Source organism: Lepisma saccharinum, chromosome 6 (genome assembly GCF_977018435.1).
Source record: "Lepisma saccharinum chromosome 6, izLepSacc3.1, whole genome shotgun sequence".
NCBI classification, from domain to species: domain Eukaryota; kingdom Metazoa; phylum Arthropoda; class Insecta; order Zygentoma; family Lepismatidae; genus Lepisma; species Lepisma saccharinum.
Genome location: NC_139234.1, coordinates 4,661,646 through 4,733,734, shown reverse-complemented (window position 1 = coordinate 4,733,734; position 72,089 = coordinate 4,661,646). Strand labels below are relative to the sequence as shown.

General features: G+C 39.6%; 2 protein-coding genes across 2 annotated transcripts; both read right to left on the bottom strand.

Annotated features, from left to right (window-relative positions):
• Positions 1 to 44,352: 44,352 nt before the first annotated feature.
• LOC145988962 (protein GVQW3-like) lies at positions 44,353 to 53,767 on the bottom strand. Its single transcript, XM_083124265.1, has 2 exons — positions 53,190 to 53,767; positions 44,353 to 44,368 (listed from the first exon to the last, which is right to left on the bottom strand). Exons 1-2 carry the CDS (start codon positions 53,765 to 53,767, stop codon positions 44,353 to 44,355), a joined length of 594 nt encoding a protein of 197 aa, XP_082980391.1.
• Positions 53,768 to 54,819: 1,052 nt separating this feature from the next.
• Positions 54,820 to 56,688, bottom strand: LOC145988961 (glutamate receptor ionotropic, delta-2-like). Its single transcript, XM_083124264.1, has one exon. It carries the CDS (start codon positions 56,686 to 56,688, stop codon positions 54,820 to 54,822), a length of 1,869 nt encoding a protein of 622 aa, XP_082980390.1.
• Between the last annotated feature and the right edge of the window lie 15,401 nt (positions 56,689 to 72,089).

Sequence of the window (72,089 nt, the reverse complement as noted above, 5' to 3'; positions counted from 1 at the left end):
TAGTAAACACTTTCATTACGGTGTAAAAAGCATTGCAAGAACAGCTCAAATCCGTATACCTTCTTTCCACAAAAATGATCTTCACCGAGATGTCAGTTTTTTCCCCTTTGACTCACTAATGAGAGTTTATATATGCCCAAAGCATTTCATTATTCCATACACAAATTAACAAATTCGTTGAGAAAAAACAACGTTCATTAAATCATACCGTGTTGGGTTGTCAATATCTTTCCATTACCGTTATCATACATTAAAATATGACCTATGAGGTATATAAATTAATAAACAGTTTCCCTCAATTAGGGAATCATTACCAAAATTGACATGTAGAATTGCTCATGAAAGTCGTCATGTAAAATCTGGCTTCCAAAGAGATTGTACATGGAAGTCGTTTCATTCAAGGTTATTAGAAGTATAGGTTGGGCCAATCCGTTGTTTACTCGTAATGACGAAACGACGGTAAGAGGTGAATTTATCCATGAAATGAATTCCAAATCTATGCGCTAGTGTTGCACTATGCAGATAGGAAACCATGCCAGAAACTGAACGCACGAAATCGAGTACACAAATGAGCATTTCCACCCATTTACATTTTGTGGCTTCAGACAAATTGAAAATAAATATAGATAGGTACTTATTGTTATTCGGGACAGAATATTTTTGATCGGAACGGGAATCTTTTCAAATCCCGACATTCGGGACGGGAAAATTCGCAATTTCTCGACTAGTCGGGAAATCTCAAATTCTCATTTTCACCTTAAGTGATTTTCTTTGTATTTCTGGAATGAAAACTAACAATTTCCGATAAATTCCAGACATTTGCAATGTAGAAAACGTCAAGAATTAATACCGTTTTAAAATGACCATTCGGTATTTCCCGACTCCTCGGGATCCAGAAATTTAGGGAAGTCATTTGCTGAAGTCGTGATAGGGACGGAATTTTTCTTTCCTATCCCGGTCCCGACTTTCCGAGATACCGCACACCACTTGTTATTATTATTTATTTTAGTTCAGCACAAGATACATCTTCCAAGTACGTTGAACATAATACACTGCCCTCCAGAAATTAAGCAACAACAAGAAAATGTGAGATAAAAGAGAAAACAGTTGGAGAAAAGAGAAGAAGAGTGGTGGGCACGCTGAAAGAAAGCAACGAATGCGTTAGGGAAAACAGGTGAGTCATAAAGTGCGATCATCGTGCCCTCGCACGGATTTCTGGCGTACCAGGTATTGGAGTCGAAGACGCGCGTTCACGGAAGAGGTGTGTGTCTCTATCTGGAGAGTGCAGAGGTGAGTCAAGTGTGCGGAAAGGGTCGAATATGGCAACCAGGCATCATTTGGCTGATGAATTACGGTGGCGTGCCATCGGTAGACTAGAAGCAGGGCAGCGTCAGGTCGAAGTGGCCAGGTGGCTCAATGTCGATCGTTCAGTTGTCAGTAGGTTATGGAACAAGTTCCAGAGAACGCAAAATGCATCGCGGAGTTTCAGTGGAGGTCGACCGCGTGTGACATCGGTCAGGGATGACCGATATATCCGTTTGACAAGTCGGCGTAACAGGTCCGCAACAGCTACCCAAGTGCGTGCAGCGGCTATTGCTGCCACAGGACGGCCTATGTCAACGAGTACAGTACGCAGACGGCTACGCGAGGGTGGGTTGTATGCCAGGAGACCAGTGTTGTGTATACCACTCACCCAGCGTCAGAAGACAGCCCGCTTACGTTGGGCACGAGAACATGTGAACTGGACACTGGACCAGTGGCAGTCCGTTCTCTTCACTGATGAGTCCAGATTCTCACTGGACAGTGATTCGCGACGCCGATTGGTCTGGAGAGAGGCAGAAACTCGTTTCCATCCCTCCAATATTGTTGAAAGGGACAGATATGGTGGTGGAGGTGTGCTTGTATGGGGTGGCATTTCTATTGGTGGACGTACTGACCTCTATATCCTCCCACGTGGCACCATGACAGGTCAGCGCTATAGGGATGAGGTCCTTGCACGTTATGTGGAACTATTCGCACGAGAACGAGGTCCGGGCTTCATTCTGCAGGACGATAATGCCCGTCCCCATAGGGCAGGACTAGTCGATCGGTTCTTGGACGAACACCATATTCAACGCATGGTGTGGCCATCCCGTTCCCCGGACCCTAACCCCATTGAACACATGTGGGATGCTCTGGGAAGACGTCTCGCTGGTCTTGTGCCCCCTCCACAAACACTCCAAGACCTTCAACTGTCTCTCTCCCAACAATGGACCCTCATACCCAATGAGTTGGTGGACAACCTTATTGGCAGCATGCGGCGGCGTTGTGAGGCGTGCATTGCTGCGCGCGGTGATCATATCCCTTATTAGTGTCAGATAATGGTCACTTTCCGTCTCCAACGTTTACCACCTGTGATGCTCCATGCGTACATTTCATTTCTTTTGCCCACGAGTGTACCTTGTTTTGTGTTTCTTCTGTTCTGTAAGGCGTGGGACACTTGTTTCTTTCGTTACAAATAAAATATGTACACCCTCCGGCCTTGTGTTTGATTCTATTGGATGATCACCATTTGTTGCTTAATTTATGGAGAGCAGTGTATATACGTTATATACGTTTTTCAAAAAAATTCTTCGGTCACCGAGCTTTGGATTCGTGTGGAAACGCTAACGTGAATCATGCTAATGCTAGAATCTGCAGTGCGCATTTCTGCCCAGAAGATTATGTACGTAATCTGAAAAGTCAACTTTTAGGTTTACATCGAAGAAAGATCCTTAAGCAAGATACCTTTGACTCCTTATTATGAGCAGGAATGTAGGGAGTATAATCCTGGTAAATACTTCGCCTACCATTTCTTTGCCATTGGTGTACAATTCTCTCTCGCTTTTTCCCTACATATTCACAAAAAGCAATAAAAATACAAACTGCTAACTTTTCATTCCATTTTGGTTATTTATTAAACGGTACGTGTTTGTATTTATATTTGATAAATTTGCTTTGCTCTTCCGGCCATTTAAGTCAATTGAGATTATGAAGAAGTGATAAAATAGATGAATGGCCAATCACAGTTCCCCTTACTTAAGCCCCTATCACACGGAACTGGATTTCTAGTAGGAATGCCCTAGTTGCCGCTGAACTAACTTTCTAAGTAGCAATCATGGCCGCCTGGCTGACTGCTTGACTGGTTTGGAGGAATAGGACATGTTCTAATTGCTACTTGCTTTCCTCGACTGGATTCTGTGGAACAGCCAATCAGAGCAAAGTTTCGACATGTGAAGATAATCTGTGAATGTGCAAATGAGCGCTTTTGTCTGTGGTTTCCGAGTGTTACTCCAGCAATGTATAACGTATACAGCATGAAAGGCTCGTTGAGTTACACCGTGTGCACGGTGTTTACATTTGAAACAACTAAAATATTCTTCCATACCTGTACAGTAAACGTTGTAATGTATGTATATAAGCAGCGCTATTGTTTTGTACCTAATAACGTTTTATACGAAACGTTATTCCTCTCGGTTGAATAGTTATCGGCTTTTAAAAATGTGAAGTGATACATTGTTTACATCTCACGCGACTGCCATTACAACTTCCCTCGTATGGGAACAGAAGTCTATCGACAAGTACGCTGATAAGTATCGTGTGAGTCAAAAACTAGCAAATTGGTAGCCAGTCCAGCGCCAACTAGAGCATATCTACTGGAAAGCCAGTTCCGTGTGATGCGGGCTTTACAAGAGCGACCACAAGAAAAAGAACCTTCCTCCTCTTCCGTTCAACTCGGATTATAAGAGAGCATGCTCCACTATCCCCCTCCCCTCCACACTGGAGTACGGTGCACAGGAGTCGCGAGTCTGCGCAGGTTTCTTTGCTTGTGGTTCCACTATAATAGTAATATAAAATTGTACACTCACCTCACTAAGTTCTCCGGCAGTTTGTTTGTTTATACATCATATTTGGAGAAGATACAATTCAATCTATAGTTGTACGTACACTGTATATAACACACCTTATTACTGACTTCCTTGACCCTGGATGTACAGGGTCTAGGAAAACAAAGAAATGAGCATAAATTTGTCTTTGGTGAAGATGTTGTACCTAAACAAAAAAAAAAAAAAAAACTCAAATAATGAATTCGACAATGTAAATTATGAGATTTAGTAAATCATTTGATGAAGTGAACTAATTCTGAGTGGACTAATCGCAAAGGACATAATCAGCTCAGATCCTATTACTTCTTAATGGTATGTGACGTAAAGTTCCCGCCCAACCGTTTGACGGCGTTAGTGGTTATCGCATCTCCTTTTCCATAGCCTGTAGTACACATCCTCATCTAGACATTGTTCTTGTTCTGGTGTTTAATATCTGCATGCTGCAACACTGTCGTTTTGTAATTTCACGTGACTTCACATTGAAGTGATGCATTCACTTGGCCGGTTACACGTCATCGCACGCAAAAACTTCAACCGTTACCATGGTTTTGGGCCAGGGCTGGTTTCACTGTGAGTAAAACATTATTCACATTGATATAACACCGACGGATACGCACAATTTTAAACTGAATAGAAAATGGAATACAATAAACCACCCCCATATAACGAGCACGTTGGCTATGCTACCCACTCGGCCCTTCGTAATTAGCCAAAAATGGCACCAAAAGCGAAGTAAAATAAAGCAAATCAATCAATCGAAGGCTCGTATAGTGTTCTAACGAGAAAAGTTACCAAGAAAAGTTCTCTACGGGCTGCAAAAGTTTGTCAGTACACTTAGATACACACGTATGCATGTATGAAACACAGAGCGTTGCCTTGAACCAACAAAAATTACCGCTGTTTATAGAACATCAATGGAAACAACTATTCTTGTTTTCTTAATACAGAGTAATCAGTTTGAGATGTCAGAAAAGTAAACCTTTATACACAAGAGGTTAAAGTACGTATCTGTGAGAAGCTGGTTGTAATATAAGCAGAAAGGATTTAAGTTTCGAATGAGTGGGGGTTTACAGACTTCGGCCACATGGCGGCGCTAATGGGTATGGTAACAAAGGTGGTGATCACGTTACAACAGCACACACAGTGTGTCGTATGGTATGCAAAATTTTCGAGTATTACGTGCATGCTACTGCCGCCACGCAGCTGAAGTCAGTAAATCTCCACTCATTCGAAACTTACATCCTTTCTGCTTATATTACAACAAGCTGCTCAGAGATACGTACATTAACCTCTTGTGTATAAAGGTTTACTTTTCTGACATCTCAAACGGATCACCCTGTAAATTTATGCTACTTGAGGCCTTGTTTAGGTAGAGCGCTCGAAAAACATATTTTACCATTTTTTATGTGTCAACGCATTTACTTCCCCGGTCAGATAACATGACGTTACTCTACAGAAACGGGATCATACTATCAGAGGAGCCGACACGATAAACCCCTTTCGCTCAAGTTATGCCTTGTTGACCCGTATTTAAAGGCAATAAAATATTCTCTAAAGCACCTTTCTTAGATTTACACGTCCCTTTTGATCGTCTTTTTAATATTTTAAAATCCTGATTCAAATGTACGTTCCATAGACATGTACAGAAAGTTCCTCGCACATATAAGGGCGGCTCTGATCCACATTCTTAGCAGTCTAGTACAGTGGGATCCATGAGTATTACCCTGCAAATTGTCCATGACTATTTTTATTAATTTTTTTCTTACATACTATGTGTTTTTAAGCGATGCATTTTTATGTATGCTGGTGCAGAAGTTGTCAACAGCTTGTTTTGAGTTTTCTTTTAATTCCTGAAGCTCTTATTGGGTCAAATAAAGTGAACGAACATGGTGATGGACAATTCGCACGGTAATACTCATGGATCCCACTGTACAATGAAGTCTCAAAAGAGGCTAGAGACTGAATGATTTTGTTCTCGTTCTTGTCTCCGAAAGTCTATTTAAAGCAGAAAAAAGCATATCATTGTTATTAACAACTACTTTTGGGGAAGGGGAGTAACGATACCTCTGTGTGATCGGATAGATAAACGGACGAACATGGACGTTATGTAAACGTACTATTTTCAGCTCTTGTGATTAGCGCCCGAAAGAAAATGCACCGGAAGGAATAGTTCTACAGAAATAGACGCCGCGACTAGAAAATTGGCAACGCTCCTGGCCATATTATGGACTGAAATTGGGTGAAGGAAAAATAAAAGGTAGCTGGCCGTTATTAACCTCGATTTTCATGTCTTCTTTCCTGCAGAGGCTTGCTGTTGGGTATCTGTGTGCTACGTCTCTGGGTGACCAATGGCGTACCATATATTTTCATTCCAGGGGGGTTCAAGGATGGACGAAATGTATTCACGTTTGCTGTTTCGGTGGTCGTGTAGTGTAGGCTAACATTTTTCTCTCGAACTCTTTTTCCTTCTTCCTCTATCTACCTCTCTCTCTCTCTCTCTCTCTCTCTCTCTCTCTCTCTCTTTCTTTGTTTTCTGCCGGCTCGGCAGTCCAGGATTGTTAGAGTGCCACACACGTAAATTTGCCGTTGCGTAGAAACGAATTTTCGTTTCGTCTCCCTCTCTCTTAGTATCACGTGTTCTACCCTGCTCGAAAACCTTCGCTATTGTTGCCACATTGTCATTCCATTCCTGGACACACTCGCGCAAACATCATTGAAAACAATTGAATAGCGCTCCAGCTCGCGGTTCCCACCGTTCGGTAGGGACGCTAATGTGGCAATATAGCACGGCGTAGTGCTTGCTTCTTTTATGCAGTGCATGTTCATTGGCTAGCTAGTAACTAGTGTTGCCAACTGTAATAATGAAGCACTATTTCTGTCACGGAAGGGGAAAAGGCAGGTAAAGTGGCGGTGAGTTTTGTTGGATTGGAAGCACCATATTTTTATTTTATACTAAGTATTTGACCGGTTTGACGTTGTGTGCGTGTATTGCGTGTGTGTATGTAAAAGTGTGTGTTTGCTAATGAACGTTAAATTCCATAATGCCTCCAGTTCTGTCGAAGTTGAAATCAAAAACCTTGCATAGCCAAGCTCGGGAAATTCTAAGCAACGTGCACGAGTTCATGAAGGAGGAAGCCAGTCATGGTGTTAGCATCCCAATAAAGCATTTTGGCAAGAGAGCAGCGAACAGCAGCAACAAATTGTTCATATTTCATAATTTTGGAATTATTCAAAATAAATAAATTATGTGGCTCCAACATCATTTCAACTCTGGCTCCGGCACGTGTTCTTGTAGAAATTGCATAGAGGAGGCTGTCATTTTTGCTGCTTAATGCGATACATATTGTTTTCTGTGTTAAAATTGCCATGCTTTGATGGGTGACCAAGTTCATAGCAGGGCCGGCGGAAGGGGAGGGCGAACCGTCCCATCGCCCAGAGCGGCAAAATTTAAAGAGAAGAAAAAAATAAGCCTATTGAAAACTGTGATCGAGCGAGATATTCTTTTGCGCTGAATAGTATTGAAATAGCATAAGAAGTCTCATTATTTATTTTATATTTTGATGTTTTAGTTAGGAATATATTGATTTTCAATTTTCCGTTGCTGCGTAATGACCGGGGGGGGGTCGAAATAGAGCGGCATCTGCCGCCACCTCCCAGGGAGGCAAAATGACTAGCGCCGGTCCTGGTTCATAACAAAAGAAAAAGCCGCGCAGCTTATCATCTAGTGGCAGTATATGTACTTGTTATTGTTGTGGAAGCCGGCATCCTTTGTAAATGTACAACAAAGGCAACCGACTGTCGCCGATCTCAGAGAGGAAATAATAATACTGCTTGAGGAGGAGTGTTATGGTGCAATTGTAGCGGTTTAACACGTTGGCATGTTATTATCTGCCGTTGCAGTTCCATACCAGTGTATACGGGTTTTGGGAGTGAAAAGTTAGAACGCCACCAGTGCATTAATGCAATGAAAAATAATATATATATTTTTTTTATTTTGTTTGAAATCACTCAAATAAGGAATCGTATGAAGAAGTCTTCTTTGCAGCATTTTTGGTAATTTTACTTATGTGTTAGTTCATATTTTGCGAATTTTTAGTCCATATGTATGTAGCTACATACAAAGCCACTTGTTAGTACATATTAATCCTAGTCCTGGTATAATGCATGACGTTTAAAACTCAACATTAGATAGACCTGAATTCTCTAATTTTATTGTTGTACGTAACAGCTGTGCATCGGCGCACTGCAGCGATTTTTCTATCTGCTCCATTAGCAACACTGCTTCTTTAGTTGTTTCGCGCATCGCACGGCAGAATTATCTGCGCTGGACTCTAAGTCATTTCTTGAGCAATTTCATACTCATCTTCAGCGTCACGATTAGCTCTAATTAAAAAAACTAATTTCCCTCTTTTTCCTTATCTTTCTTTTTGTTTTTGTCTTCCATCCTCTTGTTTCCTATGTTTCATTCATTTTCCTCCTTTCCATATTTTTCTTTCCTTTTACCTTCCTATTTTACTTTCTCTATTCCTCTATCTCTTTCTTCCTTTCCTCCCCTTTCTTCTGTTTCTTCCCAATTTCTCTCTTTCCCTGTGTCTTCCTTTCCTCTTTTACTTCCTTTGTTTCTTTCCTTTTCTGTTTCTTCTTTAGTTTATTTCCTTTTGTCTTTCTTTCTCCCACTGTTTCTGCTGATCTTGCTCCTTCTTCTGTTTATCTACAGCAGAAGTGGTTTCATATTTCAAGGGCGGCTACAGCCCACCCTCACTCACCCGCCTGCGACGCCCGAGGCTGACATGTTAAAAATAATACAGGAGAGCTAAGTTTCACAGTTTATCAGGAACTTATACCCTGTCCCACCTAACTGTGGAGCAGGCAGCGAATAGCGTCAGAGAAGCGAGGCAAATCTATTGGCCAGAGCGAAGGAGTACACGCTGCTGGGAAGGCAGTCGCTTACCCCCACTCCACGCAATTCCGTTCCTCTCACGTGTTCATTGGTGGAGCCGTCTCCCGTCACTAGTTGCGCAGACTTGATTTCGTTTGCCTGCTCTACAGTTAGCTGGGATAGAGTATAGTTTACCTCGATTTCACTGCGGAAGAAAGTGCAGAAAGATTTTGTAAACAGAGCTCAACTTACACGGCCCCAAGGATATTTATTATTAATGCATGAATAAATGAATTCAGGGTTGGGGAGCAAGGGATCAACAGTGAAAGACGTGAGCATGGAAAATTAAGCACTTGTAAACATTTTTTTAAAAAGATAAATATAAATATGCCCTCTTTTCTTACCTACTAACCTTGCGGAATTTACAGACTATTAAATCATTATGTCTGAATAATTGTTCTGGTACATAATCTGTTCTAACTGGTGGAATGGTACAGTGGCGTACTTACGATTATATTTCGAAGGGGAAAGTGCCCAATCCTTACAATCGCGTTGCAATTGTAGTACGTCAGGTATTTGTATGGATGGCGCTTTACTAAATAGTATATTTCCTGTTCTAGATTATTTTAGGGAGGATGAAGCCTCATTGCCCCAGCCTAAATACGCCACTGGAGAAGGGAAAGTTTACTGTGAGTAGATTGAAGTACAGTGGTTCCTCTATAATCCAGCACTTTGCCAATCCGCCACCTCCAGTAGTCCGGCGTTGAGCGAGTGGGGAGTGAAGGGGAAAACAAGTTACTGCATGTTGGTGGCCAAGACCTTGTTAAATGTGTCATTTCAAGCAAAGAAACAAAAAAGAATTACACTTTTTTTTAGACCTGTTCCCTCAAAGGAATAATATACTACAGTACTACAGTACTACTAATGTACTACAGTGAAGAAATATTTATTTTATTTTATTTTTGTTATAACGTAAACCTAACGCAGGCCTAGTTAATGTTATGTAATCTGCAGGAAAATGCAATATGTATCTTGTTTCGTATTTTTTTTACAACACTAATTTCCATTTTAATGTATGTATATATGTACATATTTTGTAATATTTTGTGCAATAAACATACGTTTTGCTATTAAAATGCGTTTTTTTAAATGTGAACCTCTACTAATCCGGCGTTTTCGTTAATCCGGCAGTCCTCTGGTCTGATATCTGCCGGATTACTGAGGAATTACTGTATTCCCAAATCGATTTACCTGGATTTAAAGAAAGTGAATCCAGTAGCGATATAATTTCATGTATAACAACAAACAAAAAACATTATTGAAAGCATTACTGTGGATTTAAAAGTATTCGTTTCATATACTAAGAATATTTATTGAATTGTTATATTTCACTTCGCTTTTCTGTCACTTTTGGCTAATCGCGAAGATGATGGTGATAAGATCAAATGGATGACAGGACAATCATAAACACAAATGAACTGCACGCAACACGAGTCCAAATCAAAGCCCAAACAAATCAAATAAAATCCCCCCCCTCTATAAGGGATCTGTGTGTAAACCAATGTGATTGCCTGTAAGTATAATAGTAATATCAGAACTTTCGAATAAACTATGCTTATTTTCTCCCTGGTTTCACATAGATAAAGAGAGCACAAACATTTTTATCGATCAAATAAAACAACTGTTTACAAAATTCGTTAAGAAAGACAAGCGTGCTTGTTCTGTCAACATAATTGTACAACGCAATTCAGTTAACTCTCTAACATATATTTCTGCCACTTGACACCAGGAGGCAGCATGTGGTATTGTTAGTTATCAACATATCTCGCTTGTTCACAGGTAAATCCGACGTGTAAATCCGTTATGTTCCAACCTGTGCAAGGGCTCTTTGAAACGAACAGTACGTGATGCACCTGCTGCTAGGAAAGCTTTGATTACTTGTTTACAAACGTTATCTTCAGCTCGGAAGCCATAACAATCGTAATGCAAGTCCAGCAGCAGATTTATGGAGCTGAGTTAGACACGAAAACCCGGAAATGTAGAACGACTTTCAGTGCTTGTTTGCACGCTGAAGATAATTCGGTTCAGGGTGTGATTAAATCAGGAGTGTTTGCCTGCCGGGTATTTGCGACTCGTTCAACTTTTCTCCCAGTAGCAGATAGAGAGAGAAAATTGGGACAAGATTATGTCTTTTTAAAGGGCCTAAGAAAAAGTCACTCACTAGCGACATCTTACCGCTGGGCCGTGAAACGACGCGATTGATTTGCAGAAAGGTCTTAAGCATTTGTAGGCCATGCTTTTCGAAGTTGCGATCACCGCAATCACGGACATAACTTACTAACGCCATCTCAATTAAATTTGTGGCAGATTAGTAAATTTTGTATTATAACAGAGGTATTGAGTGATTGATTGAATTGCTTTAGGTAAATTTCTCGTAAGGGACAGACGGCTGAAATTTGCTAGTTCATTTAATTTGAATATTCGTACTTACGTATTCTGCATTGAGAAACATTGCTGAAGGTGGCATTTCGCTTATTTCGCGGAAATAAGCTGTATTTGCTACATATCGAGTAAGTTTTCTTCGTTTCGTTTTGCCTTCGGTAACACATAAAATGGCGGTCACAGTTTCACTACCGTACTCGGCATGCAGTGTTTCCACCCCACTGCACCCAAAAATACCTACGTAGCCCAACAAACCATTGACGCATAGCCCCATGAACCATTCATACATAGCCCCACGAACCATTTCCGTTAAGGTTAGGTTAGGTAGGGTCACGTATAGGTTACAATAGTTAAAAATTGGTTTCGAAAAAAATATGCGTAGCCCCTCACACCATTCTCGCATAGCCCCACGAACCATTGACACATAGCCCCCACAAACCATTTGCGGAAACGTACCTTCTTCAGTTACAAAAACACATGCTTGGAAACACTGACCGGGATTACGTCATCACACACAGTCTACATACACCTGGAAAGTAAATGGATGCAAGAGCTTTCGTGCATGGGTCACACATTTATATCGAAAAATAGATGATTTACCGAAAACATTCAATGAACGATGTGAGAAAACACTTTCCCGAACTTCCAGAAGTATAAAGAAACTGCATTCGGTAAGTAATTTCTCCTGTAAATTTGATTAAATCCGTCTGTCCCTTACAAGAAATTTACCTTGTTGTATTTGACTTCGCTTCTTGTGCCACTTTTGGCTAATTTGCGAAGATGAGGATTAGTGATGATATGATGAAATTGATGAATGGACACGCGTAGCCAGTATTCCAATCCGGGACTGGCGTCCCTGGTAATATAAGCATGCCAGCGATCAATTAACAGAAAAAAATAATAAAATCTCCATGAGAAGGTCGTTAATCTAGCCACTGACATACACACACTTTCACTGGTAAATTAAGGGTGGAAAGAAGATTTTACTTTTAATCCAACTTTCGGAAATAAATGAAACTTTTGGAACAGAAGCGGCGCTACAAACTGCACTTGTCGCTTATTGCTCTGATTTGGGCCGTTTTCTCAACACATCGTACCTGCGGTCAACGTTTTGCTTTAGGGAGATTTCACACCGAAGCGAAAAGCTTGTATTTGTTAAGTCCACTTTATGCACAGACGAGCTAATCAGGACTGGACCTACAGTTTAAAGTGGGATCCGAACCACTGTGCAATGTGCCTCCACCCAGTATTGAGCCCGGGACCCCTTGATTACAAGACGACTACGTAACCACTACGCCATCGGGAAGGCCAAACAAACTTGTATTTGTGTACAGAGATAGCATTTTTTCTAATAGTGCAGCTAACATTGGAGGCTTTCGTAATGGAAGAAAAGAGAGACCACTGGAAGTTTAACGGGCTATAAAATTAAACCAGACAAGTTAGACAAAAAAAAAAATGTGGTTTCTCATCACCATGAAAGGATGAAATGTGCAAAAGTATCAGTAAAGTCCTAGGTCATGGGTTGCAAAACCACCTTTTTTGTGACATGGAATGACCCTTAATCAATTAAATGCATCCGGTTAACTTATTACAATTTTTAGTCGATCGAACGAGGACGCTAATTTTCAGTATGTTAGGAGTATTAGGTTTGATTGACCTGGTATTACGACACCAAAAATACCTCTTCAAACATTGTCCGTAACACCTCTCGAGAATTATGTCGAATTCTTCTTTAATTGATAGATTTCGATATTTCAGGAGATATTAGACCTACTTTCTTGATTTTTATTCGTAAGAACCGGTTGTATGCATACTCTAATAGCAAGAAAAGCACATGTAAATGAAACTCCCACCAAACTTGTCACTCTTAACCTAAGAAAAACAAAAATGGCTGTCAGCGTCAAACTTTACAAAGTTATAAACACCAATGAATCTAAAACTCCTTAGCTTTAATTTTGGTTTCCATACGTTTTGAGTCGAACATGTTTGATTTACTTTATTTTATAATGCGTTTTAATACAGGTAATATTCATTGTAAATGTATTAGTTTTTTGTCAATAATTTGTGTTTATGAAGTACTGGGCAACTTCCAGCTTGATGTTTTGGATTGTCGCGTTGGGTGTTATATTCACATTGCTCGAAGCCTTCGGGCTCCAGCCCTGCAGTGCGGTGACCCTCCCTACACCAACGACAAAGTGCAAACTTTTATATGATTTATGACATCATGTCTCATATGAACGCCTGTTGTAGTTTTTTGCTCGCGGAGTTATAGCTGAAAATTAGTGAATTCATGCTGTATCAGTTATGACGTCATGACATTATTCTTCGGACATGCACGCGAGATATAACTTGACAAGTTTAAAAACAAGAAAGACGCATATTAATCAAACGCTAATTCCAAAGTATTCATATTACAATAATATAAACCCAACCGTTTCGGCAGTTCCAACAATCCATTATATGAAGAGCACATTGAACAGTTTTCAAGCTTCAATACAACATTCATTCACCACTAGCCAACGAAGACAATCTAATGAACAGAGAATATTAAACAATTATTCTTCAAAAAGGAAGTATGGTGTTACTTTCGGTTATTACAACGTGTTTTATTACTGTCACGTCATACAATATAACACAATGTGTTGGTGTGAGGCAAGGACGTATCCAGGGAGTGGGTCCAGGTGTTCCGGACCTCCCCCCAAATCCTTTTTTCATTTTGAAAATGTTATGGTAGATTCAACATACTTTCCGATGAGACACTTATGTGGCAGGAATAGAAAATCTATATGTGAGCACGGTTTGTGGATTCTGAAAATAACATCCGCTAAAAAGGTTTTTCTTACTTTCACACTGGGTAGTGGTATATCAGCTGAAAATCTGACTTCAGTGAGAAACTGTTTTGGTATGTACAGTAAAGTGCAGTTTGTGTTTTTTTAGAAGTAATACATGCAGAGGTGAAATACTAAAAACTGCATTATGAACCAGACAGTAAAAACTAACTATTGTCATTGTGTGAAACTCGATTTCTAGAAAAACATGCTTCTTCATGTTTTTGTTAAACTTCTTCAACCTTGCCCGAGTGAACCATCCCAAGCAAGTGATCTTCTAGCCGCAGTTGAAAAGTGGACTTTCTTAATTGTTCTATTTATCTGTTAAAGGGTTTTGATTTTTACTGTATAGTTGTCAAAGCCCTTATCACAATTTAGCCTCTGCCCTTTCTTACCCAAGAGACGTCACAGAACTGCTTCAGAGACTTCGGGAGATTTCAGATGAAGAGTTCAGCCAAATATTTCAAACTGCTTCTGAAAAGTGTCAACAGACGTTCAATTCTGAAATTGCGATTCCAACAATAACAAAACACACACACACACACAAACGAGATAACTATCCTCGTACTATAATAGAAGGGGGACGCGCCATTGGCCATGGCGGATGGCCACCCCCCAAATTTTCTTTCCGGATACGCCCCTGGTGTGAGGTTTGTACGAAATGGGCCAAATCATCACCATTACGGAAGTCTTAGGTACTAGACTTCCAACTGCTGGCTAAGTTCATATTGGGCTTTGAATTTATAATGTAAATGATATGTTTCTTTCTAGTGTGGCACTTTGCCAATAAAACTAAATTGTACGTACCAGGTGTTATCTCAAACGTACGTCCATATAAACGGTATGCATTGGGTTGATTCATAAGTTCGTAGTTGTGTTTGGTATGACAACACTCCGGGGTTGGTAGTTTGTTTATCGTTTAATGTTCATCAATTGGAGTGGCATTGTTATGTTTGTGAATAATCATTGAATTTTACAGAGATTACAACCGATTCAGCCTCTGTGCTAAATTCTTTACAGTTTGCATCATGGTCATGTCATACGGAATGGTACATTGTTAACATAAGAATACTCACACTGAAATTAACGAGATTGGGATATGATATCAACTTTATTTGGACACCTGGACATTCTTTAATAGAAGGGAACAATATAGCAGATACTTTGGCAAAATATGCAGCGAATCAAACAATCCAACAGCCGCTTTCAATAAAGTTTCCGTCCGTAGTTTTGGAATCATATTCTAAAAAAATTCTATTTACTGACTGGCAAAGCTTGTGGACTAATACTGCCACTCAATGCGGTAAGGCCTACTACGCGTATTCTATACAAGAAAGAATTCCAAAGGAATGTTGGTTTAAACAGATTCAACTCTCCTGCAGTTCCCTCACAACTATAATGCGCTGCAGGTTAAATCACACTATCGCCGCAGCTCACCTTTACAAGAAGAATTTAGTGACTTCACCAGTTCGTTTGTGCAATGAATATACTGCAACTCCGAACCACATTATATTTCAATGCAAACTTTATGAAACTTACAGAGAACCATTTTTACAGGAATTGTACAGGAGTGGACATCAAGCGCCACTGACACTGCCTTGTTTACTGACTTCACCTTCATCCTCGGTAATCTATATTCTTACAAAATATCTTAATAAGTCTAATATAATTCTGTAAAAGTGTAATGAAATTTGGTAACTATTTATTATGAAAGGAATAATTGTGAGTAAATATTATGTACATACATGTATATAATACCAATTGATAAATTGTTAACTGGTGCATGGATTTTGTCCACAACCAATAAATATTTTATATAAAAAAAATACAGATTTGAAGAAAGGCGGTGTTATTTATTGATTAAAGAACAATAAGTGTCCAGTGGGGGTAAAAAAAAAAATCCGACATATTCTTCTGTCTGATTTCTTCAGGCGCCGAATTGAAAGCTGCCCCAGCGTTGGTAGACAGTCATAGACAATGAAGGAAAATATATTACTGATTAATGTATGTCTTTTGTTCATCTCAAATTAGCAGGGGCGATTCGTCCATGTAGAAAGTGAGGAACTTCCTACAGTTCATTTTTACATATTTCCAGTTCTCTACTTTTTAGGAGTTTAATGCGTGTTATACAATTATGAGCGCAATATACGTACGATTGCCTAGGTTATAATAGCTACTGTCAAGAGTTGACCCCACTCGCTCGCTCCAGCAGCAGTCCAAAGACGATGGACACGGGCTTTTCTGTCGCTCGCTGAGGAATCTCGGCGGTCATCCTACAGACAGATGGGTGGGGGTGGAAGGGGCAGTGCGAGGGAGTGGGGGAAGGTTACGAAGATCGGCGAGGATTGAGGAACCAGCAAGTCTTTCCTCAATCACCGATGCCAACCCCAATGTTACTAAACCAAGAACAATTTGATCTTTGTTGGCACTTAGCACCGTTTCTAGCATAATCTGCAAGCGCCAATCCCTGTGAGAGGGAAATAGAATTCAAAGGAATATGTTTTCAGGAAATACAAATAAAATTATGTCCAAATCTTATTTCTACTTCACCAGCGGACATGTTTCAAACGAAAGGGAGTATGTCGATCCAACGGAAAGCTTTTTTACAACCATGCCACGATCCATCCTCCGTCTCTTCTTCATCCTGCCCGATTTAGTTCGTCAGGAGATTTTATGGTAGGAAATCGGCAGAAAGTTGGGGGTAAACAATTTTCTCAAACCTTTTTAAGTTTGATGTTGAACCCCTGTCGTTTGTTGCACTATTTTAAACAATTTGGGGGGGGGGGGATTTACACTATTACAAAACTGTTAAAAATAAGTAACGCAAGTTCCAAACTCTAGAAAAGTAGATGCAGAATTACATTTATCCGAAAAAGTAAATAATTAATACTAGCACAATTTAGAAGTGGCCGCGGTGGCTCAGTCGGTAACGCGTCTGACTACCATGCTCAAGGTACCGGGTTCGATCCCCGGCCGGTTCAAATCCGGGAACTTTTCTAACGATGGAAGCGGCCCCGGCGCCCACCCAGCGTCGAACAATATGGGTACCTGGGGGAAACCCTGGGGGGTAAAGGCGGTTAGGGGCGTGATGCTGATCACATCACCCCCACTCACGACCGGGATCAAGAAAGTGTGGGACGTTACCCCCACACCGCCTATACGCCTTCATGGCGTGGTGCTATGCACAGGGGAGCACTTTACCTTTTACCTTTACAATTTAGAAGTATTTAGCATAATTTCGAAATTTAAGCAACACTTCTTATTATCGTCAATCCACACCACGAAAGGGAGGGGAAAGAAAATATAAATTCTTGCAAAATCTGAAATATCGTCAATGTTATTTTCGTCGATTTTTATAGGTTTACATTTAAATATTTCGTAGTTCAAACTGAGGAGCAATGGCCCCTTGCCACACCATGAGCATGGGCCTGCAGCTAACATCCGAAATGCAATGAGTAGTACAAAAAGAACGTGTGAATATAATTGAACCCATTTATCAAACCTTCCTCTGTTTACCATAAGTTCTTCCTACACTTCGAAAAAGCCAAGAGTCGCCACTGCAAATTAGTATCAAACTAATTAGTATGACGGTAAAGAAAAAAAAAAAACGCTATGAATTTATGCATCAACCCAGCAGCTTAACGTGGTGAATCCATGTCACAGTCTGATTCAGTGTGTATTTTTGTTTGCAGGATGCAGGAAGGACCATAAAACGTTCTGTCTTGTAAAAGGAAGGAAGTAAACCAAGTATTACGACCAGTTTCACTTCAGTTTTGACTTCGCCAACACAAACAAGATGGAAGTCTTCTGGCAGATAACGAAGACACAGGAGCACAGAATACTCCTTTTTTTTCTTCCTCTTATTGACACCTTCGTTCTCCCAGGGGTTTTCACCCCCCTCCCCCCAAAACGTGGAGGAGGAGAGGGAAGTATCCTCCCTCCAAACCAACTCGAATGCCTGAATCCTTTAACAAAACTTCCCACTGTAACCTCCCCTCTCCCCCTCCCACTAAAAAAAAACTTCCAGGCAAGTCGATCGATAAACTGTACGCGCAACTCAGTGGACTTTGCAACACTGCAGTGCGCAGCTCTATGTTTTTAACGACACAACTTTCCATAGAATTACAAGCTTTCCTTTGTCCCTTTAATGGAAGTTAAATAAGTATGCATCATGCATAGGCAAATCTAGAACGTTTTTCTGGGAGGGGTACGGAAAATGCTGTAAGCGTTTGGTAAGATCTAACACTGGAAATATAACGTGCCGATTTTTTAATATTAAAAACGACCTAATATTATATAAGGGTTGTAACATTTCTTGTTCTCGAGTATATTACCGAGGTATAAATGGCAGTACAAAAACGAAACTCTACACACAAGATATATATATATATATATATATATATATATATATATATATATATTTCTACTTTAAAAAATAGTAACTGCAAACAAACTATGAGAAATGTAAAAACAAAAGCAACCATGCAAATGTTACAACCTACCCCACCGTGGGGTTGGTTGTAACACTGAGTGCAGCTTGTAACGTTTTCCTTTCATTGTATGTACACTCACCCCACTTAGTACTTAGCACTTAGCAGATTGTTTCTTTATACAGCATATTTGCAGAAGATACAATTAAAGCTACAAGTGTATCAATATACGCTGTATAAAACACGCCTTATTACTAACTTCGTTGTCCGTAAGTACGTGGAAAATGGTAGCCTACTTAGTAAAGCCAACAGTGGAACAGGTTTTATATGTAGTTATAACCGATGTGCCAATTACAAATCCCCAGATGTGCCAATTACAAATCTCCATTGCTTTCCCCCAAGATCTTAATTTCTGCTCTCTGAGAAGAAAACCAGATGCCCCGAGAAGCCAGCAAAGCCAGCGTTCATTCCCATGAAGCCTCCCATATATCACCGCCCCTACTTCAAGAGGAAGGAAACAGTGTGTCCGGCAATAAACTCCCATATCTGTCCTGTACAAATTCATCTAAACTCTGGCTCACGTCAAGATAATTTCAGCCCAGATGGAGCCTATCAAGATAATTTCGGCCGAGAAGGAGCTAATCACCTGGAACTTCAGGCATTTAAAATTTAAAGGCCCCAAGAAGATTTTTTCCCTCGCTTAAACAAGGACTCTCTGTTCTCGTGAGATGCTGCAGGTGGCCAGGCTCGGATTCTAGACAGTCGCCCTACACATGGTGCTCTCCACGAGACGCATAAATTCCACAACCACCGCCCGCTAGTCTGGCTCATAGACAGCTCAGTGACAATAAGGATTAGTATGGAATTTTGAACCTCAACCCCGCCAGAACATTTCTCTTCATATCTCCTCGCTTCGATGTGATTTCGACAGCAAAGGAAGGAATAACTTTACCGAAGTGTCCGAGTTGTGTGCGATAAAATTTGAGCTGAGAGCCATTAAAATTAATTAGAACAGATGCTTTTCATTCCCCGAGACCAGCTCTCAAACAACGTGCTATTGTGTTTTCATGCTATGCGATTATCGCCTCTCAGTAAGCGATTCTCGCCCTTAACACCCCCGTGTGTTACGATTATCGCCCCTACAGATGAAGTGACCACGTGTGGGCGGAGCAAAAAGTTCAACGACCAATAGAGTGAAGGACAATTCTTCGGAGAACGGAAAGAAAAGACGAAGTAAGGACTTAGAAAAGAGAGTGAAAAAGTTAGAGTGGAAAGTTAGGGTTCGATTTGGCAGTTCGACATTCACTTTTTAGAGAGACAGTTTTAGAACATTCACAGTTAAAACTTTCAGCACCTTTATAGTTCGAAGAGAAGTTGTTTTCTCTTCTCTGGACCATGCATAGAGTCCTAGCTTTGTGATATCAAAATTCTCTAACGTAACTGATTAGGAAATGGTGCTAGAGTATAGTGTTTACGTGCAGCGTCAAACATCAACGGCCTGCGCTGCCAGCTTGTTTTAACGCAGTGCATTATGGCCCCTCGAGTGTTTTGTCTGGTGTAGGTGACGACAGAAATTGTAAGTATTTCTACAGTGATGTATTAAATATTATATTGTAACATGTCCTAGTGTTCTGATTTCTGATTTTTCAATTTTTGATTCCTACCTGTAAACAACATTTGGCTTGTAAACGAAGACCAATGCAGAGGGAACATCTTCGTCTTTCTCCATTGGCCGAACCAGTGACCGTTCACACAATGAACAATTCTAACCTTATCTAATTGAAATTGTGTAAGTACATTGTAATTGCTCCTTACATGAAAGAACATCCATGCCTTAAATAATGTAACCTTGGTTCGAACCCCCTAAACGCCCCTTTTATTAATTTCTTATTAATTTTTTATTTTTAACTATTGTTATAAATGGCTTTTCCCGAACAGGGACTTGTTTACAAAGCCAAGTTGTCATTTGTTAGGTACTGCTAAAATTCTAAATTTGCCCTAAATTTTAAAAAGAAATCAGGACACTGCAATAGTCTTTTTTTTTCATGTCACGCGAGTGCACTAACCTCCGCTAAAACTAACAACAAACACTTGTTTGATTTTTTTTCTCTCTCTCTCTTTCTCTCTTGTAAATTTCGAATGCCCATAACCAGAAAAATGGCATTGACCATGGAAGAGCTTAGGGACACCCTAATGGAAATACTCAAAGATACTAATACGAAATTAGAAGCTAATAATAAGAAGTTAGAAGCTAATAGTGAGAAGTTAGATTCGTTAAGTAAGGAAGTGAAAGCAACCAGGGAGGAATTGAATTCTAAGATTGAGGCACAGATAAAGAAATGTGAAGTAACAAGAGGGAAAGTAGACCAGTTAGAGAAGAGGGTAGAGAAGTCAGAGGGAGAGAATAGAGAGTTAATTGTTAGGGAAGTACAACAAGCAGAAGGTAGACTTAACAGAGAGGCTGTTAGCTACATGAACTCGTTAAGGGATGCAAGGGAACATGAGTTCAATACCTACAAGGTTAGCTTTGAAGCGAAAAGTAAAAAAGAGCTTGAAGTGATCAAGCGCAGAGTAGCTGGTATTGAAGATCTTAATAAGGAAGGGAATGATCAGGTGAATGCTAGGTTGGGTGAGTTAGAAAAGGGAAATGCTAAAATACTGAATAAGTTACAGAGCAGATTAGATAGAATTGAGAACCTATCTAAAAATGTAAAAGGAATGAAAGATAATAGTGGGGAAATTACCAAATTAGAGAAGGCTGTCGAAGAGCTAGAAAAAAAATATGAGAGCAATCAGGGGGAGATTAGCCAGCTAAAGATAAAAAGGGAAAAACAGGCGGTTAAGCCTAAGGTTCAATCCCAAAGCACCCCTTATGCTTCCTCGGACTCGGATAATGACTCCGGGGTAGAGCATAGGCCAAGGAAAAGGACTACCGTCAGGTTTGGGGACCTAGATAAACTCCCCAAATTCAGTGCTGCAAGACCTGAGTACCTAGCTTCTCAGTTCTTGGCAGACATTGAAGAGTCGTTTTGCTTGCTGGGTGTGCAGGAGGAGGATATTTTATCCTACCTGCCAAAGTTACTAACAGGGGTAGCCAAAAACTGGTACCTCCAAGTAAAGGGGAATTTTGATACCTATTCGGGGTTCAAGGCATTGTTTCTGTCCACGTATCAATCAGATACGTGGAAGTCAACATACCTAGCTAAGGTAATGAATAGTAGGTATACTGACCATAGCAAGGGCTCCATGCTTTCCTATTTTTGGCAGCAAGTCAACTTGCTTAATAACATACAAACTGGCATGACAGACCAACAAAAGACGGTCATCATAGCCAACCAGCTCCCCAACAAGGTTAAGGAAGCTCTCTTAATCCACCCCTATATTAGCCTAGAGATGGCAGCCGAGATTGTAGCCAGGTTAGACATAGTGTCCCAATCCAGTCAAAGGGAGGACCAAAGGAGGTTCCAACCCCGGTACCCCCAAAATAGACAAGAAAACTTTCAGGCTAGGCAGGTCAGGGTACGAAGACCTAGGTTCGAACCCAGTCCCCCACGAAGAACTGAAAATAACTTCCGTCGGGGTAGCGCTTGGGATAACAACCCGCGGCGCAACAACTCATACCGGGGCAGATCGAGCACATACTCCGATAATCGTAATGGGGGAGGTAGTAGTTTCAGCTACCGTAACGGGAGAGGAAACTCCCCGGTACGTAGGAACAACAACCAGGCTAGCCAGGGTAGCGGTCCCACTTATGCACAAGTGGTGGCTGCGGATCGAACCCGAGCACCAGAACAAGGCCCCACCTTAAATCCTAACAGCCCTCCATTTAGAACTGGTAACCAGCCTACCAGATCTTTAAATGCTTAGGCTCCCCTCTTACAGAAGGTAGGCAAGGGGGAAGCTCCATTGATACTGATGACAGGGAAACACAAGTAAAGCAACTGGTGAATGATGAAAATAAATATGAAATTTGTAGGGTTGACTTAAATTTTTATGAGGATTTTGAAGATAATGAGGAATATTATAGTGCAAAAAACCTTTCATTGCCAGTAAATATCAGGAACAAAGTAAAATGTAGTTCATTTGTTAATGTAAGTTTCAATAATAAAGAATATAAGGCACTTGTAGACTCGGGAGCAGAAATTTCTGTAATGGCTGAGAGTGTTTGGAGAGAAATAACAAGTGAAATTTCAAGACCTACCTTGCTTAATACTGATAACATAATGCTGATAGATTACAGTGGGAAAAGGAGACAAAAATCACTAGGGAAATTTATTACAGATGTGAATATTGGAGGTAAAGTAGTAACCGTACAATTTTTAATAGTCAGAGAACTACCAGCAAGAATTTTGATTGGGTTGGATTTACTTTTTGCACTAGAGGCTAAGCTAGACCTGAAGGAAAGAGAATTGTTATTAAACACAGAGCAAGGGAGTAAAGTAGTACCATTGTTACCCCTACCACTTGCTGAAGGCACTCAGGATTTAGATAATCCTTGTAACCAGGTACACAGGCAACCTAGGTATACAGTACCATTTGGGAATACTGATTGTAATACACAGGCCACATCCCAAGAACTTTTTCAAAAAGCACAAGATGCAGAAATTTTAAATCCTACTGAAAAGGATATACTTTTAGATACTTTACTAGAATTTAATGATCTTTTTGATGACAAGCCTGGGTGTTGCAATAAGTATGTACATAAAATAGAGGTAGATACCGCAGAACCTTTGGTAGCGAAGACTTATCCCATACCGTATAACTATAAATCTCAAGTCAGGGAACACTTACAGAAACTTTTAGAGTGGGATATAATAGAATTTAGTGAATCTTGTCACCTCAACCCCCTGGTGGTGATACCGAAATCTGATGGGTCGCTACGCATTTGCACTGACGTGCGTAATGTCAACTTGCACCAGAAATTGATTCAAACAAAGCCTGTTAGGATAGATGAGGCTTTGCAAGGTTTTCAAGGCAAAAAATACATAACCACCATAGACATGTTTTCAGGTTTTTACCAGATTTTGATTACCGAGGAGTCTAAACCACTTACAGCATTCAGTTTCGATGGTAAACTATACCAGTATAAAAGGTTAGTTTTTGGTTCTTCAAACGGAGTGCAAGCTTTTACTGAAGCTATGAATAGAACACTGGGGGATACACTTTCAGATAAGGTTATGATCTATGTAGATGATTTGTGTATTAGGACAGAGACTTTTGAAGAACACATAGAGCTCTTAAAAGAAGTATTTTCAAAGATTAGGGCTGCTAACATGACCATCAAACTGAAGAAAAGTTTCTTTTGCAAAGAGAAAATAAACTATTTAGGCCATACAATTGATCAGAAAGGGATTCACATAAATCAGGATAGGATACAGTCAATAGTTGAACTTCCTAGACCTAGAACTAGGAAACAACTACAGAAAATTTTAGGTGCTTTTGGTTGGTTGAGAAAATTCATTCCCAGTTACTCAGAAATTTGTAAACCACTAACAGACTTGCTTAAGAAAGACAAAAAGTGGGAGTGGGGTAGAAAAGAAGAAAATAGTTTCTTATCTATGAAAGATGCCATAGCCAGGGATGCTACATTACACCACCCTGACATGCAAAAGGAATTTTTCATACAGACAGATGCGAGTGGAATTGGCATAGGGGGATATCTATTTCAAATTGATAACGGGGAGCCTCGTGTCATCTATTATGTAAGTAGAACATTGAGACCATATGAGGAAAAGTACACCATCACTGAACTAGAGTGTTTGAGTATAATCTTTTGCATTTCTAAATTTAGACAATATGTAGCTGGTACTAAATTTACAGTCATTTGTGACCACCATGCTTTGCAGTGGCTAAACAACTCAAAAAACTGGAATGCTAGGCTAACCAGGTGGTCTTTACAGTTGCAAGCCTACCAGTTTCAAGTGCATTACTGCAAGGGCAAAGAAAATGGTCTGGCAGACCTGTTAAGCAGGACTTTTGAAAGTAAAGAAACCGAAAGCTTACATATAAATGCCACAAGTGAACCGTTCCGTAACGAGATACTTGACTTTTCCGTTGAATTCGTAGCTGCGGAGCAACGGAAAGACCCCATACTTCTTCCTATCATACAGTTTTTGGATGGTACGCACACAGAAAATTCAACCAGGTCTAGAAATTGGTTTAAGTTTTACAAAATTTTGCCAAATAACTTGCTAGTTACTAGGGATTATCATTTTTTGAATGAATGGAAGCTCTGCATACCAGAATCATTTGTTCCAGTAGTTCTTAGAGCTTACCATGACAATTTAGGACATTTTGGGGTAGATAAAATGATGAGAAGGATTTTAAAACTGTATAATTGGAGAAATATGAGGAAAGATGTCAGATCTTATGTTGCAGACTGCATAACATGTCAAAGTACTAAAGATAACACACACCCGCCTAGACAAACGCTGTTAATGCACAGTATGGAAGGTAGAGATATTGTTTTGTTCATAGATATTCAGGGCCCATTACCAAGGGGTAAGAGAGGTGAAAGATTCTTACTAACTATTCAAAATGCAAAAACTAGGTTTCTAACCGCATACACCTTACGTAACAGTACTACCGACAGCATACTACGGAAGCTAATTGATGTCTATTTTTTACATTTCGGGATCCCAAATTTAATAGTAAGTGACAATGGAGTTCAGTTCAAGGCAAATAAATATGTACAGTCATTAGCCTCTCTAGGCATAAAGGTTGCTTACACCCCGGTATACAAACCGAGCAGTAACCTAGTAGAGAGGATACACAAAGATTTGAACCGGCTTATGCGAGTAGTCTGTGAAGGCGCGCATAATGCCTGGCCAGAGCATGTCACCAAAGTTGTTAACTTATTGAATGGAAGTGTCAACCATTCCACTGGTTTCGCACCCATAGAGCTTCAATTAAATTATCCCATTGACAATGCAGTAAAAGCACACTTTGAGTTGCCACCTGGTGAAGAAATGAACTGGGAACACAAGCTGTACATGGCTAATATTAATACAACGGGTGAAAGGAACAAAAGAAACACCAGGATAAATGCACAATTGTCCCAAAGGCAAAATGTCTCTGTAGGTAACTTAATCTTTTTGAAAACACACTTTCTTAGTAGCTTATTGGATGCCATAACCAGGAAATACTGCAATACCTTTTCCGGTCCTTATTACTGCTACCAGGAGGAGAGAGTTGATGTGTTCACGCTGTTGGACTGCTGTACCGGCCAGATGGTAACCAATCAGCATGTGGAAAACATGAAGCTATGGCACTGTACCGAAGGTAAAAGGACATTGTACCTCAGGATGTTGAAGGGTAAGAGACCAGATCTTTTTCCACAGGATGTTAATAATACACATGTTACATAACACACATACTTTCAAAGGGAAGTCCTCTTAAAGGACTGGAGGCTGGGAGACTCTTGTACACTTGATTCTCAGGATGGCGTAAATAGAATCTTGTTCTTTATTTCTCCTTCAACCTAAAAATTGGTTCTTAAAAACAATATTTGGCTTATCTTTCATTTTCCAAACTAAAAGCATTACGCTGTTAAATAAGGCACTTAAAATGAATTTTGAACATAAAAGCTACAAATTTTTACATTTAGAACTTAATAATAACAATTAAACTATAAATTACTTAAATATAAAGAGTTAAGCTTGTATTGCTTCATAAATTTGAACTACTGTGACATAAAAATCCAAATTTTGTCTGAACTAGTACTTTTGCGGAGAACTTTAATTTTAAATCAACCATAAAATGCTTAATTACAGTTGGATCTTTATGAAAACTAATTACTGAAGTCATAAACAGACTACCCTTGAGGAAAATTACAAAAAATCAACCAGGACTTGCATAATTTTATTTTTAATTATTCAGTTTTTATACGAAGGTGTCGTATCGGAGGCTCGTAAACCGAGAAACTTTGAATTTATGTAAAATTTTTACTTTTATTTCAGGATATCTACTTCAAACTTGTTTAATTATTTAATATAAGTGTTCAAGAAGTTTTGCAACCAACTACCATTTAAAGTTAGTGAAAATCAGTGTTGCCAGCTAATTTTTTTTTGAAAATTTTTGACGTTCCGAGGAATTATTTTCCGAAATCACCTTTCTTCGATGTACTGATTTAACCAGCATATCTGTGACTTGTGTAATCATACAGTATCATAGTTACTAGGTAACAATTCATTATAAATGGTTTTGCAACCATCAACTTGAATATTTTTCTCAGCAAGCGTGCTTACCTGTACCTGCTGAATGCGACGGATGACCTGATGATAGATAAGAATTTATAATGAAAGGGAGACCAACTTCTTCGTTTTATATATCTCCCTAGGGTTAATTTCTTGCTATAGAGAACCTCAAAGATCAAAATTTCTATTCTCAGAGGAGACTAGAACCCAAAATTTATTTTTGCCACCATTTTGGAATACTTTTGGTATACCCCGGGTAACTTGAAAGATTTTTTTTTGGTGTGGAAGTTTAGGAGTTAGGAAGAGGAAGATTGGAGCACACCGCGTGTCACCTGTCCTCCCAACAGCTCATAAGACGCTATGGCAGCGTGAGCTAACATGATTTTAATATGGATTTGACTTAATCATTGCGGAATTCGACAGTTTTCATGCGCGGAGCATATTTTATTTTACACTTTGCCTTCTTTAGGCTTTAAGGGATTTTTTTATTATCAACATATTATCTTGCTGTCGGATTCAAGGGGGGGGACTCTTTTATATATACATGCGGGTTGGGTTTGGACGTGTTCGGTTCCTGGATTCTATCAGCCACGTGACAGGTCGACATTTGGCTGCTAGAAGTTAGGGCCTAACTACGTAGTCCTCATAAAATAGCCTTGCGGGGCTAACACATTGCAACAATTGCTTAAGAATAAGTAAGACAACAATTACACTCGACCAAAAGCAAAATTTCATACACATGCATACACTCGTAATATAGTTGTATTTTAATCTTTTGATTTGTGTTTATGATGTAACTAACAGAAGGTGGTGTTAGATCTTCTGTTTGTAATAATCTCATGCATTTGCTCATATTAACTTCTTTATTATATTTAAACAATCATGTCATCTATTATTTTTGTGTGTTTAAATTTTATGTTTTTATCATTTTGTAATCCTAATTTTTGTAAACTTGTGTAATCAGGTGCAACACTATATAGGCACACACGTGACTCAGTAAGTCACCTTATCATTTTATTAATGTCTAGTTAGTGGAGAAACTTATAATTTTGTTTATTTAGCACAGTCATAGTGCCATGTAATCTTTTTATTTTTATTTTCTTAGGAGAAGTAGTTGTTTAGATTGTTTCATTTATTTGTCAATATTTACAGAAAATATTAATATCAATTGATTATTGTTTGATCTATTTCTATGTTTTATCTAAAGAGGTATTTTGATTTATTATAGTTGATATTTGATAGGCTAGACACACCAGACCAACCAAGGCATGGAACGGCCAGTGATGTATGATGAAGGAAATAAGTTGGGTCTGTATAGTAAAATAAGGATTATGTTTTTATAATAACTAGTTTCATGCACCATTTAACTTTGATCAGGAGAAAATGGAGGCTAGATCTCCATAATAATTATTCACTGTTTGCTTTTTATGTTGATAAGGAGAAAATTTAAATTTTTGCATCTTAAGTGGCTCAAGTTGCATAATTTTACTTAATGTAAGGTATAAAACACAGAATAAATACATCTACCACATACACTTGCCAACAACACATAACAAGGATGGTATTGTTATAAGAAGTTTGTAATTTTTAATTTGCCCAAGGAGGCCTATGCTTTACATAGCATAATGACGGTGCCTATGATGCACACATAATTCCTGCCATAGAGCAGAAGGTTTGCCCATAGTGGCCATTATAGTTTTAAGTATGCACACGTAAGGGGCTAAGTGCCCGTGCAGTAAATACTGCCTAACCTATGAAGTGTGTTAGTGGAATAGACTTGTGTTGGTAAAGCCTTGAGCCCATAATGAAATATGAAATAAGCTAAAAGCAATGAGATAAGTTGAAGAGAAGGGTGCATGAAGAAAATAAAATAAAGGGAATTTCCTTATTTTAATGTGTGTATTGGTAATTTTTCAATTTTTAATTTCAAAACTAGCCAACAAATTTTTATATAATATTTTATTAAATCCTGTATTGATTTTCATACTATCTTTATAGAAGCTACAAATTTTTGTGTAATTTTCAATTTTCATAAAAATGTAATCAAGAGACATAGTGGTCAAGTGCACAAAGACAAGGAACTTAAAGTGGTAAAGAGACTTGAAGTTGTGACATGTGAAGAAAGTGCATGAAGATAGGTTAAGACTTTCAACTAAGCATATTCTAATGCCTTTAAAACTTTCACAGAATAAGACACTACAGCCAAAGAGATGGCAGGAGAAGAGGCACCAAGGAGACTCCGGACACATTTCTCCAGCTGATACGGGAACTCCAGTCAGGCAGACCAAATGGCAGAAGGAGAAGCCAAGACAGGCTACCATTACAAGACGACTAGGCAATGAGGGCGTCCCGCCATTATTACCGACCGTATCCCTGAGCCACTCGACACCAGAGTTAGCAGTTGGAAGAGGGAAGAAGATGCCAGGGACACCAAATGAAGCAGCAAGGGCACAACTCACTTGCCCAGAGCCAATCCAGGCAGGAGGAGAAGCAGCAGAAGAGAACTACAGCCATGAGAGAAGGAGAGAGGCAGGCAGACTTGCCCATAAGAGGCAGATGTGACCCGAACACTTAAGTCTACGGGTGCTAGGGTTACATTCTGACCTAAGTTAACATCGGTAGGCAAGACACATCAGAAGTCCTGCAGGAGGCAACGCAACAGCTAGCTGAGAAAATTTGCTTCCCTACAGTTCAGCAAATTTTATTCGGGAGCAGGGGGATGTATAACCGATGTGCCAATTACAAATCCCCAGATGTGCCAATTACAAATCTCCATTGCTTTCCCCCAAGATCTTAATTTCTGCTCTCTGAGAAGAAAACCAGATGCCCCGAGAAGCCAGCAAAGCCAGCGTTCATTCCCATGAAGCCTCCCATATATCACCGCCCCTACTTCAAGAGGAAGGAAACAGTGTGTCCGGCAATAAACTCCCATATCTGTCCTGTACAAATTCATCTAAACTCTGGCTCACGTCAAGATAATTTCAGCCCAGATGGAGCCTATCAAGATAATTTCGGCCGAGAAGGAGCTAATCACCTGGAACTTCAGGCATTTAAAATTTAAAGGCCCCAAGAAGATTTTTTCCCTCGCTTAAACAAGGACTCTCTGTTCTCGTGAGATGCTGCAGGTGGCCAGGCTCGGATTCTAGACAGTCGCCCTACACATGGTGCTCTCCACGAGACGCATAAATTCCACAACCACCGCCCGCTAGTCTGGCTCATAGACAGCTCAGTGACAATAAGGATTAGTATGGAATTTTGAACCTCAACCCCGCCAGAACATTTCTCTTCATATCTCCTCGCTTCGATGTGATTTCGACAGCAAAGGAAGGAATAACTTTACCGAAGTGTCCGAGTTGTGTGCGATAAAATTTGAGCTGAGAGCCATTAAAATTAATTAGAACAGATGCTTTTCATTCCCCGAGACCAGCTCTCAAACAACGTGCTATTGTGTTTTCATGCTATGCGATTATCGCCTCTCAGTAAGCGATTCTCGCCCTTAACACCCCCGTGTGTTACGATTATCGCCCCTACAGATGAAGTGACCACGTGTGGGCGGAGCAAAAAGTTCAACGACCAATAGAGTGAAGGACAATTCTTCGGAGAACGGAAAGAAAAGACGAAGTAAGGACTTAGAAAAGAGAGTGAAAAAGTTAGAGTGGAAAGTTAGGGTTCGATTTGGCAGTTCGACATTCACTTTTTAGAGAGACAGTTTTAGAACATTCACAGTTAAAACTTTCAGCACCTTTATAGTTCGAAGAGAAGTTGTTTTCTCTTCTCTGGACCATGCATAGAGTCCTAGCTTTGTGATATCAAAATTCTCTAACGTAACTGATTAGGAAATGGTGCTAGAGTATAGTGTTTACGTGCAGCGTCAAACATCAACGGCCTGCGCTGCCAGCTTGTTTTAACGCAGTGCATTATGGCCCCTCGAGTGTTTTGTCTGGTGTAGGTGACGACAGAAATTGTAAGTATTTCTACAGTGATGTATTAAATATTATATTGTAACATGTCCTAGTGTTCTGATTTCTGATTTTTCAATTTTTGATTCCTACCTGTAAACAACATTTGGCTTGTAAACGAAGACCAATGCAGAGGGAACATCTTCGTCTTTCTCCATTGGCCGAACCAGTGACCGTTCACACAATGTACAATTCTAACCTTATCTAATTGAAATTGTGTAAGTACATTGTAATTGCTCCTTACATGAAAGAACATCCATGCCTTAAATAATGTAACCTTGGTTCGAACCCCCTAAACGCCCCTTTTATTAATTTCTTATTAATTTTTTATTTTTAACTATTGTTATATAGTGAAGGCACATAGTGGTTTGGATCCCACTTTAAACTGTAGGTCCAGTTCCGATTAGCATTTATGTGCATGTAAGTGAACAGTGTACAAAATGCTTGCTTTATGGTACTGGTACAGGGCAAACGAAGTTTGTAATAAGTTGTGTTTTATACAGCGTATATTGTATCTTCTGCAAATATGCTGTATAGAGAAAGAATCTGCCGGTTGTGGTTTACCAAGATCAGAACTAACAACGTTGTGAAACACCTCCTATGTACAATTTCAGCTGTAACTTTTAGTTCAAGTTACGTCATACCGTTAGTTGTATTTTTAACCTCATACATTTCTTTCATTTTGTAGTCTTTTTCAAAGCAATTTTTACCTCAGTGGAAATCCCTTTACAGATGAAGGTCCAGGGCTGTAGCCCCCAAGCTTTCTGTAATTTCGGGTCTGTTGTTGATATTCAGCCATTTGCGAATACTTCTTGTAACGTTCCAAGAAATGAGATCTTACACCGCTGCCTAAATGGTATGTAAGCATACGGTAAATGATATCCTTGTAAATATAATGTCACAATTCATTTTATTATTATTCTTCACTGTTTGTCAGATAAAAAAAGCTACAAGTATTTACTATGAGACCATAAAAAAACTAATTGCATTCAGAATTTAAATGGATTATTGTTATTGTTAAGTCATTCGCACGTGTCCTGTTGCTGTAGGTCTAACCCCCATTTGTGGTGTCTGCCTATCAGTAATGACGTCACATAGAAATTGTCTCTCCGCGCAGGCCTTATGTACAGGAAGGTGTAGACTCAAGTTAAAAAACCAGCCAGGACAAAGCAAGCACGAAACATTCAAATTATTCTTCAGATAATTTCGTGACCTTGACAACGTCTGATGTGGTAAGCAAGAAAAGGATTTTGCGCTTAATTCTGAACATGTACTGTCACGCATTTTCCAGGAAATAAGCTTTTGTCCTGTTGCGCAAGTTGCAATAAGTTGCATAATTGTTTTTGAAGCCATTGTTTTGAACGCGGGTTTGACTTGTCTGTCGAATACAGTTTCGTTTCTCTGCTGCTTTCTGTTTTAGAGTCGCGTGTTTTTGTATTGCTGGGATAACTACCTGCTTTACTTATTAGATTTCTAGATCTAATCAGCATTGCCAACCGTAGTCACATGTCTCTGCTACACGTACTTTTTTAGCACAGGATTCTGAGTAAAATTTTAAAAAAATATGTCGTTAGCGTTCATATTTTGTTTCGGTACATAAATAGATGAACCGAAAGCGAGAGAAATGAAAAGAAACAGGGGAGGGGGGAGGGAATTGAGGGAGTAACAGAATAGGGTAAGGCAGGGAAAGAAGAAAAGAAGTGGGGCACAGATGTGAAGAAAGTGAGTAAGAGGAGGAAGAGGTGAAGAATAAGCAACAAGTAGCGAGAGAGTGGAAAGCAAGTTAAACATAAGAAGAAATAGAGAAATATGTTTCCTCGTGTGAGAAAGGTAGAAACGCGGAATGAGAGAAAGAGAAAGAGAGAGAAGGATAGAAACAGAATTTTATAAGAGGAGAATAAATTGAAACATAATTAACAGAAACACGATAATGACGATTTTGTGAGAACCAGAGGGACGTAACTCCAATGTATCAAATTTACAGGAAAGAGGAAGTAATGCATTCTTAGGAATATGTTTGAATCTTACAAAGAGTCAGTACATTGGAGATACGTGACTCAACTTTAATGATAAGGGATAGTGGAGATATGTTGATCTGACTCCAAATAGAGAAGCAAAACTGAAAACAGCAGTTTTGGAGTTACGTTCCTGATTCCCATGCGACGATATGTAATATGCACAGTTGCGTATACTGAGTTCAAGATATGAGCTATCTCACTATGTCACGTGGTCCTAGGCTATGAATAGAAATACATTTACCAACTCCTAAGAAATCAGATTTCCAACTCATAGGAAAGGTTGCCAACTCATAGGAAATCAGGTTGCCACCTCACAGGAAATCAGGTTGCCAACTCATAGGAAATCAGGTTACCAACTCATAGGAAATCAGGTTACCAACTCCATAATCAACATCATCATCGCACTGATATGAATAATATTATTTACAATTTCTCATCGATTTTTCTCCTGTATTTTATTCTCAAGACTTCAGGCTTCGCAGGTAGCCTAGCTAGCATAGAATATACGCTCCTGAATATGCATGTGTGTGTGTGTGTGTGTGTGTGTGTGTGTGTAAGGATAAAGTTAGAAATGTACGTACGGAAGTATTTATGGCACATCGCAATTTTGTCTGAGATTAATTGTTAGTGACTACGTTTATTGTTTCTCATTGAAAGAAAACATGTTCAACAATCTTATGCTTTAATCTTCCCTCTCGAGAAATCTACTGTTTGGCTTGGCTAAACAAAAAGTATCTCAAATCTTCGTTGAAAAAGGGAATAAAGGCGAAAATGTCCAAGACATGTTCTATGCAAAGTGGAATTTTTAAAGGTGTATCCCTCTGGAACGTGTCCTCCCGTTTCAACTTATTGCGTTTTCACCTCCACCAAGAATTTCAAATGATTTATGTGACACGAACTTCCTAAGGCGAAACGGGACATCCCATTTCGCCTTATCCTGTTTCGCCTTACACACAAAAAAATTTCCCACTTGGGAATATTATCGACATGAAGGGTAATACATAATCGGAGAGCAGAGCTTGTGATGTTGCATACCTTGGCTCCCATTGTCTTGTCGGTTATGTTAGGTTAGGTTGGGTTAATAATACATTAATAATAATGACCGTTCATGTCGATAATATCCCCTAGTGGGAAATCACGCGAAACTGTATTTCTTAATATCTTGGAAAACTTTCATTGTAAAATACAGCAATCCACTATTGTCATTTGGTGCAAATTTTACGTCAGATGAAAATTCGCGAATACAAGAATTAAAAGCACAAACCTACACATTCTTATATACAGTGTTAAAAAGAAAGAAAATTGACTTATAGTTTTGACGCAGTGTTTCTAGAGCGAGCGTATGTGGGGGGGAAAATGTAAAAACAGATTTGCAACTGTAATGCCAAGAACTTATTATGATCTATGACCTGTCATCGATTATAGGCATTACCTTCTCAATCTGAAAGCCTGATGGCTTCCTCCGGTCACGTGACTAAACGTCATCAACTGGAGGCGAGATAGCTGCCATGTTTGATTTGCTTCTTCGGAATCAATGTTGGACCTTTTTAGTGAATATGGAATTGTAATGCAAATTTAAGAACTGTAATCGAGTTTACATGACGTGTAAATATGCTTAAATGTGGAAGAGGTATGGTGTATAAGTCTTGTGTACTCAATTGCAGAGGCAATTACAATGAAAAAGGTAAGAGTAACATTCACATTTCTTCAAGATGTTGTTAAAAATGAGAAATTTTTAGGGCAATTCCATGTGATTCAGTCACTACGAAAATATACAAGTAACAAATGTATTATACTAAAAAATAAATAATAGTAATAGTTCATGATGTAAACATTTCATGTGTCCGAAATAGGCATCAAATATACTCGTAAATGTGGACAACATGTCAACATTTTTTTTAGAATTATCAAATAATTTACCCTGAATTACAAACGTTGGTTAATATTACGTCTACCAAAGCAATTTGTTAGTGTAAATTTTATGCAAGCATTCGATAAATTATTCATATTATTTACACAAATTTTCAGTTTCAAAATGTGCTTAATGAAAGAAAGCTATACAACGGGGCAAAGTTGATACATGTGTACATTTATTCTTATTTTATCCCGCTTTATGCTTCTTTATGCTAATCGGAGGCTAATGGAAGATATGTTGTACATTTAAATAGAAATGTGCGATGTGTAACAAGAACGTCGATGAAATATTCGTGTGTAAAACTTTCCAAGAATATATATGTTACTTATGTTTCAAATACAAATGTTTTCACACAGAAAGCATTTTGTTACCTAGCTATGTTAATATGAACTACAAATGTATTAAATTTTTAAAACTGTTTCATATGAACTGCTTTTTATTTTTTGTCTTTGTGAAGCTTCAATGTTCGTAACTTTGATTATTAAATCAGTGATATTGTTTATTGTTTCATAATTTATTAACATTCTTCACGATTTTTCTAACGGAATGTAAAAAACGGTGTAAGGAAATATTCCAAATTTTTATTTCCCAAGTGAACGTTAAAATGGAAATATTAATCTGCTTTTTTTCTCAATGAAACTCTTAAGTTATTGTCACAAATCTTACTAACGACAATGAAAAGATTCAATTTGTTTATTATCTTTCGTTCAATGAAGTCAATAGGATCGAAATTACAATGTGACAAATTATTTACGTTTAGTCTTTATACACAGAAATGTAACATTGCCCTTGTACCAATTTCTTTCGCTTTTGCTGCAAGAATATAGAAATTAAGGTTTTGTATTGAGATTGTATAGCTACACAGAATATCTGCAGTAGCTGGTTGATTAATTTTGGGTAAACTTAAAGACAATTTAATTGATTAGGTAACTTGGAAAGTTTACGGTCAACCTAACATGTTTTTTATTTAATCAATTGATTTTACATACAAAAGTTCATACAAAAGCGGTTACGAGTTTTACTGTAGCTGACCAATATTCCCGATAATATTTTTCAAAGATATACAATGTTTAAATATTTCCGACAGGAAGTTTCTAACGGTTTTCAACTCTTTCTTTGTGCTATGGTAGGAATTTTTGTGGTGGCCATAGTGACTTCGGCAATGAAAATTTTGGTGTAAATATTCAATATTATACATTTTTCTTCTAACTATATTCGTCGGGAGGGTAAATGTCAAAATTTAACTTCATAAGAGAAATAAATATACCTTAATTATCTGCGGTAAAATTACGTCAAGGAGTTTACAGCGTTAAGACGATCGCCTCCAGATGATGACGTCTTGACTAAGCGCTGTGGCCTGAACCTCAAGATGGTCTTGTTATAGGCCATACAGGACTTTTGTATAAAAGTGTAGACGGATCCACCTGTATTTTGCCATTCTCTCTTTGGGAATCTCAATAATGTCCTCATTTCAGTCGGAACAGATCACGATAAACGTTTATATTTTCTTTCCGGAATCTTTCAAGTAAGTTCAATAGTCTTGTTTTATCGCTGGGATCTTGTCCAAATTTCTGAAGAAATTATTTCATCGTTTGCTTCGCTCTCTGATGAAAAATTCGAAACTGTTCCATCTCGAATTTAATTCATGGACGTTTCCTCATACAGAATTCCCCCTTCTCTATCAGACGGGCTTCTTTTGACTCCAATGCATAATTTCAAGTCTCTTTCTTCCCCTTGCACAGTTTTTGAAGACCAACTGCCAAAGAATAAGGTAGGGGAGATAAGAGAGAACGAAAATAATGAGACAGTTAGATTGAGAGAAGAAGCGGAGTGGATTGGGGGAGAACAAATAGTAAGAAAACTTTCAGAAACAAGTGATCTGTAGTTAACTTAGAAAGTTTGTCTTCTCGTGTGTAGCTTAGCGGTGAAATGAAATGGTTCGGGTTCCTTCCCAGCAGGTTAGGGGAAGAAGTAGATGAAATTCCTGGAAGAACCAACAGAAGAAGGAAAATAAAAACTGTTCCATTTCTTACACAAAAGAAAGGTGTTTCGCTTCTGTGCATTGTATTGATTTCTTCCTGGCATTTCTTCTTTTGTTCCTATAACCGAAGACGGTTTCACGACAAGTCATAAACTCAATACTGTACGATGTATTGTGTACTTTGGAGATGTTTTAAGCTCAAAGTCCTATAAAATTGGCTCAGTTTTGGGTCAAGATTAGAAAATTTTGAAAGAAATTAAATGTGTGCATCAGTAATATCGTATTAAAAGTCTCTGAAAATCCTACTGAAGTTTCGTCTGCCATTTTTCGCGATAATTGCCGCAACATGGAAAATTCATCAATGATTGAAACAAAATGAGAAAATAAATGCTAAGGAAATGAAATTTGGTAGAAATGCTCATAAATGCACGAGGAATAAGACCTTGAATCTCTGGTTAGGTGTCTGTTTATTGTGAAAAGAAACCTGATTTAACTGGTTTTGTCTGGACAATGTTAGTTTAATTATCGTAGCTTTGTTCATTTTTCACAAACTATTGGTTGTATGGAGATAGAATATTAACATTATAGTTTCTGAGTATTTGTTAGCTCTATAGCACAGGGTATTTTTTCATTGTAATAATATTTATATTATCTGAATAACTAAGGTAAACAATTGCAAATCAGTATTGGTGCAGAATAACAAACTCTAACAAATGTCCCACATAAAATCGGTACGCATCATATGTATCGTTCATTACAGGCCTACCGGTTTTATGTACAATTACAATACAAGGCTGTATCTCTGCAGGTAACATCAGCTGAATCCCTCTCATTAAATAAATCTCTAGCTTCAATTTTTTCACATTTTCTAATGCGCATTACTTCATAAAATATAATATTCATACTCTGTAAGATTTATAAAGTGAAAAATATCTTCTTTACTGCGTGATTACTGATTATTATATTAAACAATATCACAATATTTTTGGAGCAGAGAGAGAGACAGAGTGGGGCTTCTCAAATGAAACGAAAGTCCTTACTTTTTTTAAACACTGATATAATTTTCATCATGTTAATGGTAGTTTCTACATTTTCATTTCTTGAAGACACATAAGGAGGTGCCCATGCACTCTTGGCACCGTCGTGCGCGCGCCTGTGACCTGTACTAACATATTTCATCCGAAATATCAAGCCGTGGTTCTTTGCACCGTACAGAAACACTGTTTCCCTGACAAACGAACACCATTACCCTCTCTGCTTTCCACTTTTCCATATCTCCAACCCGTCCTGCTTTCAACAAAGGTTGAACCTCGTAACTCATTTTCATAACAAAAGTTGGAGGGAAAGAATTGTCACCGCATGTTTTCCATAAAGTTTATTTCCATTTTCCTTCTCTGTATGCGAGTCCTGTGCGGACAAAAGATTTGATGCCGAACACGAGTCTCTACGAAAAAAAAAGAACGTAACACGGAAAGAGGAACAGAAGAAGAAAAGGGAAAACTTGGCAGAGAGAATGGAAATCATGTAATTTAGTGCTTGCAAGGAAGGGACAGTGGTAGTAGAATAGCAAGTTACAACACTGCTACAGCACTGCCATCTCTTGGTCGGAAGTTTTAGGTCTTCAGACAACTTATACACTATACACTAGGAATATTGCGACATCCCCACGCTGCCAGTGTGGTGCAACTGAAGGATCATCGGATCATATTAGATTTCAATGTCGACTCCATACAATTACGCGTATATATATATATAATAACCTGATCCTACCCACTCACTCACCCGATGTGGGAGGAGATCATTCAACCAGTTACGGAGTGACGTGTGGTCAGCAGGACGAACCCCCAGTCGTTGTTGTAGGTTTCCATGACCGGGTTACGCTACTCGTTCGTAGCTAGTGTTGCCCACGAGACGAGACTTTGGCCTGTCTCGTCTCGTGGAGTCTCGTGGAAATGCTGTCTCGTCTCGAAAATATTCGTTTGTCTTATGACACATGGTCAATCTCGTCTCGTCTCGAATTTTTAAAAGCCTGTCCCGTCTCGTCCCGTGGGCAACACTATAATCGTAGCTCACCAATTTCCTCACGATGGTGGATGGTCCCATACACAGGCCGAAATCTCAGGGGAAGAGTTGTTACGCTTTTCCTAGGAGACTCGAACCTGCGCGCGTCACGTAGTTGGAGCCCAAAGCATCACACACGGCCACGGTGCGGGACAATATATGTATATATTTAACAATTATATCAGAAGTGAAAATATTGTATTTTAAAATCATGATATTGTAAATTATTAAATGTAAAAAATTAATTGGTGCAAAAGCTTCATAGCTAAAACCATATACAGATTTTTTTTTAAAGAAAATAGTTGTTTCGCCCACCGAGATTAACTTTATGTGACCGTGAGTTGACGTGCTGATAAAGTCATACATTTTTATTTTCGCTCCGTAATTCATTTACCGGGCAACAAGCGGTAATATTAGAATACCTGAAGCAGCGAGCAAGAAAACAGGATTTTGTCAAAATAACCGTTCTGCACTGTGAATGGGGGCTGGGAGATAACGTGGTCTTGATAATAACGGTTTATTTTTTAACAGACGCTTCCAGCCCTCGAAAACCGGAATATTATCCTAAGACAATATCATAGTTTTGAACGAGGTCCATAGTCTCAGAGATTAATTCTCGTTATCGTGTCGTCTTCGGTCTCGACTCCTCACGTCTCGAAAGATCTGACTCGATAAATAAGTGTTAAGCATTCACGGCTTGTTCATACTATTTTGAAACCAACGAACCAGTAGATTAGGCTTGCTAACCGTGTTAAATCTGCAAGAAGTGGCAACCATGTGTTAACGATTGGTAGTTGTGACAATTCTGAAACTTCCAGCAACTGAACTAGTGCACGAAGTTAGTGCGAAATCTCTTGACATCATTCAAGGCTTTCCATGTAGTTGCGCCGTCGACCGAGAGATGGCTGTCCAATCGCAAACAGGGTTGCCAACCATTTCGAAATTATTGTGCTGATCATATAATTCGATTTTATTCTGGTACGTAGAACAATCGTCTGGGAATACGTATGAACGCAACATTTAATGGGAGAATAATAATAATAATAATCGTAAAAAGAAAATCCAGTGCAAGGATAAGAAATTAATAAGTAAATTCGAAACTGAAAAACAGAATAAGCGAATAAATAAACATGCATCTCGTATTTCGTTTTGTTCTTTTCAAAGTCGGTTTACAGTCTCCTTGGGCTAATCGTGAAAGTGTCCCGCAAAGTAACACCCGCCGCAACCACACCCAGGCCAGGATTCGAACCCGGAAAAGTGAACAAAGTGGTGTTGTGATCAAGGGATCACAGGTTCACATATCAGTGATTCAGATTTTAAACTGTGGGGCAAGTCCCTATTAACCTGCTTACATTCTATTATTTTGGGGTGAGGGGGTATGTTTTTAAGTCTGCTATATGCACATATAGACTAATCGGGACTGGACCTACAATATAAAGTGGGATGCTTCCACCCAGAACCTCTTGTTTACAAGGCAATGACGTTACAACTACGCCATCAGGAGGCCTAAGGTGTGTTTGTTTGGTGTAACATAACACCTAATTAGTGTTACAGGACTCGTGGTGTGGTTTGACAGCAAATTGTGTAACAAGACAACAAAGAAAGTGCTTAAAAACAAAGCCAATCCAGCCGCCACTTTGGGTAGCAACTCAGTTTAATACAAATTCTATCAAGCTGATTGCTTTGTAGATCTGCCAGCAGGTGGATCCCCCTGGAAATTGACATCCTTCCTTTAAAGATACAAGAAAGCCAGAAGTTTGTTACTCTTATTGTTAAGTACAGTAATAAATTTCATTTAGTTAGTAGTCGAACAGAATAATCTAAGTAAAACCGCACTGGATGGAAAACATTGAGTGAAAAATACAGGAACAAGGTTATATTCTACCATTTCATCCAAAGAACAAATGGTTGCCCAGTTTTCAAAATTCTAATCATTACAGTTGTAGGTGAGAAGTCACACAACAAACTTTATGAAAAACAATTCCCCCTATAACATTTAAAGCCTTTTCTTGAACGAAACGTGCAAAAGTTAATATCAAAATGCATTTCAGATACTAACTGCATAAAATGCAAATGAAGTAATGGAAAATAGTTGTCCTGGTATTCACTCGATTGGTGGATCGAGTCTTCCCATTTACATAATAATAGCCTAATAATAATTAATGATAATTATTATTATTATTTCGAATAAAATTTATTTTTGTTAGTTTATAATATTTATTTTTATTATTATATAATAACATTTATAACCGTGGTAATAATACTTACTATTTTTCTACAATTCAACTCTTATAATTTGCCCGACCCCCCCCCCCTTCTGGCGACGCCCAGTTATTGAATTTCGATATTTGTTGCCCGCCGAGAATTATCGATATAGAGATACAGAAAATGCAGAAATACTTAAAACGACTGAATAGTGATTGTACCGAAGATATGCTGAAATATGAAGATAATAGAAATAACAGAGGCACAATAATATAAACTAGTATCGATAAACTCAAATACTAGGAATGCCAAATATGCAAAAGCACCGACAATATCGAGTAGGTACTTAAGACACCAAAACACCTGTGACACCTTAATACTGGAAGTACCAAAAGTACTTGCATTTTCGCATGTCAGTATCTCGGGCTTGCCAGTACTGGGATTCTGGTGTTTCCAAATACAGATATCATTTACGGTATATTAAGGATGTGCCGAAGCCGATTACAGATGTATAAAAATCGGCAGAAATTGACATATCGGCATCGGTATCGGAATCGGCAAAAATCCGATATTTAAACAGATTATACTAGAGTTTTAGCTTCTAACAAGTTTTATATTTTAGTTTTGTAAGATTTATTGAAAATTTGGTTATGATTCGTCATTATTGTAGAGTTTTTGTAATAAAACTATTGCAAACTCTCATTCAGAGGATCAACCTAACTATAAATCGGAAATAAAAGTACATTGCTGAACCAGGATCTGCTGCTGTATTGGAAATTCAAAAGTGAGTATTCAAACCTGAAGCAAGTGCTGAGAAAATACTTGGGCATACCTGCTGCATCAGTATTCAGTGATTGAGTGTTCAGTGTTGCGATAAGAGAAGAAGTAGGTTACTTCCTGAAGTGCTTCCAAATCTCGTGTTTCTGAAGTTGAATCTGGCAGCAGTAAATTTCCAACAGGAATTGATTTTGCATTTCAAAGAACTGCTTGAGTACTAATGTAAAATCTCTTGAGAATCCATGTTCTTCTTATAGGTTCACATAACCACGTTTTGTAGATGCAAATGTACATTCACATCTCTTGAGAATATATATGTATATACACATATCATATGCAATACAAATGTACATAGCAAATTTATTTTTGTCATGCTGAAAATAACATCCCATTTCTGTTTAATAATCTTGTGTATCGGAATCGGTTAAATATCGGCATCGGTATGGGTTCCAAAAATTATCGGTGAGTACATCGGCATCGGTAACTTTTCAGCTTCGTCACATCCCTACGAAGGGTGAGGATGGGATTTTTAATTTGATTTTTCTTATCTAGGGTCTCTTTCTGCCAATTTTGGCTAATCGCGACGATGAGGATGAATGATGAAGAGCACCCACGCCGAGATGTCGAACCCGGGACCCCGGTGTCGTAGCGAGCTGTGCTAACAATTTCGCAACGGAGATTGCCACAAATAGAAAGGAGCCAAATTAGAAGATATACTTGCCTTTACGAGAAATCGAAAAAAAAAAGAATGTTCTGATCATAAAAACTAGGTTGAACAGCGAGGATTTTCATTCTCCGTGAGGAAAGTGTGAGAGTCTCCACGCTCTTCAATAAGCCCTATCTGGTTTAATAATAATCAACTTAAGAATTCTTCTTGCAACTGCAACTGGATCAGAACTCCATAACAACTCAGACCACACTGTGTTCTTTCTTCAAATATTCGCCAATATTTTCACAGAATTGAAATAAATGTGCATCTTGTGTGAAATTCTACCCCATTACCATAAGTCCATAGAAAAGGAATGTGCTGAAAAAGAGAATTATGGCGAAATCGGTACTCAACGGTCACGACGGTTCCGTAAAGAACAATTGCGAAACGGGAGAGTTTTGATTTTGCTCTAGAATAACCGCAGAGATTATTCGAGCAAATCCTTTCCGTGGCTCTTCCGTCGACCATACAAAGAGAGCTTCTCGCTTTGAATTGGCGGCTGACAAATGGCCACTCCTAATAATCCACGCCCATCCAAAGACAATACTATTTCAGCTCGTATCTAGCATTTTCTCGTTACCATGGTAACCTTCTATTCATCACACACACGCAGCGCAAATATCTTTGATCTCCTGGCGAAAACGCAAACATTGAAAAGGGAGCTGTATTTCGCGTTGATTATTCGCTGCTATTCAAGCGCTGTAGCTCCTCTTCTTCTCTTTGGTCTAACCGTAGTCCCGGGTCACGGAGATACGTCATCAAAGGTTTATTTCTATTCATTTGTGGCTTTCATTTACGATGGCATAGTCACAATACGTTCCGTTGATACTAAAGTTTGTTCCGGAGTTGGGGAAGTTACATCTGCCCTAAGGCAACACCTTCTCACATACAAGGCCTGCGAGAGTCTTTGTTACAACGTCATCAGTGGCAGGTCATGGGGTCACAACACGATTTCAGTATTAGCAAATGTGTAAAGTAATCTTATCTTCTGAGTCTTCGTCGAAAGCAGAAAATGTTATGCTTGTAAATGTATTTACGGCTGTAGAGAAAATTGGAATATGATATACAGTATAAAGAAAGCAAGTTTTCCATTTTTAACTAAGTTTGTTTTATCTGTACCGGTTCAAAACGTGTTCATGAACGTAACAAAGCCCTTGTATATTTCGTGATCATGGCTTGCTTCCATATTAAATGAAATCGACACGTTTATGATTATAGAACAGTCTGTTGTACAGTGGGATCCATGAGTATTACCGTGCAAATTGTCCATCACCATGTTCGTGCACTTTATTTGACCCTATAAGAGCTTTAATAATTAAAAGAAAACTCAAAACAAGCTGTTGACAACTTCTGCACCAGCATACATAAAAATAACCCATCGCATAGGATGTAAGAGTAAGTATAATGAAAACTGTCATGGACAATTTGCATGCTAATACTCATGGATCCCACTGTACGATGGTGATAGTCAAGCCGACTTTAATAAACTTACAGAAATATATGGTTCTTTCATATATCTAGTAGTACTGCAATCCATGATGCGAAGAGTTATTTCTTTCATATCGACTGCGTCATAATGTTGTGTAATGGAAACACAGACATTCCAAGATAAACTGCTTTATTGCAAACTCACAAAAAACGTACAACTTTACATGTTATGAAACTACAGTATATTCCAAACTTTGCTTGGACAGACACAGTCGTTGCGTGTTTTTCCTCTAGGAGGCAGCACTATATTGATTAATTTAATAAGCAGAAAGTGTTCAATTGTTGTTTTAAGTCCATTTTATGCACATGTGTGCTAATCGGGACTGGACCTACAGTTTAAAGTGGGATCCGTACCACTGTGCAATTCGCCTGCCACGGGTAGCGAACCCGGGACCCTTTGATTGCAAGGCGTCGACGTCACCACTACGCCAGAAAGTGTTGAAGTCACAAGAAATCTCTTAAAACTATGAAGCAAGTGAGACAAGCCCATGTTGCTTTTAATTTCCGATGATTTCTGATCGTTGTCCACATAAATAACCCCTTTCAATTAATATGTATTTTTATAACACACGTTCCCTGAAAGATAGAAGACATTGACACAGCCTATCAACAAAGAGTAATGAAAAACCTGTTTCCCTTACAAAAAATTAACGAGATCAGCGTCAATTGAGCCTGTGGAAGAATCGTGCTGTACAAAAGAGAAACGGTACTTACAATTATTGTTATGGACATTGGACTCATTTGTCGTTCTATTATATCCTTTTCCTTCATTCCTATGTCCTCTCACTTACCTCGCATGGTAAACCTAACGAAAAGCAATATAATTGCATACCTTGCAAATATGCTGTAAAAAAGAACGAAATACTGCATTACTAATTTACTTTAATGCAATATATAAACTTGATTGGAGCTGTACCAATACACTTATCGCACGAAAGAAATAAGAAAGTATGTTTGAAACTCATCTGCACAAACATGCTGTATATAAAAGGAACGATCTGGTGGCCACGTTGCTTGGAGAATAAGAAATCAGTAAGGAAGGAGGGAGAAATATGTCACTTTTCTTGCATCGATGTTCTTTTGTTCTCGCTATAATTTGAATATTCCTTCTGTGGAAAGTTTGTTAATCTCGTTGACTAAAAATGAGTTTGTGCGTTGTAATTATTTTGTTAATTAAATATTAATGTATTTGCTATCATGAGCATTGATATATGTCGTTAACGGGCATATAATATGACGTTGTAGCAAGGGACTGATCTATCAAATGTCTGGAAACAAGGTATGTACAGTTTTAATTCGCATGTCACCATTGAATTGACTTAGTCATTTTAACATTAACATCTGCACCGACAAATTGCAAGTTGGATTGGTCAAGCACGTCTTCAGGCCTTGCGAGTGACGTGTTTATCTTTAGACAGCGAAGTTAAATTGCTCACACAATACGCACGTAAACAGGTTTTTGACCCTGTTCACTGCCTCTTAACATCAGATTCGGTGCTGTTAAAAGCGTAAGGCGTTGACCAACTTGTTTCTGTTCCAAAAGTATGCAATCAGCTGCTTCTTATCGCGGTCTCAAACTGGGATGACGCATTCAAAATTCACAGATATCTTGTGTTGAATCTTGGTGGCAAGAAAGGCGTCAGTGGCGCCAACCAAGAACGTATTTAGGACGGGGTTCCGGTGGGTTCGGACCCACCAAGTACTGAAATTAAATGATGAAACTTGTTTAGTCTTTATTGTATAATTAATGGTTATTAATTTCCTCTCAACTGATTGGAAGGCAAGGATTATATTGGGATCATGCGGTTTTGAAGGATAGTACCAAAGTACTATTTTAATATGCATAAAATATTAATCAGGAACTTTACTTCTCGTCAACTGGATCTAATATCCTTGTTATTCAATAAATATTCAATTCTTCATATATTTGCAAGAGCACTTGTTTTTATACGAATTATGCCGGTCTTAACTACAGGTAAGCTAGATAATGAATGCGTGCTGTTAATATCTATTCTTAAGCCGTCTTAGGGACCAAGCGCACTCAATAATTAACCGTGTTATTATTATTATATTTGTTATCGTGATTCGTGGATTGATTATAGAAATCAGTAATTAACAGATTTTTAAAATAAATTAGTGAGGATATTGTTGATGTGCACTTAGCTTGTCTCTCAGCAGCTAATCAGGTGGCCAGCAGCGGCGATTGACTGATTGAGTGCCAAAACTGGAGGGACAAGTCTTCGTCTTCAAATAATTCGGCGGATCGTGATTTTGTAAGTCAAAATTCATGGAAGGGATTATCTTACAATGAAAATAAAACAATCCAAGGAAGCTACTGATAAAAGGGGACCCTTGTTTAATTTGTTCTTGGTTTTTGGAACTAGAAACATGCACATGAAACCTCCCTGTGACAAACCTCCCTCTTCCCTAGCGTTAGGAAGCGAGAATTTATAAAATTTTTGTGAACTTATAACTCAAGTATTTGAGCCGAACCAATGTTTTTTTTTAAAAAAAATGTTGGCACCCATGGAAAGGGTTGTACAAATCTTATCCTTCCCTTCCGTTTCTTAGATTAAATGTTCAATATCTATCTTGTACGGCGAAATATTACCCTATATCTTTCATGCAAGCACAGTGTTTCGTTGGTTTTCATAGGCAATTCTTTTACAAAATGGCAAAATAAATTTAATGTCCGCTCCAAATCACTCGTTCGTTACCATGGCCTCTCTCTCTCTCTCTCTCTCTCTCTCTCTCTCTCTCTCTCTCTCTCTCTCTCTCTCTCTTTCCTTTTGTTTCTCCCTCTTTTTCCATCTTTCTTATTATTTCACTATCTTTACTTCTACTGTTCTTCTTCTCTTTCCTTTCGTTCCCTTCTTCTTCTTCAAACCTCCTTCACTTCGTCCTTTTTTCCCTCTGTAGTCTTTTTACTCCTCCTCTCTCTTTCTTCTCTCTATTTCTGTTATCTGCACTTCTTTTTCCTTTGTTTCGTTTCCTTCTTTTCGCTCTTTCCTGTATTTCATTATTTCTCATCTTCTTCTCTGACCTCTGCTATATTTTACATCTTTCTTCCTCTTTTTCTATCACTTTCAATCTATCTTTTACTGTCTCACTTTACCCTCCCTCCCCCCTCTCTCTCTCTGTCTCTCTCTCTCTCTGTGTGTGACTCATTGTTTCTCCACGTAAATAATCCAGAAAATTTCTCATGTATGCAGGCACGCTATTTTGGCGGGCAGAAGACTAGTCGAAGACAGCTTCACTGTATGTTAGAGCCCACTCACACCAAGCAAATGATGACACCCTTCATTAGGAGCGTTTTTGAAGAGGCACACGCAAAGGAACGCCCATGACCAGGCAAAGACTCGAACCTGGAACCTTCAGTGGCGAGATGGTATGTCGACAATGGTAAAGTGGCCATAAAGGGCTCCCCCCCCCCCCCCGCCTGCTGCCTTCTCGTCTTCCTTTTGAACAAGTCCCCACTCTATAGCTGGCAACACTTAGAAGCATAACCAATTGAATTGATTGATTTGTTTTATTTTACTTCGCTTTTTGTGCCACTTTTGGCTAATTTGCGAAGATGGGGATGAGTGATGACATGATGAAATTGATGAATGGACACTCACAAATATCCATGCCGGGATTCGAACCCGGGCGCGATGAGCTAACCACTCCGCCACGGTAGGCGGCATAACCAATTGAATTGAATCGTTCTATCGCCTTGTAATCAAGGAGTATTCGGCTCGATACCCACTGGATGCATATGACACAATGGTTCGGATCATACTTTAAACTGTAGGTTCAGTTTTGATTGGGCTGTGCATCAAGTAGACTCAAACATTGGATGTAGTTTACTTATTCCAACAATATAAACAGCTACATAATTTCCACATTTAGTTTATTTTCTAAGTGCGTACAATGATGGTTGGTCGGTTAACTTGCCTCAACACTAGTCACTACACATTTATTTTACAATCATAAATGTGATGCGTGATGTTCCTACCACCTTAAATTTCCAGCTTTTGTTATAGTGTTTATTTACAAGACATTTTCTTTCGAATGGTCCCATCGCAGCAACTACCACCTGAACGTGGTGGAAAAACAATGCAGCTGGCAACACTTGATTTTTTTTTTTGCTGAAAAAAAAGCGGGGCACAGGGTACGGGGAGGTCTTGCGTGTGCTTCCGGATCGATAATAGCGCCGCGTCGTGACGTACGTCTGACGTCACTGGACGTCGACGGAATGGTAAAGAGTGGCTTGTTGGCGTCAGAACCATGAGAAGATTGTGAACTCGATGAATATGAAAGACGGGTGATGATAATAAGTAAGCCCAGAAGCCATGACATGAAAAGATCACAGTAATATGGTGATTTATCATTTATCTGCAGTTCCGTCACGTGTGCAGTAGGGATCAGAGTATAAAAAATGCGATTGAAAACCTTAAAGGAAAACAGATTGCGCTGCGAGCGTAGGAAGGAACGATAAATGTCGTGTGACTCAAGGCGGATACATAAGGGTTGGTCAATCACCATTTGCGAAAGGGCATTGGTTCACCAAAATAGACGTCAAAGTGGCAGATGATGATTTGTGTGGAACGCAGCGACAAAACCGCACGATCAAATAATCTAATGGAAGCAGATTAAAGGAATGAAAAGTAGAAATTTTGATCAGCAAAAGCAATAATCTGCTGGAACAGCACCAGAACAATGCGGCACATGTTTAAAAATGAATTGACATATCAGAAAATTATTTAACACTTTTGCCTTTTTGGTTTAATTGTAACTTTTACTCCCATTGTTCCTATTGAATTTTATGCCAATAATATTTCTTCTTTACGTCGCCTTTCTGCCACTTTTGGTTAATCGCGACTATGAGGATGTGTAATGAAATTGATGAAAATACACTCACCAAGGAAAACACATGTCCAGGTCAGAACTCCTACCCGGAATATTCACCAAACGACAGTCAACGCTCTCGGACAAGGAAACAACTGTGTATTTCGATGTCATCATTCAAATTGTTTGTGTTACGTGATTGCTATTGGCGTTTCTAATGAGTATGTGCCTAAAAGTCCCGGTTTTTTAAGTAGCCAAAAGGATAAATCATGTAGAAAAATCATTGAAACGTGAAAATATGTAAGTAAATTGAAATATGTAATAAACATTTCTGGCCATTGTTTTTTATTCCTGTGCTGATAGTAAAAATGTAATGATTTCAAATGAAGTTCTTGATTCTTGCAACGTTATTTCCATGGTGAAACCAAGTGCCAGGATTGCCACAATCAGATAAAAATAACTGAATTTTTGAGAAATCATATTTTGAATTAATTTTGACATATTTTGAAGATTGCTCCCACTTATATGGGCATTACTCGATGAAAAGTAGAGAAATGGTTCAAATACAATGGGAAAATATGTAACTCCGTCAAAATCCAGGTCCTGTTTATGAAATGCCTTTTTCTTAGACAAAAGTGTGTCATGAAAGGGACTTGAAATAGATCAAATACATAGGGCCTCCCCCATGGCGCAGTGGTAGCGTCATTGCCTTGTAATCAAGGGGTCCCGGGTTCGATACCCGGTGGAGGCACAAGTGGTTCGGATCCCACTTTAAACTGTAGGTCCAGTCCCGATTAGCCTTACTGTGCATAAAGTGGACTTAAGACAGCAACTCAAACCAAACCAAGATCAAATACATGCGCGCGCATGTTTTTCATTGTGTCTTTCTGTATTGGGGTGGGTGTTGCCTATAGTTACAATGTAGAAAGTTTGGAGAAATTACGGTCTGAGACCGTCAGACGATTCGAATAGCCTCTTTTAAAATATTGAATTGACCCAATTAATGTAATTTTTGTGCCTCAGTTTTTGAAAATATCTATCTTTATGCATGACAAAATATTCAAATTAAATAAAATAACGGTTGTGTCCCGTTTTTGTAAATTAACAGGGTGATTGTTAACGGTAGGATTTTGTAATTTCCACGGTAACTTCTGACAGTGCATTCGAGGACGTTGGGTGGTCGATTCATGATCTGCCCACTGAAGGTTCTGGATTCGAATCCCGGCGAGCGCATGAGCACGTGTCTTCATCAATTTCATCTATTCATCTTTAATCATCACCGTCGCGATTAGAGACAGAAAAGAGTAAGGAAATGATCGCAAAACAGGCCCGTAGCCAGGGGAGGCTCAGCTCCTTTGACATTACGTAAAACTATTTTGTATTCTAATTTGTTTGAGGTGAAGAGTGAAAATGTTGACAGAATATATTATTTTGTTCCCAACTTTGTTCGTTCATCTTGTTTATGAGCAGAAGTCGAAGCAGCGGCAAGTGTTAGAAGATTCTCTAGACTTTATACATTTCTTTCATAGGGAGCCTTCTATATCTGTAACTTCCCTGCCCCTATTGCAGCCTCTCGTTTGACAGAAATCTGTGACTTTGACGTCATCATCCACATTCCTTCCGCATCTGCGTCAAATGTGAACAGATCCTAAGTTTTATTGCTTTGGCCGGGGGTGGAATGTACGGTAGCCACTATGATTGAAGTGAATATTGTACATTTTAACATGTATGATATAAATATCTGTTTCATCAAAAATAGTATGGAGTGTGTATTAAGAGATGGTGTCAGTAGCAGTCATTAGGAGTTCAAGACATGTTTTAGAAGATATAGAAAAAGAAACTGTAGTATTCGTATGATATTTCTAAATTTTATATTTTAAATTAATTTAATGACCCCCGACACACATAATTTACTTTCATTTAATACTATTAAACTTTTTAAAAATGGACCTGGTTTACAAAGCCCCCCCTGATAACCCATGAGCCCCCTGGAAGTCAGAAAAATACGTCGCCCAGTAAATAATTAATAATTTATTATTATTATTATTATTGATGTTTCTTAATGAGAAATGCACATTACTTGATTTTAGGCAACAAATTAAGGATTTATTTGTCAACTTTTCAAGTGAAGGGGTTGATTCCCTCCTAAACCCCCCCTTGTCATGCAAGCTAACTGCGGATAACATTATCGCAGTACTGGATATAATTTATTCTCCTTCCAAATGTTTGACTCAGACGTTTGTTTTAGGTACACTAAATGCACATATAGGAACTGCGTAGTACTGGTGAAAGGGTGCCATGCTGTTAGCGAACGAGCTCGTATCGAACACGTGCTCTTAGCGAACACAGTTACGGATGGATTTGCAAGTGCGTGCTGTTAGCGAACACGCAAACTTGTCCTGTCTTATTTGTCCTTGAAACTGGTCAGCATGCAAGTGTTGCCAGTGATAAGCCAACTTGCGTGGAGAAACACCTCATTGCCAGGTGCCTCTCGACCTGGGGTGTGCCTTGTTTCTAATACTTTTTGCTACCATGTGTTCTGACGTCAGACGAGGAATGCATACGAGGTTAGGTTAGGCCTAGCCTAACCTAACAACTTAGGCATTTAACCTAAATTGTTGAGGATCCTTCATTTAGCTAATTTCAAACACAAAATGATTATAAGGTATAACTGGCAACACTTGCATGTTTCAAGGACAAACAAGGCAGGGCAAGTTTGTGTGTTCGCTAACAGCATGTACCTGCAAATCCTTTCCTTCCGGTGTTCGCTAAGAGCACTTGTTCGCTACGAGCACGGAATCGGTGAAAGTACAGAAATATACTCCCAAGCCTAAGGAGAGCTTTATCACAGACAAATGTATTACGTTCGGTCGTGGCTTTACATTGTTAAGCTTGCGTATGGCTAAAATATTGAAGGCTGGTACATTACACAGTGTGTTTCAAAGTCGGGAAGAATAATTTTCAGTGATTGTAACATGAAAACGCTTCGTTCCTTTTAGATAAGTTTTAACTCTTTTCATGTCGCTTAATTCCTTGCAGGAGATTCTAGGATTTGATTACTGACTCGACCCAAAGTAATTCTTTTCCGAGAATGGTAATTTCGGAAGAGGAAAGGCGATAAGGAATTATCGTAAGGTCATGATTCAATGTTTTACCCATCTGTGGTTGCAAGCAAACCAATAGAGATCACGTGCTTCACTTTCACAGAACGTTTGGTTGCGCATGGCCGAAAACTTGGACCTAACTTTGGGAGGGAGAATCCACTGCTTTACATTGAGGTGGGGGGCCGAATCGAAAGTTGTCTAGTCATAAAAATAGTGTCCAGCGCTGTGTTGCTAATTAACGGTTTGATTCATGATATTGCAACGTACCACCGCTCTTAACTCCAGGGTATGGAGATCCGAATTGGCAACACACCACTCCTTGCTCTGGCTGGTCAGTTGGAAGCACCAATTCTCACCCGTGGATCGGGATTAAGACGATCCACCCCTCCTCCAGGAAGGAAACCACCGAATTGCGACACGTGACAGTAAATGAAATTCCAAATACTTTATAATTAAAATGTCCAAAATCTTTAATCACGAATCGCGCGCGTACATACTGATTCGCACAAGTTAAAATTATATTTTGTTGCGTCATGCGCGCTCGTAGGCAGTGATAAGCAACTTATTTAACACGAGAGTCCGCGCACCGCCTTCACAGTTAATAGCAAGACCTCAACTGCCTACCTCAAGGGCGAGGCGCAGCATAACAGATTGTTCTATCTTACAATAATACAAACTCATAACATAAAATAACACAATAAAAACTGATAATTTACATAACACATCAATGTTAATAAGCGATAGTAAGCTAAAGTTCAGGTTGGCAACAATTAAAAATTCCAACGTGGAAGTTTTTACATCGCCAAGAACACGTAGCGTTGTTCCCCCACTCCTAACATAAACAGCCAATAGGAAAACGATATTTTATTGAAAACGAGGGAGAAATACTTTGCTATAATATTACAATATTAAACTATATACGAGGGGGGGCTGGAAAGTTCGTGAAATCACCCAGAAGGAATACAGCTGGAACAACCATTTTAATACATTTTTCAAGGTATTCCCCCCGAAGCTCAATACACGTTTCACAACAATGTTTCAACATTTGTAACCCTTTCAAATAGAAGGTTTTGTCCTGCCATGCAAAACAGCCCTCCACCTCCTCAACCAGTGCCTCTTCGGACGGAAAATGTGTGCCCTTGAAATGTTTTTTGAGGTTTGGAAAGAGGTGATAGTCGGATGGGGCGATATCAGGGGAATAGGGTGGGTGGGGTACACAGGTAAAGCCCAGATCCGCCAGCAATTGCATGGTTTGATGGGCCTTGTGCGAGGGCGCATTGTCCTGGAGAAATTGCACACCACGGCTCACTTTTCCCCGACGTTTTTCCTTCAGAGCCGCCTTCAATTCAATCAAATATTGGGAATAAACAGCAGCACTGATGTTTTCACCCTGTTTAAGATATTTTATGAGGATGACACAGTCCTTATCCCAAAAGACCGATGCCAGAACCTTCCCTGCTGACCTTTGACTTCGGAACTTTTTCGGTCGAGGAGACCCACTGTGGCGCATCTCCATGGGTTGCTTTTTAGTCTGTGGATCATAATGGTGAATACATGTTTCATCTTCAGTCACCAGACAGCGCAAAAAATCATAAGGGTGTTGAAATTTGCGCACGATCTCCCGTGACATCTGCACTCGTGTTCTCTTCTGGTCAGCATTCAGACATTTTGGGTTCCATTTCGCACTGAGCTTCCGCATGTCCAGATACTCTGATATTATGACACCCACACACTCACGCAATATCCCCAGATACGCAGCAATGGTTTTGGTGGATATGCGCTTATCCTCCATGAACATGTCGTGCACTTTGACAATGTTTTCCCTAGTCACTGCACTTGCAGGCCTGCCAGAGCGGGGTTCATCTTCAGTCTCACCATGTCCAGTCCTAAAACGCCTCACCCATTTGGCTACTGTTGTATATCCTGGGGCATGTTCCCCCAAAGTTTTATGGATATCCATGGGGGATTTGTCTTGCAACACGAAAAACTTGATGACACTGCGAAGCTCATTCTTCTCAAATTTCCTTATGTCCTCCGCCATCTCTTCTTACTGAACGTGAAACAAAAAAAATAACAATGACAAAAGGATCATATGCAGGATAAGAGGTTTACAATATATGCTCTTTCTAATGGCTACAACAATTTGTTTCAATTTTTATTTCTTCTGGGTGATTTCATGAACTTTCCAGCCCCCCCTCGTAGAAATATCTAAACTGATTTTTTCAAATAAATCATATTTGCCCTTGCACATAAAAATGATTAAATAAAGATTTAGTTTATAACGAAGACAAATTACTTCAATCTTGTACATTGTTGAACAAAAATCGATATTAAGAAGAAATGTATTTAACTTGTGCTTAAACAACAAAATTTGCGTGAAAAATAGAAATAATCCTAGCCATTTTCGATTTGAAAAACAATGAAAACGTTGCATATATTATTTGGGATAATTATTAGCCTATAAATTCTGAATAAATGTTGAAAAAATACGCGAATAATATTATAACATAAGATAAAGCGTAAATATATACATGAATTATGAAAACAATTAAGTATAAATAATTTAATTTAAGTTCTTAACTTCAAAGTATACGAATAAGATAAATGCCAATATACGACTGAAATCTGCCTAACATGGCGGTCGTTACAATATCATAAAAATTACTCTTTGTTTCTTTGATCCTGAGATCCAAGAAATAACTTTAACTTGAAAATCTTCATAAGTCTGAAAATTGTGGGGAGTGACCCCCTTGCCCCAGCCAAGTTACGCGTATGTAATTGCGGACATAAAATGTCGGCATTTGTATGCTAAATCTTTATTTCTGTTCGAGACAAAATTCCTGATAAAAACCAGTATCTACTGTTGAAAGTCTTAGTAGCCTAATGATATCATAGAAATTTTGTGGAGCAATCCTGTAGAGCTAACCATGGCGAGTATGTACAGTCACGGACACTTCTGGGTTATAACAATTCCATTAACTTTCAATGGAATCGTTACAACCCAGAAGTGTCCATGACTGTACAGTAGATATGTGATAACTTGGATAGTAAGCTTTCCATAAGCAGTTTTGTGAGAGGAGCAGGACAAAGCGTTCAGGAGGGATATGACACTTGGTGACGATCGCTCTTGCAGTTCGATGGTCGCGGCTTCGTCAGGTGCCACCAAGCCTTTTCCGACAGAAACGCGATCCCCGACACTGCAAGACCACAGAATAGGAGAACGAACGTTCCCTGGAGGTGAGACACCTGGATCTGTATCCTGGAAGAAGACACGAGCCTCGCTTGCCCGCGAATCCGCTGCGTCCAGTTCTTCTCCCACCTCAGCACCAGCCCGACCTCCACCAGCCTCCGCACCATTCTGCTGACGCGAGGCTGCAGCGGAGACCCCTTGCGGAGGAACATCTGAGTGTAACACGTGACTATCGCCTCCTGCATGATGTGGACCCTGCTCCTGTACTCCGGATGCTGCATGTAGGCATTGTACCTGGCCGCTGCCTTCTCCATTGCCAACGCGAAGTTCCTCTCGACGGCCACTCTGTCGAAAGCTCCCGGAAGATCTAGCGTTGGCACCCAATTGTTGTACATTGTTGCCTCCACCGCATCTGACGCGGAGGCGAAGAAGCCGCGGATGTCTGGCGGACCTCCGAAGGGCAGCCTGGCGTCTATGAGGCCGCGAAACGAGTCTATCTCCGGGTAGAAGGTCGGTATGGTGAGGAAGCCTATGAGGGCGCTCACGTAAGCAGTCCGCACGACCACTGAGTAGAATAGGAACGCTATGTACAGGGCCCTGATTTGCCAAGAGCTTGGCTCATTCGTCACCGTGATCCCTAGAAAGGTCGACAGGATGTACATGGAAGGGAAGGAGCTATCCCTCAGGAGCTTGTGAGGTGAGTTGGGTAAGGCCATCTTCAGAACTTTGAGTAGCACTATAATGGAAGCTAATGCAGAGAACACGAACACCCACAAAGGTGTTTTGAAGGGGAGTATTATGTTCATCCAACGAGGCATCCTTTGAGATCTTGGGGTGACGAAAACCATGTGCCGTCTTCCTATTGGTGCAGTGAGCTCGGTGACGTTGAGGTGCTTAGGAACGGCAAAGTTCGCTGCGAAGGCAATGTCGGCTCGATTGTAGACTATGTCGCCGAGGAGACCGACGTATGTGCCGTTGTCCAGCAGGCTCCCCCACAGTTGGTTGTCTTCGGGAGGCTTGGGGACGGCAGTGAAGTTCATAGCGCGAGCCACTTGGTACATGACACTCGCTTCGATTCCCGTAGCAGCCATCCTCCCATCTTTCAGGGTCTCCAGCATCACGTGTGGGGGAAATTCGAACGTGGATGCCCTGACGGGGCACCCTAGCATGTTGGCCGTCTTATCGGGGAACATGTCCTTGCAGCAAGCGAGCCTTTGTACGCGAACAGGACTCGAATCATCACAGCTTTCCCCCGCGAAGGGAAAGTACGTATACGCCGTCAACCCATCACTTTGAACCACATGCACCAGCACGTTCAACGCACCACGACGACTGAACGTCTGCAGCACCGCTGCAACATCTGCTGCACCAACACTCTCGCAGAACACCACTATGAACCTAGAACGAGGATTCAAGTTTCCGTCAAGTACACTCGTGACCGAGTCTGAACTTGTCACAAACACAACTACAGATCCCTCCTCGCTAGTACCGCTGAACATGTTCAGCACACTTAGTACAACCGGCACTTCCTGAAGCCTATGCAGCAAACTGTCACTCAAAACCATCAAAGTTTCATCCACAACCATCACAATGCCGTCACCGACTTGGAAGCATGTTAAGACTTGAGCTAAAACCTCGAACTGCTCCTCTAGTAACTGTAGCTCATCTGGCTGGTGTGTTGAGGTGGAAATTCTACCCAATCCTCCAGATACTTGAAGAAGAAGTAAATGCAGCAATAATTTCGCAGTGAGGACTGTCCCAAAAGACCTCATCTTTCATAACGTCTCGAAGCACAACAGCCTGCATACATGCCTTCACATGTAACTACACTAGAAATGCGTCTTCAATCATTTGAGAAAATATTCCGTTGACACAAACCAGACTGGAGAAAGAAAACTCTTTACACATACAGCTGTACCTGAAAACAATATCGCGTGATAAATAAACGGACTTGGTTATTTATCTTGCTACACATGGTTGCCAACTTTACGGAGAAGTTACCAAATCTAGGGGTTTTTCAATGCCAGCTGGCGACGAAATTCGTGTGACACTTGTGGAGATTCCAAATGTCGTTCTAGATTCTCAAGGATCCTCTCGTGCGTGTATAAAGTAGGAATGGCCAAATGCGGATAAGATTTTATCCGGATATCGGATATTTTCTATAATATTAGGATATTCTGATATCTGGATATAGTGTACAGATTATCCGGATATTCGAATTGTCCGGATTATCCAAATTAACCGGATATCCCATATTCAGATTATCATAATTATTCCGATATCCGAATGGGACAGTTTTATCGTATATCAGTTTTATGTTTTATGGAGCCATAGTTGCGAATTGTGTTGGGCCTAAATCTCTAATATCCTGATCTTGTTGCTCTAATTGCTGTTCACATTTCTGTTTTTTCTAATAATTGTCGCTGAAGGCGTCTAGTTAAAATTGGGCTACGTTTAAATTTGGGGGTGGAACTTGCAGCTGGACCGCTGACATCTAAATTAAAACTTGTAGTCCCTCGTACTATATCTAATAATTGATCTAATGTTTCATCGAGTTCATCAGCAAGGTGAAAGCTCGACATCTATCATGGCATAAGTAAATTCTTCTCCCCCCATTAATTTTAAAACCTTTAAGCCCTATGTATTTTCAAAACAAAATATGGCAAGGACATACTAAAAAAAAACTAAACAAATGAGCAAAATTTTTGGGGTGGGTTACGAACTTAGGGGTGGTATTGAATTCTAAACTGGTTAACAAACTCTTTTCATTTAAAAAAAAATAAAAAAAATGAAAAGGCCTCAAGCACTCCACTACGTCTCAAAATTTGGGGTGGGGTTGAATTTAATTAAAACTGGTTAACAATTTTCCATCTCATTTCCGAAAAAATGGATGAAAGCCCTAAGCATCTCCATCACGTGTCATTCTAAAGAATGAAGGGATCTGAACCAGTTGTTTATGCAATTAATTGCTGGGGTGATGTAAATTGGTCATCATTCATCCTTGATGAGACCACTCGTCATTAGCATGGCGAGTTATCGCTTGGCAATGCGAAAGGTACAAAATCACACTAAGGAACTAGACTACAGAAAAGACAATGGTCACTCGTTGGGTTTTGCGAACCGTTGAACCTGAATCATGGCTGGGTGTTAGGATAATTACCTGTCTATCTGAAGTCTTTAGCTGAATCAAAATAAGCGAAGTCCTCTGTAAGCTTCTCCACTATGCTGACCAAAGCGTCCTTCCACCTCTGACCTACTGTCTTGCTGACCACCTTCTCTCTCTCCACTCAATCCCAAAAGTCAGTCCCCTCTCAGCTTGTCTCACCTCTATATTACTAGGCCGTCGATCTCTTCCTCTATGCCGAATTGTGTTATTTAATTGCTACCATGCAAACTGCTGACTCTATAACCAGAAGTATTACCTGTTTCCTGAATGCTCAGGAGGTTTGCATGGCACAACACAATGCATTGTAAACATGCCTAAGAGGCTTGAGACAGCTGAGAAAAACAAGTGAATGCCCTGGTCAACGTGAAGCGTTCAGAGAGACTTAAATAAAATAAACATATAATCTTAGGGATTGATACGCTATCCACATGTGCTTTTATTCGACATTCTCGTATTTTACTGTACAGATTTTCTACAAATCCTTAAACAAATGTGTTATCCGGATTTTGAGGCCATTCCTAGAGTAAAGTGCCACCTCGTCCTCGCATCAACTTTCAAATGAAATTCTCTCGGCTAAAACTAAAAATTTGTGCGATATCTAGGACATTGCTGGAGCTGAATAGAGTCTCGAGCTGCAAATGCCTGTCTCGTTCTGGGTCCCCTCTCGCTTTCCGAAACCTCGTCCCGGCATCATCACGAGTCCTGAAAGAAAATTGACACAACAATGTAAAAATGTTCCTGAAACAAACCAAGGGCGGCCGCACACCGGACGACATTTGACTCGAGTCACCTTGCAAAAGGTTGGGACGGTTTGCGAGAAAACAACGAAGGTTCGTGGAATTTGGTCTCGCGTGGAGCAGCTTGCGACAAAACGATTTGTACATGCGTGAATCCATTCACTTCAGGCACAGACATCTAATCACAGACCGGAAACTTGAAACCAGCAATTGAATGTAGTCATGATTCTTGCATTAAAATGTTAATGTAGTATTTGCTAACCAATTACTTGCTACAAATATATTTAATTCACAACATATAAACTGATACCTCAAATCTACATATACAATGAATGATACAGTGACACTGCTGTAAACTGGTATGCTTATAATTATGGCTTTGAAGTTGAGGAAAAATCCTTTTTTCTTCTTCCTAGTGTCCGAAGACTAGGCCCAACATAATATATGTTCATTTTGGGTCATTGTAGGCCAGAAAAAGGTGGGTTTTATTTGTCCTTTTTTGCCTTTTTCGACGTTTTTTTGGCTTATTGGTCCTTTTTTAGCCTTTTTTAGGCCTTAACTGCTTTTTTTTTTGCAACTTCACCTTCTTTCGACCACGTTTTTACTGCCCATTCTCAATTCGAATCATCATCAGTTCATCACCTCTTTATCATCATTTCTGTAGTAAATAAATAAAAAAAAGAGAGAAATAAATATATTTGAACCATCTCTGAAACGAGAGAAAAATATTTTTGGACGCCTAAAGCAGGTACGGTACAAGGTCCTTTAACCGTAACTTGTCTGGAAGATCGCGCTGTAAGTGGCCACTTTCTCTTGTTTTGAAGTTTTCAGCACGGTGTATACGACCAGACAGCACACGCCTGAAAGATCTGAAGGTGCCGCGCAGAGGGAGGGTGTGGGGAGGTTAAAACTGAAGTTATTAATTAATTTGGATCACATTTATACGTCCTTTTTTTTCGTTTTTAGGTCTTTTTATAGGTCCTTTTTTCGCAATTGATAGGTCTTCAACTTCCGAGACCTACTTATAATGAATACATTGTTACCCGCTTCCGAAATTATAGACCTACTGCGTATATGGACGAAATCTATCAGATTTTAGCCAACAAATTGACTCGTTTTGCAGCGTCGAAGTTCCTGGGATCGAGTCCCGGCCTGTGCATAGGTGTCATCATATCATTATTCATCTTCATCGTCGCGATTAACCAAAAGATGCAGAAAGCGACGAAAATAAAGCGAAATGAAAGGGATTCGGATATCGCATGCAGGATTCAAATCCCCCTATAACGTAGTGGTATGCTGTAATCACAAGACAAGACACGAGACGAGACAAACAATATTTTCGAGACGAGACTGTTGCCTCCCCGACGACGTATAGTGGTAACGTCGTCGCCTTGTAATCAAGAGGTCCCGGGTTCGATGCACATAGTGGTTCTGATCCAACTTTTAAACTGTAGGTCCAGTTCCGATTAGCCTAACTGTGCATAAAGTGGGCTTTAAACAGCAGCTCAACAATAGCAACGAGACGAGACGGAATTTTCAAGAGATGAGAAGAAACAGATAGAAGTCTCGTCTCGTGGAGTCGTTTAGGAAATGAGTTTTGACTAGTATGTTGGTCTCGTCTGGAAAAGGCTAGTCTAGTTGTCGTCTATATTTTATCAACGGATTTCATGTACATTTCTAGCACCTTCTTTGTTCCAGTGGTTGGTAACACTGCTGCTATCATCGAATAGCCATCTTTCGCTGTGTGCAGCTGATGTTAATCACTCATAATTTGTCAGCCTCTTATCTATCGCTCCGTCAGAATTTGAATACGACAAATATGGCATTGCATAGCATTACTTGTTTTCCTCGATTTTCCTGGTCCATATTTTCAGTAAACACTACAATATTTGTGTTTGTGTATGCATTTCGAATGCACTAATTAATGCTTGCATTCCAGTATTAGAAAGTCGAACTGAGAGACTCTTGAATCTTGATTTCGAATTGGTATCTGAGTCAGTGTTGCCACAACCAGAGAGTATAATTCTCTTTACCACGTGAAAATTTCCCTTTGTGTAAATATTCCCCTTAGCTAAGAGGAATTTAAATTGTGAGCACAACACATTAATGGATTATTGTCATTATTATTACTTGTTACGTCATTCCAGAACAAAAATATTGAAATTCTTTCATGGAAGTTAATTAAGGATGGATTAATTAATACAAATTTAACTTGAATGATATCAAATTGTCACCCTATATATTTTGCGAAAGTAATTGAAGTGTAAACATAACCACACTAAAGTTCATATTGACTTTTGTGCTACGGAAATAATGTCATAATTTATCTAATGCGAAGGTATTGATTACTCCTAAATCAAATTTAAAACTGTAATTATGGTTTGTTTTCGGAGATATAAATTACGCTGCAGAAGAAATTTAAAAGCTTCTTCACCGTACAATAAACGTAACAGTAATGTGTGAGCAAGATTTTCAAATGTCCCGCCCTTTTGATGGTTTGCATGAAATTTATATTTTCCCTTTTCATGTAAAATTCTCCCTGATTTTCCCTATACCTAGGGAAATTTCACTTCGCGTGGCAACACTGATCTGAGCGCGGAGCTTGTGTAGATTGCCTCCCATTAAACAATAAACAAGTTGGAGCTGCGTTTAACTTTATGGTCCGTCAGAATATTGGCATATTCGCATGGTGAAGACTTAAATTCTAATTATGTTAACATCTGAAGTATAACAAGGCTTTTCGAAGCATTTGAACCCAGAATGCCGACTCTCGTAGCGTGACACTTAGCAGTAGACACGTTCCAAATTTATCGAAAAATTGTTTGTTCTGAGTAGAATTTCTCCTGGTCCATATCTTCACCAAACGCTACAATATTTGTGTTTGTGTATGAATTTCCATCCACTTGTCCCTCACTGGTGGAGGGTATAGCCTGGAGTACCGTCTTCGAGATGCATTCCAAATTCTCACTTATTATTATTTTTATCTCCTTTTACCTCTTTCTCCTATTCTGTTTTTCTGTCTCTAGATTGTCGCCTTTCTTCCTATTACTTTGAATATACCGGGTGTCCCAGAAGTCTTTTCCTGATTACAAACTGTATTCATATCTGATATATGCAATGTAGAGATGTGAAAGTGGTGCCAAAATGTTGGAAAACTAACCCAGTTTTTTTGTTCCAGGTTTCAGTAATGTGGCTGTAGTGTAGCAGTGTCAGTGCCAAGGAATCCGTAATTAATGCTCTTGACATCGGGTGGCATCTTTCCATACAATGTTTCTTGGACTTGACAGGATTTGGAAATGAAGATAAATTCCATTTTTTAAATACCTACTTATTGATGGCAGATATTCTAGACGAAAGAATTCTGTACATTTGAAAGTTTCTCTGCACTGTTATTGGTGACCGGGTCTCGTGATACCAGAGGACATGCTGAACGTTTTCCTGATTTGTGAACATTTACGGTTTCCTGGGCACTGACACTGCTACACTACAGCCACATTACTCAAACCAGCAACAAAAACACTTGGTTAGTTTTTCCAACATTTTGGCACCACTTTCACATCTCTATCTTGCATATAGCGGATATGAATAAAGTTTGGAATCAGGGAAAGACTTCCGGGACACCCGGTACTTCTTGCCCACTTTCCCATTTTTTTTTGTTGTTGTTGTTTACTCTTTCTCTCTTCCATTTCCCTCTTTATTCTCCCCCTTTCTCTCTGTCTTTCTCAGCTCCCTTCTCATTCTCATCACTCCCTCTCCCTCTCTATGATCTCTATTTATCTCGCTCGATTTTTTCTTTGTTTCCTTTATATAACGCTAAACATAATTCGTTTCTTTCAATTTTCATTTTTCTTAAAATATTTCAATTTTAAGATGACCCGTAAACATGACGTCACATGTCACATGTTGTAATTTGAAACAGGGGAGTAAGGGGCGTCAACCTCCCTACCTGGACTGCATTTTGCATACTAGCGAGGGTATGGCGCCTAGACTCACAGCCAGTGACTGGGGCCTTATGTCGTTCCTATATGTTTGTGATTGTCCCTTGATCCATCTCATTATCAACATCTTTGCGATTAGCCAAAAGTCGCAGAAAGCGAAAACTAAATCAATCAATCAATTTGGAATACAACTTGCTAACTTCCATCTTAGAAGAGCATCTGCGGTTGCAAAATGGTGTAGGCTATAGCGAGAGAACTTGTAAAGCCCGAATCACACGGAACTGGATATCAAGTTAGTTGGCGCTGAACTGGCTACCTGTCCGGATGTGATGGCTGCCTGGCTGACCGCTTCACTGGTTTGGAGGAATAGGTCATGTTCTAATTGCTACTGGCTTTCCACGACTACATACTGTGGAACAAGCAATCAGAGCAAAGTTTGGGCATGTGAAGATAATCTGTGACTTTGCAAAGGGGAGTTTTTCGTCTGTGGTTTCCGAGTGTTGGCTGCTTCTGTTAGCAACGAGATGATGACGTGCAGTGCATTCGTGTTCAGTTCATTAATATTTAGGTATTTATGCAAGGCGATGAGATGTGTACGTGACAAATAAAATTAGCCGAAAATGAAGATCTTTATTATTGCAAGTGTATTAAATTAATGTTTGATTTTTTAAAATTTGTGAATGAATCCTGTGAATCTCATGTATGAATATTGATATGCATACACGAGGTTTTTTTTCGAGCCAATCTCTAGTCCATACTTTTCTGTTTTAATTTTTGATGAAAGCACAACATTCTTGAAATTGCTCGTCCACCTTTCAGCCGGCTTTAGACGAAAGCATTTCCTTTTAACATTTTTTCTAGCAAAAATGCTATGAATTATACCATCTATGCTGAATGCACGGCGTTTACAATTGAAACAACTAAAATATTCTTCCATACGTGTGCTGTAACCGTTATAAAGTATGTATTTCAGCAGTGCCATTGTTTTATACCTAATAACTAGGGCACGGACTTTTAGGATTTTATAGACATCATTTTAGGCTATATAAAGAGATGATTTAGCCCTTGTTAGGATTTTTTCCCTACCCGTATTTGTATTGAAATCAATCACAAATCTTTCCATTTACATGAGCATCAATCCTGCAAACACATTTTCCTTCACATATTACATGTTTACTAAACTTAAAGCATACAAAAAATAGTTTTTAGAAAGTACAGAAATTTTTTTTAAAACGTGTCATTGTTAAGCTATTTCTTTTGTAATGCCAACTTTGCTTCCCTTTTCCTTCTCTCATTTCCATTCCCCCTTCTGTTTGTGTCTGAGAGAGAGAGAGAGAGAGAGAAAGAGGAAGGAGAGAGAGAATACGTTTTCATATTGCCCTACAGATAACAATGTGTTCACTCTGATGAAACAAAACAAGGTTTCAGCAATTTTTTTTTTTTACATTTATTTAGTTGAAAAGTTCAATTTAGCCGTTTTTAGGACCTATAGGATTCATGCATTTCATTAAGAAATGGCTAAAACGAAAATGTATGTTAGAATAGTGACGTTACCAAGTAAGGAATAAAGCAGGTTAAAACCTGAGAATCCGGGCACTACTAATAAAAAATGTGAAGTGATACATTGTTTACATCTCACGCGGCCGCCATTTTATTTTCAATCGTCTGTCGGCAAGTACGATGACAAGTATCGTGTGAGGCGGAAACTAGCAAATGGGCAACCAGTCCAACGTCACCTAGGGCATCCCTACTGGAAATCCAGTTCCGTGTGATTCAGGCTTAAGTTTTTTTTACTCTCAACCCTACCTCAATATGTCTGCTGGCAGGCAAGAGACGTCTAACAATTTCTCCTAATTAGGAACGAGGTCCCAATCCCCAATCTGTCCTCAACAGACTGCGACAATCTCTCCTCTCAAGATCACGTCTTTAATCACCATCCACTACTTTGCATTAGTCTCCTGTGCCCATTACAAAGACGCTTCAACCTTCGACGCCCTCTAGCCCTTCCTTATCATGCACAGGAGGATGTCCCTGAAAGAGCCAGAAAATCGACTGTCATTTGTCAAAGGGCTTTCTGGCAGTGTGACGTCAATTCGTGACGTCGCAGATCGGTTATCTTTATTGATCTCACCTTTCATCTGGAGCTCTTCTCTGAAGGCGCCGGGTATTACCTTATGGACAAGGAGATGGGACGCCGTTCACCCGTAAGAGTTTATTCGAATTCCGTTGTATTGTTCTCGACTGTTGGAAAAACTCCGCTGAGGGATCTAGATTAGATGTGACAAGCTTGTGTGGCTGTAGACCTTGTGCGTTGAGATCAAACACTTCCATTTGTCTTGTCTCCACAATTCTTTCTCACTGTTCCCAACTCTTTTCCTCTTCTTTCCACTCCTGGCAGCTCCCTTCTCTCCCTTCCAAGCCTTTGGTATTCTCTCCACTTATTTACTCTTCTTTCCACTCTTGTCTTCCTATTAATTTCTCTCTTTTCCGACCTTTCCTCTTCTTTTCACTCCTCTCCATTTCTTCCCACTGCTTTCCTCATTTTCCACTCCTCTCCTCTTGTTTCCACTAATTTACTCTTCCTTCCACACATTTGCTCTTCTTTCAACTCCTTCCCTCTTCTTTTTCCATCCACTGCTTTTATCTTCATTCAACTTCTTTCCTCCCCTTTCAACTCCATTCCTCTTCTTTCCACTCATTTACTCTTCTTTCCTCTCATTTCCAATTCTTTCCTCTTTTTCTATTAAATCCTCTTCGTTCCGGCCCCGTGGCGGAGTGGTTTAGCACATCGCGCTACGACACCAGGGGTCCCGGGTTCGAATCCCAGCCCGGGTATGCATGATAGGGAGTGTCCATTCATCAATTTCATCATGTCATCACTCATCCCCATCTTCGCAAATTAAGCAAAAGTGGCACAAAAAGCGAAGTAAAATAAAGCAAAATTCTTTTCCTTGCACTTGTTTCCTCCCCATTCTACTCATTTTCTCATCCTCCAGCTCCTTATGTCATTCATCCATTCCTTTTCACTTTTTTACTGTTTTTATTGATGCATGCTATTTTTCACCCCCCCTCATTTCTGCTTCCTGCTCCTTTTGAATCCCGACCTGGGCATGGGTGTTTATTGTGAGTGTCGCTTCATCAATTTCAAGTTATCATGTCTCATCCTCATCTTCGCGATTAGCCAACAGTGGCAGAAAAGCGACGTAAAATAAATCAAATCAATTAAGTAAGCAAGTCTTTTTTCTACTTGCAATCCTCTCCATTTCCAGTCTAGCCCATGGTGACATCTTTACTCACCTCTTACCAACTCAGAAATTTTCAGAATCATTTAGTGTTGACTTTGAAGCACTCTCTCTCTCTCTCTCTCTCTCTCTCTCTCTCTCTCTCTCTCTCTCTCTCTCTCTCTCTCATCTCACAGAGAGATAAAGACAAAGAGAGGGAAGAAAGGTTAGAAAGATATGGAACAAGCAAACAAATACAGAAGAAAAACAGAATATGTGAAAGAGAGTGAGTGAGAGAGAAAAAGAAGCTGATAAAAGGAAAGAAAACAAAACATAGGAAGAAAGAGAAAGAAAGAAGGAAAAAAGAGGAAGATAGAAACAAAAAAGAAAGAAAGAAACAGGAGCAAACAGAGAAGCGATGGAAGGAAGGAAGAAGGAAGGGAAAATAGAAGAAGAAAGGAAAAATAGAAGAAGATAGAAACAGTAAATGAAATAAAGAAACAGGCGCAAACAGAGAAACAAAGAAAATAAGAGAAGGAAGTGAAAATAGAGGAAGATAAAAACAGTAAAAGATAGAAAGGAACAGGAGCAAACAGAGAAACGATGGAAGGAAGAGAAAGAAGGAAGGGAAAATAGAAGAAGATAGAAACAGTAAAAGAGATAAAGAAACAGGAGCAAACAGAGAAACAAAGAAAATAAGAGATGGAAGTGAAAATAGAGGAAGATAAAAACAGTAAAAGAAAGACAGAAACAGGAGCAAACAGAGAAACGAAGGAAGGAGCAGAATGAAACAAGAAAAGGAGAAAGAGGGAAAAGAGGATTTTTGGAGCCATGGACACCGAAGCAAGCCCACCTGAGAATATTTCTTCACCCCTTGAACTCAGTTGAATATAACTGGAATTTCTTCCATGCGGCGAAGATTTACTTTCGCACGCTGGCAACACTGCTCGGACGTTCCCATTATACCGTTTTGCTCTGAAATGTGGACGTGGCCTCGTTCGGCACTGGCCTGCGACCGATTCGCTATTGAGGAGGCCAAATGGGTGGTAAACCACATATGTAGAAATCCATGCGACGGACGAGGCTTGGTTTTTATAGGGGCCGATGTTGTTGGGGTCACTGGTGCCGAAAAAGCATTTGGTAAACTTAGTTGGATATGAATGATCACAATGCTTTTCTGGCACGAGTTAGAAATTATCGATACCTTGTTTTTCTGCTTTCTTATCATACATTTTTCCCATTGCTGCAGTTTTCATCACTCACTCAGTCATCGACGAAAAACTAAACTTTAATGAGCACATTACGAACACTACTGAAAGAGCAATGCGTCTTCTCGGTCTTCTGTACAGGTTCACTGAAATCCAAAACCAATCATCGATCAGCATATTTTACAAGTCCCTTATCTCCCCCATTCTTGAATACTGCTCTCCTATCTGGACCATGGCTTCCAAAACAAATCTTTCCCGGATTGATTCTGTTCTCAACTTTTTCCTCGCCATTGCTCGCCAATCAATACCTTCTCTGAGGCACCTTCACAAAACAGATATTATGTCTGTCTTCAATATCCAACCACCACACACTCGTCGCGAATTAGCAGACATGAAATTCTTGCACAAAATCATGAATGGTAAAATTAAATCCGAATTTCTGCTCAACAAATTTCATCTACATGTTCCACAATCCCACCACAAGGCTCTCCCTTCTCCAGCGGTCTCTTTTCTACAGGCTTCCTCGCTCATATAATAACCTGCCTCCAAATGTGGACATATTCTTGCCAGAACAAAGTTTAAGAAAATTGTTAACGATGTATGTATAACTTTGATTTTATTTTCTGTGCCATCTTGTACTCTATTTTGTTGTTTTCCTGATGTTACTGTTTCAGTGTAAAATGGTCATTCAGTACTGTGTCTGAATTTTAGGTAAAATAAATAAATAAATATATTACTTCTCTTTCTATCCTTTTATTTTCATCATTATCTCGCTTTCCTTCTCTTTGTCATTTTATATCTTTCTACTATTTCTCTCGTATCTCTACTTCATTTCTTTCTCTGTACCTATCTTCCTCAATTCTCTTTCCTTTTCTCCTAATTCTATTTGTTTGTTTTTATCGTTCTTACCTCTCTCTAGTTTCTTTTTGCCTCTATATCTCTACATTGCTTTCTGTTTTCCCGTTTCCTCCACTGAATCTTTATTTGTAAATTTTTCTTTCCTTCTCTCTCTCTCTTTGTGTTCCTTCCATTATTATTTCTTCCGCCTCTCTCTCTGTACCTAATTTCTACCGCTATCCTTTCATTTCACTGTCTTGCCCTACATTTCTCTGCATCGTTCTTCCTTCCCCATCTAACTTTCCCTTATCTCTGTCTCTTTATCCCTTCTTCTGCCGACCTCTATTACAGTTCTAATTTTGAGTTATTTGTTTTTAGTCCACTTCATACATATAAGCTAATCGGGACTGGGCCTACTGTTGAATGTGCGAACCACTATATGCCGGGTATCGAATCCGAGACCCCTTGATTAGCACCCTTTAAAATGAACACTCACGCAGTGCAAATGTCCTGTCAATACCCTTCCCAGGTGAAACAAAACACGCCACTGAAATACAGAGTACATACTTGTTACTCAGTGTTGCATGCTAGAGAAAGATTGCAACATTGCCAGATATGAATCTGCGTAAGTAAACATAACATACACATGCACTTGCCCACAGATTAACTCGGCATAAGCTCTGGCAATGTTTATTTTTGACTTGCCTAAGATCCACTTGCACAGACAATAAAACGTTGTCGCCAAGTCTGTTACGTGCTGCTAATTTAATAAATAACTAATTAACTCAATTAACTCAACTGAACTGAGCTTAGCAACGCAACAACGAAGAATCGCTCGCCTCACCTGCTGGGCGAATTAAACATTACATGAATTATAATACGGTCAGGATAAGTGCCTAACAGTCGGAGTTACCAAGAATAAACCTAGGAGGATTTGATTTTAAATACCTGAAATGACGTTACATAATACTACGGTGTTTCTGAATATACACATATATTAAAGCACAGATAAATACACATTACATCTTGCCCTCTTTCACTCGATCTCACATTCATACTCTCATTCCATGGCATATGGCGACAATATGACAATTACAAAGGTTAGATTAATTACTACTTTGACCATACTCTTGCTATGTCTTGGCTACATTGCCTTTTACAATTTATCGTTTAGGATATTAAGTATAAAGTGAATAATTGTTCCTTGTGCGAACCCCTTCTATCTTTTCTGAAGGTATAAATATATTTCATGAACTATCGTTTGCGGCTAACATAAACTCTCATCTTTAACATTTGATTACTCCGCCGGAAAACAGATGTCTAGGGTTGCCATAGCACTGATTTAAGTTATGCAATGATTTGATTCACGCAGATTCGCGGTAGATAGTCGTCATCCTTCTCACACACGCACATGGTTGGATCTTACCTTAGCTGCATTCCCTCTGACCTGGGTTGGGCGGAAGTGGTCCTACAGTTCTGGAAGACATCTGCACTCCAGTGTTGCACTTCGCGGTTATCCTGGTTGGCGAAAGTGGATCGGTCGGCGGCTCCATCTGGCCTCATCGGATCCTGGCTTCACTCGTTCACTGTCGACTCCATACGACAACTTGCGCAATAATAGGTCAGTTCTTCGCGGTCACTCGTAAGTACAGATACGTGACTTGGGCGATGAGACGAACATACGCGATGAGCCATTCGCGGTTTCACATGGATATCAAAGGTTATTAACTTTCACTACTTTGGACGTTGTTTCGGACGATTGACACGGATGGACGTGTCTGGCGTTATTCTCACATAACCACACGTATGTGCAGTGTGCACGGATGCGTTGACGGCAAGGGGAGGACGACCCCCTGGTTCTACTTTGCTCTACTCCATGGCTCTGAAACACTCACTCGAAGAAAAACAAATCCAGACCACGAGTCTGCTTGCAACTCGCAGCTCGGTCGCGCGTAGCTCACACTCTGGTGGCGATTCTAGGCAAAACTGTGCAAAACTGTTCCAAATCATCCCTTTTATTCCAGATTTGAACGTAGTGACGCCGTACCCTCTATGATCAGGTGCTTGTTTATTGTTTCTGGTGCTTTGACCGTTGTCCTCCTATCCTGGCCAATGCTCACTCAGGTCCTTAACCCCTGGCAGCAGCCCCTCGCGCAGAGATTAGGCTAACTCTTCCTCTTTTGTATTCAGTCACGAAAAGCAAGAACAACTCGGTAGGGTAGCGCCTCCCTTTCAATTCGGCGATGAATCTTTAATAAATCATAACTCCCGTATTTCTGTTCTGATTAGGCTCAAATCTTGGAATCAGTACTTTCATGATGTGGTCTTCCGCTGGTGAAAATCTCATCCAATTCGGTCCATTGGTTTAGAAGTTGCATTTTTCTTGCTCTTCCCATAAGAATGCATGTAAATCCGAATTCGGGCGAAAAACGGTGGTTGAGCACGCTAGTGCTGGCTAAGACAGTTCACTAGACACCTGTATTCGCGACGGATATTAATATTACCAATTGCAATTAATTCCTACTAACGGGCAATTAGATTAATTACTTGTCACTCAATATTTGACCGTTATAACATTCCCCTCCTTTTAATTATGATTTTTTTTCAGAACGAACTTGCGAGTGACAGGAAAAAATTCATACCACATATTAATGATATTTGTTAGTGATCGCACACTTAGGCGTCTGAATAGGGACTCGAACCCTGGACTGTATAACTTTTAACTCAAACTTAGAATGAAGTTATACTTTCTGCAATTGTGAGATAATTATGAAAATATAAACGAATATGATAACGTATACAAGAATACAATATAAAGTACATTTTAACATGGAAATCACAACGTCAATTACCACATACATACTAACTTTGGGTTCACCCTGTAGTTTTATACATATTAATGTGAATACTGAATAATAAGCTAAATAAGATGTAAGTAAATATTTGGTTTGCAATTTGCTCCCTCTCATACATATGTTGCATACCTCTTGCATTAATTATAAGAAATGTCTACATTTTTTGCCTTTTAATATATAAAAAAAATAATCTCTAATTTTCCTATTGTTTACTTTACAATCGGGGTGGCTCTAGTGCGATATTTTCTTCAGTGTCTCCTTTGACATGAGCCGGACTGACAAAGAAGTCTTCTAGTCTCCCGTCGGGCCTTGAATATCGGCTGTCCGCTGCAGAGATCGCTGTTCTTGCCTCAGTCTACTTCGTCTAGGTTGGTAATCCGGGGAGAGTGAGTCCAAGTTACGGCTAGTAGACGGTCTATTCCAATCGAGTAAATTAGCACCAGTCTGTGGGGACACGACTGTTCTAACCGCTTTCACAGCACGATTCCTCTCAACTTGACTCGGGTTGTTTTGACCCCGGCAGTGTTGCCATCTCGCGTTTTCTCCATCCCTATCGTCTCGGAAGTGTTGCTGTTGTGGGCGGTGATTGCTGTACCGGCCTCGCTGGGGATAAGGGGCGGTTAGCATTACTTTCACTCCGCAGTCCTGCAATGTGCTTTTCCACTCGTTGCTCAAAAACTGTGATCCTCGGTCATAGAGCTTCCGTTTCTCAGGGTTGGAAAGAACTTCATATGCCTGTTCAAACTCTTCAAATATATCGAATGGTGGATTCCGCTGCTCGAGCCAGATCCTTGCATTCCCTTTGGGTAATTTTCGCATTAGTCTCAAGCAGTCTGGGCTATCGACATCGTACAACAAACAATCTCTCTTGAAGTCCCCTATGAAGATTGACGGTAAAATCTCGTCGTGATCGGGGTTGTACGTTTGAAAATGATCTAGGCTGACCTTTGAGAAGATTCCGCGAGTACTCGACTCCGGGTTGGAAACACTGCGTGTCTCCTGCTGGACGAAAGCGTTCAAGCTCGGCGAACTCCCGCTCCGGCCGATGACGTCACGCGCTGCTTGGCGATCCAAGGAAGTTGGTGCTGATTGACAGGTCAGCTGGTTGGTCGCGTCTGCTGCGACGAGCAAAGGAGTTGGGTTCACATCCCTGGACGTTGTCTCCATTGTGACTACACTGTTGTTCATCTCTTGTTGCCCCTTTTCGCAAT

What these genes read in the sequence shown, in the direction of transcription:
- LOC145988962 (XM_083124265.1), bottom strand. Translation starts at nt 53,767, where the DNA reads ATGGCGGAGGACATAAGGAAATTTGAGAAGAATGAGCTTCGCAGTGTC.
- LOC145988961 (XM_083124264.1), bottom strand. Translation starts at nt 56,688, where the DNA reads ATGAGGTCTTTTGGGACAGTCCTCACTGCGAAATTATTGCTGCATTTA.